Source organism: Rhinoraja longicauda, chromosome 34, assembly GCF_053455715.1.
Source record: "Rhinoraja longicauda isolate Sanriku21f chromosome 34, sRhiLon1.1, whole genome shotgun sequence".
Lineage (NCBI taxonomy): Eukaryota > Metazoa > Chordata > Chondrichthyes > Rajiformes > Arhynchobatidae > Rhinoraja > Rhinoraja longicauda.
Genome location: NC_135986.1, coordinates 21,909,102 through 21,970,406, shown reverse-complemented (window position 1 = coordinate 21,970,406; position 61,305 = coordinate 21,909,102). Strand labels below are relative to the sequence as shown.

The following is a 61,305-nucleotide window of genomic DNA, read 5'->3' as shown; positions in this document are numbered from 1 at the left end:
GAAGTCTTTTAGGACCGAGATGAGAACGTTTTTTTCACACTGAGAGTGGTGAATCTGTGGAATTCTCTGCCACAGAAGGTAGTTGAGGCCAGTTCATTGGCTATATTTAAGAGGGAGTTAGATGTGGCCCTTGTGGCTAAAGGGATCAGGGGGTATGGAGAGAAGGCAGGTACGGGATACTGAGTTGGATGATCAGCCATGATCATATTGAATGGCGGTGCGTACAGGCTCGAAGGGCCGAATGGCCTACTCCTGCACCTATTTTCTATGTTTGAGAGCTCACTTTGAAAATTAACACAAGAAGGTAGTCAGGCGGAGGCCATTTGGCCACTTGTGCCTGTGAATGGCATAGCAGGCACAAGTGGCCAAATGGCCTCCGCCTGACTACCTTCTTGTGTTCATTTTCAAAGTGAGCTCTCAAACATAGAAAATAGGTGCAGGAGTAGGCCATTCGGGAGCAAGCAAAAGATTTTTTAATTTTTTAAATGTGACTTTTATTTTAAAGTTTCAAGGGTGCGTTGCGTTTGGTTCAGCAACCGTCAAATTACCGGGGTGAGAGAATGGTCTCGAGAAGAAGGCTCTTGACCCGAAACGCCACCCATTCCGTCTCTCCCGAGGTGCTGCCCGACCGACCCACTGAGTCACTCCAGCATTTTGCGTCTGCCGTCAAATCCCGGCACCTACTTTCTCATTCCAACCTTATAATTGCCGAGTTCTATTCCAGTGCCACTTAACTTTGGAAAAATTACGCAATAACGCAAATGTAATTAAGTTGCTAAATCCGTCTTCAAAGCAGATCCTTCAAGTGAAACTTTGACACAGCTATGAGTCAACCCCTTGCTTATACAGCTGGGTGTCAGCTTTTAGTTTGGTGATTACTTGGAACATGCTGCGGTTTTGCAATGCTCAAGGTGCGGGCTACCAAGTTATTGCAGGGCGTGTGACAAATACTGGGTGAGTTTAAGAGAGGGAATAGTGGAGGCCGACTCACTGGATGGATTTAAGAGAGAGTTAGATAGAGCTCTAGGGGCTAGCGGAATCAAGGGATATGGGGAGAAGGCAGGCACAGGTTACTGATTGTGGATGATCAGCCTTGATCACGATGAATGGCGGTGCTGGGAAGAGGGGGGAGAGGAGGGGGGGAGAAAGGGGTGAGAGGGGAGGTGAGAGGGGGAGAGAGGGGAGGGGAGAAGAGGGTGTTGCACCAATGTAGGAGAGGTCTGGGCCCAACGGGTCCACTTGGTCCAGCAATACATATATAAGCCAAACATGACCATGCCTATCACAGTGCATCTGATCCATGAACGGTTTCTTAACCATCATAACTTTGGGTTTCTTAACCATAACTTTGGCAGGGATTAAGAAAGAAAAACCCCCAAAAGAGCTGTAAGAAAAAAGTTTTTTTTTAATTCACATTAGTAGAAAGAAATGAAATCTATGAAACATGTGCATTAACAATTAGTAGGAACATTCCCCCCAAAACAAAAAAAATCATTTGTACACAGCAGATTAAACCACTTGAAAGTAGAAAGGTAATCTCCTAAACAGACTATTATTCTGAAATCGTTTACCTTTTGTAGTGCAATCAGACGTGGGAACTGCATCCAGCAGCATTCTTTGGAGCAATCTCAGTGCAGTCCAGAACGTCCATCTTACCATTTGTTTTCCAGGGGAAGACAGATATTACACATTCACTGATAGTATAAGAAAATAACTGCAGATGCTGGCACAAATCGAAGGTGTTTATCCACAAAGTGCTGGAGTAACTCAGCAGGTCGGGCAGCATCTCGGGAGAGAGGGAATGGGTGACGTTTCCGGTCGAGACCCTTCTTCAGACTGATGAAGGGTCTCGACCCGAAACGTCACCCATTCCTTCTCTCCCGAGATGCTGCCCGACCTGCTGAGTTACTCCAGCACTTTTGTGAATAAACACATTCACTGATAGTCCATTGGAGCTACCTACCAGAAGACTCCCCTTGCGCAAAGTTATAAAAGCATTGAAAGTAGTCTATTAGGAATGTATTGCCACTGAAATAATACCTGTAACCATTTCCAGATTTGACTGAACTCTTTCGGCCTGTCACGTAGGCTTCCCAAGCTGTTTTGGCGTGTCATTAAATAGAAGCAGGCGCTTTATACAAGCTGTTAAATGGCCACAGGTCCGTCCCCCCCACACCATTCTAAGGCCACTAATTATATATTTTTTTTTATTTTGCTGTTGGCGGTGAAGGTTTGCCAACAGGTAGAAGGTAGCAGGAACGAGGGGGGAGAAGGTCGCAAAATGCTGGTTCCATGGAGTTGGACTGCAGGTGGGGCAGATCTTTCTGGGAATCCATGCAAGGGTTAACAGGAATCAGATCAGAGCCACGCACGCCCGCTCAATAAGATCACTCGCGACACAGACACCTCGGCAAAGGAGGTGGAAATCAAAAACGAACAACAACAAAAAAAACAGGAATGTAATGAAGTGTTTGAGCAGTCTCGTCACGCACACTGAAGGCCAATCTCAACACAAACACACACACACACACGCGGACAGTGCTGGAGCCGAGCGTCTGTTCCCCCCCTCGTCTCCCTGCACTTGACGGCATTCAGGAGACATTTTGACAAAAAAAAAAAAGAAATGCATTTAAAAAGGCACCGAAAACGTGACGCGCTGGACATGAGTAGCAGCAAGGAAAAGGCACGTACCGGGTCCAAACGACCGCACGAATGTGAAAAAAGGCTCTTTCCCACAGAGGCCAACACACACACGCATCCCACCACTTCACCCCCCTGTTCTGTCCCGCCCCGCTATTCCCCGCACTCCCCCCCCACACACCCAGCTCCTCATCGCACCTGCACGCGGCAAAATCGGCAGCCCCTCGGTCAGAGCGAGCATTCGGATGGACTTTGAGATCAGGTGGAAGGGCTGCCCCAGGTGTGACACCTACAGTCAGCAAGGCCTGGGGACCCTGGCCTAGTCAGCAAAGGGTTGGTACTCCCCCGGAAATGAAAAAGACCAATAGCGCAGGAGACCCCTGCACTTTATAAATCATAACGTATCTACAACTGCATTCATCGTCTTCTTAAATAATAAATCATATATTATACATACGGCATTTTTTTTTTTTTTTTGAACGATTCCTAGACTCCAGGTACAATAATGGGGATCGTCAAATCGTGTGGCACCTAGTTTCAGAAACTCCTGGAGATGGTTTCACGGCAGCCACTGGCTTGCTGCTTCTTTGAAATACCATATGATTTTTTTGGCTGTTGGCAAAATTTCTTGCTTCGATTCCCTTCCCCCCCCCCCCCCCCCCCACACCAGCTCGTCGGTCCACTTTCGGAATTTGTAGTCATTTCCCCAGAAGGGCGTCCATCTCAGAAGGGTGTCCATCTCGGTAGGCCGCTGCCTCAGCCCTGCTCCAGCGTCTCCGAGACTTCCACAGTACTGTACGAGGCCGGTCCTTGCGGCATCTGCTTCGTGAAGAACGAGGCGGCTCTCTTGGGCTTCACCCGCTTGATTTCTTTACCTGAAAGTGGAGAATACATTCAAAAGATGGACAGACACAGAGTACCTTTCAATAGACAATAGTCAAGTCAAGTCAACTCAAGTCAAGTTTATTTGTCACATACACATACACGATGTACAGTGAAATGAAAGTGGCAATAGGTGCAGGATTAGGCCATTCGGCCCTTCGAGCCTGTACGCACCGCCATTCAATGTGATCATGGCTGATCATTCTCAATCAGTACCCCGTTCCTGCCTTCTCCCCATACCCCCTGACTCCGCTATCCTTAAGAGCTCTATCTAGCATTCACTTGAATGCATTCAGAGAATTGGCCTCCACTGCCTTCTGAGGCAGAGAATTCCACAGATTCACAACTCTCTGACTGAAAAAGTTTTTCCTCATCTCCGTTCTAAATGGCCGACCCCTTATTCTTAAACTGTGGCCCCTGGTTCTGGACTCCCCCAACATTGGGAACATGTTTCCTGCCTCTAACGTGTCCAACCCCTTAATAATCTTATACGTTTCGATAAGATCCCCTCTCATCCTTCTAAATTCCAGTGTATACAAGCTTAGTCGCTCCAGTCTTTCAACATATGACAGTCCCGCCATTCCGGGAATTTCAGAGCTTAGTTTAGAGATATGGTGTGCTGAAACAGGCCCTGCGGCCCACGCCGACCAGCGATTCCTGCACACATTAACACTATCCTACACACACTAGGGACAATTTTTACATTTATACCGATGTGGCGGTGCCCGGGGGCTAGGCCACTCCCTTGGTCATTCCCCTCGGCACTGAGTGGACAGGGTGGATTAGGCCACTCCCTGGGTCATTCCCCTGGACACAGACTGGTCTTGGGCTACGGGGTTTGCTGGAGGGGGTTATAGATTTACTCGTGCGGGTGACTGAGTGAGTGAATGTTCAGATACTGTATTAAAGTTATTGTTACTTCTTACCTGGCGTCTGGCCTGATTCCTGTCGCGCCCAGACCCACTACACCGAGCCAATTAGCCTACAAACCCGCACGTCTTTGGAGTGTGGGAGGAAACCGAAGATCTTGGAGAAATCCCACGCAGGTCACGGGGAGAACGTACAAAGTCCGTACAGAGAGCAGCCACCGGTCGGGGTCGAACCCGGGTCTCCGGCGCTGCATTCGCTGTAAAAGGCAGCAACTCTACCGCTGCGCCACCGTGACCGCCCAAAGCATTGCAGAGGGTCAAGTGAACCATTCATTTATAGACACAAAACGCTGGAGTGACTGAAGTCTGAAGAAGGGTCTCGACCCGAAACGTCACCCGTTCCTTCTCTCCCGAGATGCTGCCTGACCCGCTGAGTCCCTCCAGCGTTTTGTGTCCACCTCCAATTTAGGCCAGCATCTGCAGTTTTTTTCCCCTGAACCAATCATTTAATGGACTGGCATCTAGAACATGGGCCATGGCATCTTGACTGGCGCAAGAAACCATGGCAACTAGAATATTTAACTTCAAATAATTAAAAGTCTGGAATTTCAATGCGATTATGAAACTACCGACGATTACAAAAAAGGGAAATTATCCATATTTCGCTCAACACCTTCGCTCAGTCCGCCTTAACCAACCTGATCTCCCGGTGGCTCAGCATTTCAACTCCCCCTCCCACTCTGACCTTTCTGTCCTGGGCTTCCTCCATTGTCAGAGTGAGCCCCACTGCAAATTGGAGGAACAGCACCTCATATTTCGCTTGGGCAGCTTACACCCCAGCGGTATGAACATTGACTTCTCTAACTTTAGATAGCTCCTCTGTCCCTCTCTTTCCCCTCCCCTTCCCAGATCTCCCACTGTCTTCCTGTCTCCACCTATATCCTTTCTTTGTCCCGCCCCCTCCCCTGACATCAGTCTGAAGAAGGGTCTCGACCCGAAACGTCACCCATTCCTTCTCTCCAGAGATGCTGCCTGACCCGCTGAGTTACTCCAGCATTTTGTGATACCGTCGAAATTATCCATGCCTGACCCGCTGAGTTACTCCAGCATCGTGTCCTTTTGTGTATTCACATTTAGAACTGAGATGAGGAAAAACTTTTTCAGTCAGAGACGTGTGAATCTGTGGAATTCTCTGCCTCAGAAGGCAGTGGAGGCCAATTCTCTGAATGCATTCAAGAGAGAGCTGGATAGAACTCTTAATGATAGCGGAGTCAGAGGGTATGGGGAGAAGGCAGGAACGGGGCACTGATTGAGAATGATCAGCCATGATCACATTGAATGGCGGTGCTGGCTGGAAGGGCCGAATGGCCTCCTCCTGCACCTATTGTCTATTGTCACAAGCATCTGCAGTTTCTTGTTTCTACAAAAATGTAGATGTACAGCTGGGGGTTCGGCAAATGAGGCAGGGTTAAGGCTCCAGCACAGGAAATGACTAACACCCTCACTAAACGCCGGTGGAAGTGTAGAGTGATCCACAGAGCATATCCTTTTCCACACTGGGATCTCAGATCTCGAGCCAATGCGGTTACACAGGACACATCTTGGAGGTGGGGAAAATGACCTGCAGGAGTGCGTTCGAACCAAATCGAGATGCGTCTGCAAGATTCGGGAGATGGGAATTGCCTCTTGACACAACGCAGCAACGGTGAATGTCACCGTGCAGAGGCAAGCAAGCTTGGTGCACGTTTCAGGGAGTTACAAACTGAAGCACTTTCGCTCGTGTGTCAAGACGACGTTGTGCCATCGCTTTGCCACACCCGTGCCTCAGCGGAGATGGTCCACAGTGCATCCCGCTCCGCCGCACGGCAGCAGGTGGGCCGTTGTCTGTACCTCTCCACAGTTGCATTTGTCAGATGCCCCACTTAGACACATAGACATAGAAAATAGGTGCAGGAGGAGGCCATTCGGCCCTTCGAGCCTGTACGCACCGCCATTCAATGTGATCATGGCTGATCATCCAACTCAGTATCCCGTACCTGCCTTCTCTCCATACCCCCTGATCCCTTTAGCCACAAGGGCCACATCTAACTCCCTCTTAAATATAGCCAATGAACTGGCCTCAACTACCTTCGGTGGCAGAGAATTCCACAGATTCACCACTCTCTGTGTGAAAAAAAATCTTTCTCACCTCGGTCCTAAAAGACTTCCCCCTTATCCTTAAACTGTGACCCCTTGTTCTGGACTTCCCCAACATCGGGAACAATCTTCCTGCATCTAGCCTGTCCAACCCCTTAAGAATTTTGTAAGTTTCTATAAGATCCCCCCTCAATCTTCTAAATTCCAGCGAGTACAAGCCGAGTCTATCCAGTCTTTCTTCATGTGAAAGTCCTGCCATCCCACGAATCAATCTGGTGAACCTTCTCTGTACTCAGTCTATGGCAAGAACGTCTTTCCTCAGATTAGGAGACCAAAACTGTACGCAATACTCCAGGTGCGGTCTCACCAATGCCCTGTACAACTGCAGCAGAACCTCCCTGCTCCTATACTCAAATCCCCCCGCTATGAATGCCAACATACCATTCGCTTTCTTCACTGCCTGCTGCACCTGCATGCCTACTTTCAATGACTGGTGTACCACGACACCTAGGTCTCGTTGCATCTCCCCTTCTCCTAATCGGCCACCATTCACTTGTTCGGGTTGGGACCGCAGGGTCCCACTCTAGTGCGGAGGCGGTTTAGGGCGTTCCCAGGTGGCGTAAGGCAGGTAGGTGGTGTCCTGGTGCTGGTGCCATCTGTCGTCTGGTTTTGGTACCTGGCACGGTTGGCTCCAGCTCCATGAAGCTGTTCCGAACCGTGAGGCGTTTCTTGGCACGTTGGCGACTGTGCAAGGGGTGAGGGACGGGGGTCTGTGTCCGCGTGCAAGCGTTCTACCGCTGGCTGCACGATCACGTCTTCGAGATGGTCCGTCAATGCCAGCTAACTCATACAGATGCTCAACCTTTGTCCGTCCGCTTCGGGCACCCTGCGATTTTCCTGCAGGCAGTGTCCAATGCAGAGTCCACCTTGCGTGCATGTTGAGAGCGCAAAGACGGGGCTGACATACTCTGCCGCTGAGGAACCGAGCGCCAGGGCTGCAGTGCGGATCGCTGTCGGGTCATTTCCAAACGGGCTGTTTGCCAGTTTTACGACGACATTGTTCCGGGTGTTGACCTTTGCCTTGGTTTTCTCAACAGGTTGGCGATATGATAACGTGCGACACCTACATTCTTGCCATAGAGGAAGTACAGAGAAGGTTCACCAGATTGATCTCTGGGATGGCAGGACTTTCACATGAAGAAAGACTGGATAGACTCGGCTTGTACTCGCTGGAATTTAGAAGATTGAGGGGGGATCTTATAGAAACTTACAAAATTCTTAAGGGGTTGGACAGGCTAGATGCAGGAAGATTGTTCCCGATGTTGGGGAAGTCCAGAACAAGGGGTCACAGTTTAAGGATAAGGGGGAAGTCTTTTAGGACCGAGATGAGAAAGATTTTCTTCATACAGAGAGTGGTGAATCTGTGGAATTCTCTGCCACAGAAGGTAGTTGAGGCCAGTTCATTGGCTATATTTAAGAGGGAGTTAGATGTGGCCCTTGTGGCTAAAGGGATCAGGGGGTATGGAGAGAAGGCAGGTACGGGATACTGAGTTGGATGATCAGCCATGATCATATTGAATGGCGGTGCTGGCTCGAAGGGCCGAATGGCCTCCTCCTGCACCTATTGTCTATTGGCGCCATTTTAGTAGGCAGAAACTTGCAGAAACATTTGAAAAGAAAAATAACAAAAATCTGTGAATTGATAGACGAGATATATTCTGCATTTTAATGGTATCATCACACATACTGTTCCCCCAAAACACTGATTGCACTGTGAGAGGCATAACGGACGGCAGGTTTTGCTTACTAAAATGGCAGACGTTACACTCCTTTGCCTACTGCACTTCAGTACGGGCGATTTCAACGGAGTGGGTCCATCTTGTTCCTCTAGTATCTTTGGTCTGGCTGAAGTCTGAGGAAAGCACTGAGATTGTGTCGGTGGGCGCGAGAGGACTTTTAGAGCCATGTTTGAGACGTTGGTGATTAGTGGGCGACCACAAAGACTATTGCACTCCCAGTGCCATGAGTTCCAGACATCATGGACAGGCCAGCACCTGTTGTCAGTTCCTAAACGGGCGTTGCAATAGTGATGTGGGTCTGACGTCACTCTGGTTTCCACTAGCAAACACCATTAACACTGAAGCCAACTCCAGATTTTTTAAATTAACGGATAGCATTCCTCAATAAATAATTATTCATTTCTTACACTGCACAGTAACTTTTATTCTTGTATTTTATACCTGTCTTATTTTATTTTAGCTTGCTTTTATTTTCTGTTCTCTTTAATATTGACTGTTTTTAATCGCTTGTAACTGCTCGTTAATGTTTTATGTAAAGCACTTTGAATTGCCCTGTTGCTGAAATGTGCTAGATAAATAAACTTGCCTTTACCTCAGCCAAAGCCGTCAGATTTAAACTGTTGCCCCTGATTCATGAGTTCAGACATCACCCATTCAATGAGTTCAGATTCATGAGTTCACGAATCCAGTTCCATTCTCCTGGAGTCCAGAGCTTTCAATGCACTTGGCTAATAATTTACTTTCAGATTATTATTTTACTCAGAGTAGTGAATGATTACTCTTTTTTTTTTAGATTTTTAGATTTAGAGATACAGCGCGGAATCAGGCCCTTCGGCCCACCGGGTCCGCGCCGCCCAGCGATCCCCGCACACTAACACTATCCTACACACACTAGGGACAATTTTTACATTTACCGAGTCAATTAACCTACAAACCTGTACGTCTTTGGAGTGTGGGAGGAAACCGAAGATCTCTGAGAAAACCCACGCAGGTCACGGGGAGAACGTACAAACTCCGTACAGACGGCGCCCGTAGTCAGGATGGAACCTGAGTCTCCGGCGTTGCATTCGCTGTAAGGCAGCAACTCTACCGCTGCGCCACCGTGCCGCCCGGTCTTTCTTCTCCGGTTCTATTGTTTCTTATAGATTTATACATACTCCAGGGTTACATATCCCTGCATGATGGCAGATTACTTGGTCCGTACAGCTTTCTGAACGGGCTGGAGAGGAGGAGGAGCACCCTCTTATGTCGAGACATGGTATGGCAGACACACGAGCGCACACTGCAAATCATAGGTCCAGTTTAGAGATACAGCGCGGAAACAGGCCCTGCCGGCGGTTCCAATAGCCCTCTTCTAATTTGTAACAATTCAGTGATTTACACTGTACCAATGCCGGATCAAGATGAGTTAGAAACATAGAAAAATAGGTGCAAGAGTAGGCCAGTCGGCCCTTCAAGCCAGCACCGCCATTCAATATGAAGGTAGACACAAACTGCTGGAGTAACTCAGCGGGTCAGGCAGCATCTCGGGAGAGAAGGAATGGGTGACGTTTTGGGTCGAGACCCTTCTTCAGACTGATGTCAGGGGAGGGGGCGGGACAAGGATAGGATGTAGTCGGAGACAGGAAGACTAGTGGGAGAACTGGGAAGGGGGAGGGGAAAGAGAGGGACAGAGAAACTATCTGAAGTTAGAGAAGTCAATGTTCATATCGCTGGGGTGTAAGCTGCCCAAGCGAAATACGAGATGCTGTTCCTCCAATTTGCGCTGGGCCTCACTCTGACAATGGAGGAGGCCCAGGACAGAAAGGTCAGACTGGGAGTGGGAGGAGGAGTTGAAGTGCTGAGGCACCGGGAGATCAGGTTGGTTAAGGCGGACTGAGCGAAGGGGTTGAGCGAAACGATCGCCGAACCTGCGCTTGGTCTCGCCGATGTAGAGAAGTTGACATCTGGAACAGCGGATACAGTAGAGGTTGGAGGAGGTGCAGGTGAACCTCTGCCTCACCTGGAGAGACTGTTTGGGTCCTTGGATGGAGTCGAGGGGGCTCCTAATCTGAGGAAAGACATTCTAGCCTTAGAGGGAGTACAGAGAAGGTTCACCAGATTGATCCCTGGGATGGCAGGACTTTCATATGATGACTGGATAGACTAGGCTTATACTCGCTGGAATTTAGAAAACTGAGGGGGGATCTTCATATCATATGATATGATATCATATATCATATCATATCATATCATATACAGCCAGAAACAGGCCTTTTCGGCCTTCCAATTCCGTGCCGCCCAGTGATCCCCGCACATTAACACTATCCTACACCCACTAGGGACAATTTTTACATTTACCCAGCCAATTAACCTACATACCTGTACGTCTTTGGAGTCTTATTGAAACATATAAAATTCTTAAGGGGTTGGAGAGGCTAGATGCGGGAAGATTGTTCCCGATGTTGGGGAAGTCCAGAACCAGGGGTCACAGCTTAAAGATAAGGGGGAAGTCTTTTAGGACCGAGATGAGAAAACATTTCTTCACACAGAGAGTGGTGAATCTGTGGAATTCTCTGCCACAGAAGGTAGTTGAGGCCAGTTCATTGGCTATATTTAAGAGGGAGTTAGATGTGGCCCTTGTGGCTAAAGGGATCAGGGGGTATGGAGAGAAAGCAGGTACAGGTTACTGAGCTGGATGATCAGCCATGATCATATTGAATGGCGGTGTGTACAGGCTCGAAGGGCCGAATGGCCTACTCCTGCACCTATTTTCTATGTTTCTATGTAAAGGGAGACAGGTGTTGCACCATTCAATATAGACATGGCTGATCATCCAGAATCAGTACCCCGTTCCTGCTTTCTCCCCATATCCCTACTATTGAAGACTACTAATCAACACACCGGATAACAAATCAGTTGACATCCCGTTGGTCCACCTACCCTCCTCCACGTAGTCAATGGTCGAGAGCTGCTGGATGCGATTGCACACCACGCTGTTCTGCCGCCTCAGCTTGCCGCGTTTCTCCTTTGGCCGCGGCGGCTTGGCAACGACAGCATCCTGCGCTGGTGGCGTCTCCGAGGCGCTGTTGAAGTCGATGCAGTACTCGATCATCCCGCTCATCAGCTCCGCCTGTGCACACAAATGCTGGCGTTAGCCGCGATCTGACTCAGAATCCGAAGGAGCGACCGGGGGGGGGGGGGGGGGAGAGTGTCGCTATATACCGAACGGTCAAACGACCAACCAAAGAAAACACGGAGCAGAGATCTAGAGGTTCAAATCCCATCATTGCAGTTGGCTAGTGGCACCGGCACCTCACTCACGGCCTAGGGTTCATTCCCAGAATCAGAGCGCTTGTGGAATCAACGCTGACAGGTCTGAAGAAGGGTCTCGACCCGAAACGTCACCCATTCCTTTTCTCCAGAGATGCTGCATGATGTCAGTCTGAAGAAGGGTCTCGACCCGAAACGTCACCCATTCCTTCTCTCCCGCGATGCTGCCCGACCCGCTGAGTTACTCCAGCATTGTGTCTACCTTCGATTTGAACCGGCATCTGCAGTTTTTGTTCCCTACACACTAAAGGTGCCATTATGGCGTGATGCAAGGAGAGTTCACTACCATTAGTGCTGGTGTGCCAGAACCCTGCCTTGTGCCCACTGCTGTGGGAGAAAGCTGGCACAGATCTGGCACCAAACCACCCACGACTCAGTCTGGACGTACTCTTCGACCACACGGAGCTGCCTTAGTGTTAACGTGGATTCCTTCTCAGGTCGCCAGAGGCTGCAGGAAGATCTGATATAAGTATATAAACTTACGAGGGGCATAGATGGGGAAGACAGTCAGATCCTTTTTCCCCAGGATGGAAAAAAAAAATCAAAAAAAATATTAGAGGGCACAGCTTTAAGGTGAGCGGGGCAAAGTTTAAAGAAGATGTGTGGGGCAAGTGTTTTTTTAAGCACACAGGGCTTGGAACGTGCCTGGGGTGGTGGATGACACAGATATGTTAGCAGTATTTCAAAAAAGCTTTTGGATAGGCAGTATAAGAAAATAACTGCAGATGCTGGTACAAATCGAAGGTATTTATTCACAAAATGCTGGAGTAACTCAGCAGGTCAGGCAGCATCTCGGGAGAGAAGGAATGGGCGACGTTTCGGGTCGAGACCCTTCTTCAGACTGATGTCAGGGGGGCGGGACAAAGGAAGGATATAGGTGGAGACGGGAAGATAGAGGGAGATCTGGGAAGGGGGAGAGAGGGACAGAGGAACTATCTAAAGTTGGAGAAGTCAATGTTCATACCGCTGGGCTGCAAGCTGCCCAGGCGAAATATGAGGTACTGTTCCTCCAATTTCCGGTGGGCCTCACTGTGGCACTGACAGAAAGGTCAGACTGGGAATGGATAGGCATGTGGGTATGCAGGGATATGGGTGATGTGCTGGTAGACAAGTGATGGTTTTGGCATCCATGTTTGTCATAGACACTGCGGGCCGAAGGGCCTGTTCTCGTGCTGTACTGGTCCACGTTCTATGACGCGAGGCCCACTGCTAGGAACAGACAGTGCTGGCTCCACTTGTGGGCAGGTCTCCCTGCATTCTACCAGCTCCCTTCCACACCACCCTCATGAATGCAATAGAAACTGCCCCCCTCCCCCCCTGTATGGCTGCCCCACCAGGGATTTCTCTACGGTAACAATGGTCGCTGGCTTTGACTGCCGCCAGGACAACAGCGCCCATGGCCAAGCTCAGAACTCTATAGACAATAGGTGCAGGAGGAGGGCATTCGGCCCTTCGAGCCAGCACCGCCATTCAATGTGATCATGGCTGGTTAATTCCCGGAATGGTGGGACTGTCGTATGTTGAAAGACTGGAGCGACTAGGCTTATATACACTGGAATTTAGAAGGATGAGAGGAGATCTTATCGAAACGTATAAGATTATTAAGGGGTTGGACACTTTAGAGGCAGGAAACATGTTCCTAATGTTGGGGAGTCCAGAACCAGGGGCAGGTCATTTAGAAGTGAGATGAGGAAAAACTTTTTCACTCAGAGAGTTGTGAATCTGTGGAATTCTCTGCCTCAGAAGGCAGTGGAGGTCAATTCTCTGAATGCATTCAAGAGAGAGCTAGATAGAGCTCTTAAGGATAGCGGAGTCAGGGGGTATGGGGAGAGGGCAGGAACGGGATACTGATTGTGGATGATCAGCCATGATCACATTGAATGGCGGTGCTGGCTCGAAGGGCCGAATGGCATCCTCCTGCACCTATTGTCTATTGGGGAGGAGAGGGGGGAGAGAGGAGAGGGGGGAGAGAGGAGAGGGGGAGAGAGGAGAGGGGTGAGAGGAGAGGGGGGAGGAGGAGGGGGGAGAGAGGAGAGGGGGAGAGAGGAGAGGGGGAGAGAGGAGAGGGGGAGAGAGGAGAGGGGAGAGAGGAGAGAGGAGAGGGGGAGAGAGGAGAGGGGGAGAGAGGAGAGGGGGAGAGAGGAGAGGGGGAGAGAGGAGAGGGGGAGAGAGGAGAGGGGGAGAGAGGAGAGGGGGAGAGAGGAGAGGGGGAGAGAGGAGAGGGGGAGAGAGGAGAGGGGGAGAGAGGAGAGGGGGAGAGAGGAGAGGGGGAGAGAGGAGAGGGGGAGAGAGGAGAGGGGGAGAGAGGAGAGGAGGAGAGGGGGAGAGAGGAGAGGGGGAGAGGGGGAGAGAGGAGAGGGGGAGAGAGGAGAGGGGGAGAGAGGAGAGGGGGAGAGGGGGGAGGGGGGAGAGGGGGAGGGGAGGGGGGAGAGGAGAGGGGGGAGAGGAGAGGGGGGAGAGGAGAGGGGGGAGAGGAGAGGGGGAGAGGAGAGGGGGGAGAGGAGAGGGGGGAGAGGAGGAGGGGGGAGGAGGAGGGGGGAGGAGGAGGGGGGAGGAGGAGGGGGGGAGGAGGAGGGGGGGAGGAGGAGGGGGGGAGGAGGAGGGGGGAGGAGGAGGGGGGAGGAGGAGGGGGGAGGAGGAGGGGGGAGGAGGAGGGGGGAGGAGGAGGGGGGAGGAGAGAGGTCCACTTGGTCTAGTGTGACAATCAAGGCACCATTGATACTGCCACAATGTGAAAGGGAGACCGATCGCTGCAACCAACAGAAGTGCCAATAATGGAGGCTAATCAGATCCTGGCGATCTGTCAACACAGGAGTGGTCGCAGAAACAGCCTACATCACTGCTGAACAGGGTGCTCATTCAAATTCTGCATTTCAGCACTGAGTAGATGCACCCCACCCAAACATCAGGCTTCGGAGACTGCCTCTCCACTCCAAATCATACGGTCAGAGGTTCGAGGAGCAGAATTAGTTCATTCAGCCAGCCCCTTCGCCATTCAATAGACAATAGGTGCAGGAGGAGGCCATTCGGCCCTACGAGCCAGCACCGCCATTCAATGTGATCATGGCTGATCATTCTCAATCAGTACCCCGTTCCTGCCTTCTCCCCATACCCCCTGACTCCGCTATCCTTAAGAGCTCTATCCAGTTCAACCATGGCTGATCTATCTTTCCCTCTCAACCCCATTCTCCTGCCTTCTCCCCTTAACCTGTACTAATCAAGAATCCATCAATTTACGCTTAAAAAAATCTGGGCGGTTCATGGATACGAGAAAGCAACACCAGAAAGCTAGGACTTGGTGAACAGCAAGTGTGTACGTACGTAGAAGTCTTCAGACTGTGGGACTAAGAGCGCCTTAACAAATGGAAGGTACTTGTGTGGTTGAATTTTAAAGGTTTAGTACCGTTACAACTAGTTTAACAGCTTTCTGGCTCGATGCGCTTCAGAGAAAGAAATCTACCATCAGCTGGATTCGAGCGTAATAAAAACCTTGTTGACATTTTAAGTCAAGTCAATTTTATTTGTATAGCACATTTAAAAACAACCCACATTGACCAAAGTGCTGTACATCAGTTCAGGTACTAAGAACGAACATACAATGGCACACTAACATAACGGCACGTACATAAACAGTTCACAGCGCCCCCCTCAGAGGGCCTCAAACGCTAGGGAGTAGAAATAGGTTTTGAGCTTGGACTTAAAGGAGTGGATGGAGGGGGCAGTTCTGATGGGGAGAGGGATGCTGTTCCACAGTCTAGGAGCTGCAACCGCAAAAGCGCGGTCACCCCTGAGCTTAAGCCTAGACCGCAGGATAGTCAGTAGCCCCAAGTCGGCCGACCTGAGGGACCTGGAGATAGAGTGGTGGGTTAGAAGATTTTTGATATGGGGGGGGCAAGCCCGTTTAGGGCTTTGTATGTGAATAGGAGGAGCTTGAAGTTGATTCTGTACTATACTGGGAGCCAGTGGAGAGAGGCCAGAATCGGGGTGATGTGGTCCCTTTTACGGGCACCCGTCAGGAGTCTCGCTGTGGAGTTTTGGACCAATTGCAGGCGGGACAGGGACGATTGGCTGATCCCAGTGTGTAGGGAGTTGCAGTAGTCTAGGCAGGAGGAAATGAATGCGTGGATGATTTTTTCAATGTCGTCAAATTGGAGGAATGGTTTGATTTTAGCTTTGGTACGAAGCTGGCTTTTACCACAGCGTTGACTTGCTTGTTTATTTAGTTTAGTTTAGTTTAGAGATACAGCACAGAAACAGGCCCTTCGGCCCACCCAGTCTGCGTCGACCAGCGATCACCCCGCAAACTAACACACACATACGCGCGCGCGCACACACACACGACAGTTTACAATTTTACCAAGCCTATTAACCTGCACGTCTTTGGAGTGTGGGAGGAAACCAGAGCTCCTGGAGAAAACGCACAAAGATCACGGGGAGAACGTACAATCTCCGTGCAGACAGGACCGACCCGGGTCTCTAGTGCTGTGAGGCAGCAACTCTACCGCTGTGCCAACGTGCCGTGCCCTTATGTCTTTCAGTTCAAGGGCAATGAATGCTCCCTTCCGGAGGATACATCCGGGCCCAGCTGCATCTGGAGAAAGAACACATGGCCCCACGGGCTCTCGAGAAGCCTTCCACCATCATTGAGCGCCACAGGCTGGGAGTACATCGCAGACAAGTGTGGCAGTGTTTTATCAGAATCTGAACTCTGTAAATATTCTGTTGGAAATGTTCATATCGTAAATATGTAAATAAACTTGTTTTTTTTTATTTTTTAAAGAGCAATAAACGCTGGTCTTGTCAATAACGCTGAATGAACAAAGCAAAATGACCATAGCTGTAGTTGCCTGCACAGTTCGATGCCTCGGCGATGAATGGTGGCGGACTGCTCGACCGTGGCTGCTCACAGCCCAGCGTGTTTGCCACAAAATCTCAAGCCAGGAAGAATCTTCAAGCAGCAATCCAGACCCAAGTATTCCCCCCCCCACCGGTTCTTCCCCCCCCCCCCCCCCCCCCCCCAGGAGAGGGTGTGAGATTGTGCCCCCTCATTTTATCCACACTGACGCCAGCACCAACTGGTAACCAAAGCCGGGCGACCTGGGTCTTTGCTGAACACCGACCCTCAGTCTGCCTTGGCCTACGCGATCTCCTGCTTGCCAAGCATTTTAACTCCCCTTCCCATTGCCACACACACTGCCCTTTCCGTCCTGGGCCTCCTCCACTGTCAAAGATGCGGCACGGTGGCGCAGCGGTGGAGTTGCCGCCTTACAGCGAATGCAGCGCCGGAGACTCAGGTTCGATCCTGACCACGGGCACCGTCTGTACGGAGTTTGTACGTTCTCCCCGTGACCTGCGTGGGTTTTCTCCGAGATCTTCGGTTTCCTCCCACACTCCAAAGATGTACAGGTTTGTAGGTTAATTGGCTGGGCAAAAGTAAAAATTGTCCCTAGTGGGTGTGGGATAGTGTTAGTGTGCGGGGATCGCTGGGCGGCGCGGACCCGGTGGGCCGAAGGGCCTGTTTCTGCGCTGTATCTCTAACCTAAATATAAAGAGTGAGCTTGCACACAAATTGGAGGAACACCACCTCATATTTTGCTTGGGCAGCTTGCAACCCATAGAAACATAGAAAATAGGTGCTGGAGGAGGCCATTTCGCTCTTCGAGCCAGCACCGCCATTCATTGTGATCATGGCTGATCATCTGCAATCAGTAACCCGTGCCTGCCTTCTCCCCATATCCCTTGATTCCGCTAGCCCCCTAGAGCTCTATCTAACTCTTTAAAATTCATCCAGTGAATTGGCCTCCACTGCCTTCCGTGGCAGAGAATTTCACAGCTCTCTGGGTGAAAAAGTTTCTTCTCACCTCAGTTTTCAATGGCCTCCCCTTTATTCTTAGACTGTGTGTGTGTGGCCCCTGGTTCTGGACTCCCCCAACATTGGGAACATTTTTCCTGCATCCAGCTTGTCCAGTCCTTTCATGATTGTATACGTCTCTATAAGATTCCCCTCTCATCATTCTAAACTCCAGTGAATACAAGCCCAGTCTTTCCAATCTTTCCTCATATGACAGTCTCTCCATCCCGGGGATTAACCTGGTGAACCTACGCTGCACTGCCTCAATAGCAAGGACGTCATACCCAGCGGTATGAATATTGATTTCTCCAACTCCAAGTTTACCTTTGCATTCCCTCTCTCTCTCCCTCCATTCCTCCCCCACCCCAGTCGTCTGGCTAGTTTCACTGTTCATATCCCATCCTCATCACCTCTTCCACAGCTGAAAGATCATTGTTGGCCCCACCTTTCCCGAGTCATCGGTCGGTGCCAGCTCTGATATGTTCCGCGCCTTTTCAGACCTCTTAGACAATAGGTGCAGGAGGAGGCCATTCGGCCCTTCGAGCCTGTACGCACCGCCATTCAATGTGATCATGGCTGATCATTCTCAATCAGTACCCCGTTCCTGCCTTCTCCCCATACCCCCCAACTCCGCTATCCTAAAGAGCTCTATCCAGCTCTCTCTTGAATGCATTCAGAGACTTGGCCTCCACTGCCTTCTGAGGCAGAGAATTCCACAGATTCACAACTCTGACTGAAAAAGTTTTTCCTCATCTCAGTTCTAAATGGCCTACCCCTTATTCTTACACTGTGGCCGCTTGTTCTGGACTCCCCCAACATTGGGAACATGTTTCCTGCCTCTAACGTGTTCAACCCCTTAATAATTTTATACGTTTTGATAAGATCTCCTCTCATCCTTCTAAATTCCAGTGTAACTTGTTTCCCCTCTCCCTCTTCAATCTCTTACCTCGACAGAGATGGGATTTTTCTCCGCATCGTATCTCCGTCCCCTCTGCGGCCTAACATCGGGGAGTTGGCGGCCTTTCCTGGAGACCGGCCCGGCGCTTCATGCCGCGGGCGCGGCGCGGGCTTTGACACCGGGAGCTGCCATCCTTCGCCGAGGATCGACTGTGGAGAGCTCCAACCGCGGGGCCACGAAACGTACAAGATTATTAAGGGGTTGGACACGTTAGAGGCAGGAAACATGTTCCCAATGTTGGGGGAGTCCAGAACAAGGGGCCACAGTTTAAGAATAAGGGGTAGGCCATTTAGAACTGAGATGAGGAAAAACCTTTTCAGTCAGAGAGTTGTGAATCTGTGGAACTCTCTGCCTCAGAAGGCAGTGGAGGCCAATTCTCTGAATGCATTCAAGAGAGAGCTGGATAGAGCTCTATAAGGATAGCGGAGTCAGGGGGTATGGGGAGAAGGCAGGAACGGGGTACTGATTGAGAATGATCAGCCATGATCACATTGAATGGCGGTGGTGGCTCGAAGGGCCGAATGGCCTCCTCCTGCACCTATTGTCTATTGCCTGTGGACTTTAACATCGGGAAGCCTCTGGTAAGAGGAGGCCGACTCGGGAGCTCTATGCCGCGGAGAGCTTGTTTTCAACCGTCCCGACGCGGGGAGTTTCGATCGCCCCGACGCGAGGGCTGGACATTCGACAGCGGCGACTGCAGACGGTTCAACAGCCCCGACCGCGGGTGAACAAAGAGGAAGATGGTTGAACTTTATTACCTTCCATCACAGTGAGGAACGTGGAATCTGCTGTGGTGGATGTTCATGTTAGATTTTATTTTATGTGGCTGTGATTGTCTTATTAGATTTAGAGATACCGCGCAGAAACAGGCCCTTCGGCCCACCGGGTCCGCGCCACCCAGCGATCCCCGCACACCAACACTATCCTACACACACTAAGGACAATTTTTACATTTACCCAGCCAATTAACCTACATACCTGTACGTCTTTGGAGTGTGGGAGGAAACCGAAGATCTCGGAGAAAACCCACGCAGGCCACGGGGAGAACGTACAAACTCCGTACAGACGGTGCCCTTAGTCGGGATCGAACCCGAGTCTCCGGCGCTGTACTCGCTGTAAGGCGGCAACTCTACCGCTGCGCCACCGTGCCGCCCTTATTGCTTTTTATTTAGTATGGCAAATCAAATTTCACTGTACCTTAATTGGTACACGCGACAATCAACTTGAAGCTTGAATCTTGACTCAGTCTGAAGGAGGGTCTCGGCCCGAAACGTCACCTATTCTATTTCTCTGGAGATGCTGCCTGACCCGCTGTGTTTGTGCCAGCATTTTCTGTCTATCCAGGGTTCTCCCAGCCAGTTTGGCACTCACATCACATGCCAAAACTCTAATAGACAATAGACAATAGGTGCAGGAGGAGGCCATTCAGCCCTTCGAGCCAGCACCACTATTCAATGTGATCATGGCTGATCATTCTCAATCAGTACCCCGTTCCTGCCTTCTTCCCATACCCCCTGACTCCGCTATCCTTAAGAGCTCTATCTAGCTCTCTCTTGAATGCATTCAGAGAATTGGCCTCCACTGCCTTCTGAGGCAGAGAATTCCACAGATTCACAACTCGCTGACTGAAAAAGTTTTTTCTCATCTCTGTTCTAAATGGCCTATCCCATATTCTTAAACTGTGGCCCCTGGTTCTGGACTCCCCCAACATTGGGAACATGTTTCCTGCCTCTAACGTGTCCAACCCCTTAATAATCTTATACGTTTCGATAACATCCCCTCTCATCCGTCTAAATTCCAGTGTATACAAGCCGAGTCGCTCCAGTCTTTCAACATATGACAGTCCCGCCATTCTGGGAATTAACCTAGTAGTTATGGCATGTGATGTGAGTGTACTTGAACAACGTGGGAAGAAAAACCTGAAACTTTACACTTGGATTACCAAAGTCATCGGTCCACATATTTTAAAATAATTACTGACTTAATTTTCCCAGTCAGCCTGTGAAAGTAGTCACCTGCAATTATTCTCTGACAGGTCCATTATCCTTTCACAGCCGCTCCCTAAAGCAAAAACTCCTTCAGTTCTTTTGAAGTGCAAAAATAACACAAAGGGCTGGGAACTCAAAATGGAGACAAAGGGCAGTGAACCTGCGGGCAGGTGCACTCTGACGGTTTAATGCTCAATAACAAAAGGAGCTGCCTGAATATTGAATGACTTTGTGGAATATTTATTGCATTTCCTTCAAATACTCATGTTTCACCCGCGAGCAGGTCTGGTTCAAAATGTTTGGCCATCATCCAGAGCGTATCTTAGAAACCAGCAAATTTGGCCCCATGCAGCCGAAAATTCCACTTCTTCCATACTCCAAATACTCCGTAAGGCAGCGGTAGAGTTGCTGCCTTACAGCGAATGTAGTGCCGGAGACTCAGGTTCAATCCTGACTACGGGCGCCGTCTGTACGGAGTTTATACGTTCTCCCTGTGACCTGCATGGGTTTTCCCCGAGATCTTTGGTTTCCTCCCACACTCCAAAGACGTACAGGTATGTAGGTTAATTGACTGGGTAAAGTGTAAAAATTGTCCCTAGTCTGTGTAGGACAGTTTTAATGTGCGGGGATCGCTGGGCGGCGCGGACTCGGTGGGCCGAAGGGCCTGTTTCCGAGCTGTATCTCTAAATCTAAAATCTAAATCTAAAAGAGCTTTTCCAAGAATTCACAACAGAATTGAACAGCGACCACCTTATTTTGATGGGCCCTACCTAGTTCTATACTCTCCTGCAAGAGAAAGCTTTTGTACATCGTTTACAGATATTTTGATTTGTTTCATTTGTTACTATTGTCACGTGTACCGAAGTACAGTGAAAGGTTTTTTTGTTGCGTGCTATCCAGTCAGAGAAATACATGATTACAATCAAGCCATCCAGTGTACAGATATAGACAATAGACGCAGGAGTAGGCCATTCGGCCCTACCAAGCCAGCACCGCCATTCATTGTGATCATGGCTGATCATCCACAATTAGTACCCCGTTCCTGCCTTCTCCCCATGCCCCCGCTATCATTAAGAGCTCTATCTAACTCTCTCTTGAAAGCATCCAGAGAATTGGCCTCCACTGCCTTCTGAGACAGAGAATTCCACAGATTTACAACTCTGAATGAAAAAGTTTTTCCTGGAGGTGGTTCTTAAATGGTCAGTGAAGACAAACTAGTCACAACCTGCCCCAACCCCACCGTATAAGTCCAAGAGTTATCAACAGATACGAACTCAGTGGATCCACATGCTCCATATCGCCACATATTTGAATACGTATCTAAAAGCCTCTTAAACACCACTACTGTATACACTGATCAGCCAAAACATTATGACCTGATGAGCCAAAACATTATGACCTGATGAGCCAAAACATTATGACCACCTGCCTAATATGCTGTTGGTCCTCCGTGTGAAGCCCCATACGCAGCAGGGTGCAATGCACTGTGTATTGTGACACATTCCTCCCGTCACCACCATTAACATTTTCCGTGACTTGTGCCACAGTCGACCTTCTGTCGGTTCGGACCAGACGAGATAGCCTTCGTTGCCCCTCGCGCATCGGTGAGCCTTGGGCGCCCAACACCCTGCCTGTCGCCGGTTTGTGGTTTGTCCCTCCTCGGACCACTGTCGATAGGTACTCACCACTGCTGACCGGGAGCACCCCACAAGCCTTGCCGTTTCAGAGATGCTCTGACCCAGTCGTCTGGCCATAACAATTTGGCCCTTGTCAAAGTCGCTCAGGTCTTTATTCCTGCCCATTTCTCCTGCATCCAACACGTCAACTTGAAGAACTGACTGTTCACTTGCTGCCTAATATATCCCACCCTTTGACAGGTGCCATTGTAACAAGATAATCAATGTTATTCACTTCGCCTGTCAGTGGTCATAATGTTTTGGCTGATCCGTGTATACATCCGCCAACAACCCTGGCAGCATGTTCCAGGCACCTATGTTAAAAAACATCCCTCACATCTACCTTAAACCTTCCTCTTCTCACCTCAAAGTTATACCCTCTAGTATTTTCCCCTTCCACTTGGGGAAAAAGGTTCGGTATACAAACTAGACCAGGCAGTATGTAAAAATATACCACAAGACCCACAGTCAGCACTTCAGATATTTTCCTGTCCAAACGAAATTTAAACAGTGACAATCTTATTACTTATGTACCGGCTGTGCATCAATGATTGTGCAGAATACCCTGAGCCCAGACTAAACATTTGGACCCAAGGCTCACTGTTTAAGTGAAAACCAATAACAGCAGCAAAAAATCAATCTGAAGATTAACTCTCCCTCCAACTCTGACCTTCCTGTCCTGGGCCTCCTCCATTGTTAGAGTGAGGCCCAGCGAAAATTGGAGGAACAGCATCTCATATTTCGCCTGGGCAGCTTACACCCCAGCGGTATGAACATTGACTTCTCTAACTTCAGATAGTTCCTCAGACCCTCTCTTTCCCCCCCCCCTTCCCAGTTCTCCCACTAGTCTTCCTGTCTCCGACTACATCCTATCTTTGTTCCGCCCCCCTCCCTGACATCAGTCTGAAGAAGGGTCTCGACCTGAAACGTCACCCATTCCTTCTCTCCCGAGATGCTGCCTGACTCCTGCCTTCGATTTGAACCAGCATCTGCAGTTATTTTCCAACACAATCTGAAGATTACTCATCATTTACAAACACTACTGCATTTTAAGTGAGAATCTCATGGTACCTGTTTAGAATAGATCTTCAGCAGCTTGTTTACAACAGTTCCCCCCTCCTCTCCGTCGAACTCCAGCCACAAGATGTCATCGGTGTCTTCATCCCCAGAGGAGGTATAGTCCCAGGAGAGCTCATGATAACACAGAGCCAACAGCACACACTGAGGGGGAAAAGGCAGAGACATCAGGATGGATTCATTTCAATTGACACTCATATTATAGACAATAGACAATAGGTGCAGGAGGCCATTCGGCCCTTCGAGCCACCACCGCCATTCAATGTGATCATGGCTGATCATCCACAATCAGTACCCCGTTCCTGCCTTCTCCCCATACCCCCTGACTCTGCTATCCTTAAGAGCTCTATCTAAATCTCTCTTGAATGCATTCAGAATTGGCCTCCACTGCCTTCTGAGGCAGAGAATTCCACAGATTCACAACTCGCTGACTGAAAAAGTTTTTCCTCATCTCAGTTCTAAATGGCCTACCCCTTATTCTTAAACTATGGCCCCTTGTTCTGGACTCCCCCAACATTGGGAACATGTTTCCTGCCTCTAACGTGTCCAACCCCTTAATAATCTTATACATTTCGATAAGATCCCCTCTCATCCTTCTAAATTCCAGTGTATACAAGCCTAGTCACTCCAGTCTTTCAACATATGACAGTCCCGCCATTCCGGGAATTAACCTAGTAAACCTACGCTGCACGCCCTCAATAGCAAGAATATCCTTCCTCAAATTTGGAGACCAAAACTGCACACAGTACTCCAGGTGCCTCTAGCGAGACCCTAGTGTTCATTACAAGTCTGTACATCGCTTATTATTATTTTTCTTTCTTTTTTTCCCCCGATCAGATCTCTCCGTTGATTTGGCAAAGTGAAAAACACGGAAACCATGGGGAAAAGTACGGAAATTGGATTAAAAAAACGCGGAAGACTGCGGAAAATTCACGTGCTTGCAATTTCCTTCGGTCGCTCCAAATGAGCCTGCGTTTGAGCTCCCTCCAAAGACTTCATGCAGTTGGAATGGACCATAAAACCAAAGGCAAAATTGAGTGCATGAAGCTTCTTCTATTTTGCCACAGAAAAATAATAGTACCAGCAGTATTGAATGTCCCAGTAGACACAAGGAACAGCAGATGGCTTACACACAAAAAAAGTATTGGAGTAATTCAGCAGGTGATCGGCTTGTACTCGCTGGAATTTAGAAGATTGAGGGGGGATCTTATAGAAACTTACAAAATTCTTAAGGGGTTGGACAGGCTAGATGCAGGAAGATTGTTCCCGATGTTGGGGAAGTCCAGAACAAGGGGTCACAGTTTAAGGATAAGGGGGAAGTCTTTTAGGACTGAGATGAGAACGGTTTTTTTCACACAGAGAGCGGTGAATCTGTGGAATTCTCTGCCACAGAAGGTAGTTGAGGCCAGTTCATTGGCTATATTTAAAAGGGAGTTAGATGTGGCCCTTGTGACTAAAGGGATCAGGGGATATGGAGAGAAGGCAGGTACGGGATACTGAGTTGGGTGATCAGCCATGATCATATTGAATGGCGGTGCAGGCTCGAAGGGCCGAATGGCCTACTCCTGCACCTATTTTCTATGTTTCTATGTAGTATCCCTAGACAACACTCGACCCGAAACGTCACCCATTCCTTCTCTCCCGAGATGCTGCCTGGCCTGCTGAGTTACTCCAGCATTTTGTGAATAAATGAATAATACCTTTTCCTTGCTGTCCATGACAGACACACCGTCCAGGCTGATCGCTATTGTTACAGGTTTGCGTCCGTTCCGCTGGAGAAAGCTCTGAACGGGTTTGTCAATCTGGCCTGTGAACACCGCGGAGCTAAAGGCAAAGAGATCAGGAGTGAGGGAGGCACAGAGCAACACAAAGAACACATTTCAACGGTGACGTTTCAGGTCGAGACCCTTCTCTCAAAGAGGGATCTTATAGAGACGTACAGAATTATAAAAGGACTGGACAGGCTGGATGCTTGAAAAATGTTCCCAATGTTGGGGGGGGGGGTCCAGAACCAGGGGCCACACACAGTCTAAGAATACAAGGGGAGGCCATTTAAAACTGAGGCGAGAAGAATTTTTTTCGCCCAGAGAGTGGTGAATTTGTGGAATTCTCTGCCACAGAGGGCAATGGAGGCCGATTCACTGGATGAATTTAAAAGAGAGTTAGATGGAGCTCTAGGGGGCTAGCAGTATAAGAAAATAACTGCAGATGCTGGTACAAATCGAAGGTATTTATTCACAAAATGCTGGAGTAACTCAGCGGGTCAGGCAGCATCTTGGGAGAGAAGGAATGGGTGACATTTCGGGTCGAGACCCTTCTTCAGACTGAATCTGAAGCTAGCGGGGCTAGCGGAATCAAGGGATATGGGGAGAAGGCAGGCACGGGTTACTGATTGTGAATGATCAGCCATGATCACAATGAATGGCGGTGCTGGCTTGAAGGGCCAAATGGCATCCTCCTGCACCTATTTTCTATGTTTCTATGTGTCTAACGCAAGTCAGTGTAAACAATCCAAAACAAAGCTGCCCGCTAGACTGGTACTATATCCACCATGTGTACATCCACAGTGGCTGCAGTGTACCCCATCTACAAAACGCTACTCCAAGACCACCTCCCAAATCCACATTCTGCCAGCAATAAGGCCAGAATAAGGGCAGCAGATGCACGATGTTCATAAGTTATAGGAGCAGAATAAGGCCATTCGGCCCATCAAGTCTACTCTGCCATTCAATCATGGCAGATCTATCTTTCCCTCCCAACCCCATTCTCTTGGCCCCAACACCCTTATTAATCAAAAATCTGTCGCTCCGCCTTGAAAATACCCAATGACTCGGTCTCCACAGCCTTCTGTGGCAATGAATTCCAGATTCACCACCCTCCTGGCCGCGGGCCTCGTGGACATCCGAGGCTCGCAGGCCCTGCCCTGGGTGGGGCCGACATCGTGAGCTCCGGCAGCGGCAGCATCTTCGCCCACCCCGAGTCGCGGGGATTGGGGTCGGCCCACCGTCCGGCGCGGCCTGGAACGTGGCAACTTGAACAGCCTGACCGCAGGGGAAGAGAAAAGACACTCTGGCCTTCCATCACAGTGAGGAGGTGACTGGAGGAGACTCACTGTGATGGATGTTTTTTTGTTTTATGTTGGTTTGTGATTGTGTGTGTGTAATTGCTTATTTGTATTGCTCTTATTGTTGGACTGTGGGAAACGGAATCTCGTCCAAAAGACTTTTTGGATGACAATAAAGACTATTCTGATTCTGTTTAAAGGTACGTCCTTTTATTCTGATCTGGTTCTGGACTCTTCCACTAATGGAAACATCCTCTTCACATCCAGGCCTTTCATTATTCGCTAAGTTCCACGAGGTCCCGTCCCCCCCGCCCCATCCTCTTACCCATAATACACCAGTGCATGACACTTCTGTAGATACTGGTGATAGAGCAGCTTCAGTGTCTCAGTCTCGGCGCATGCAGCATCATCCACCAGCTGCCTGAAGGACTCGAGCAGCATCTCCTCATAGCTGTGGTGCTTGGCTCCTCGTGATCGGAAGGCCGCCATCAGCCCACCGTGCTTCTTGCACAGGTGAGTGGGGAGCAACGTCTCAATTTTCCCCCTGGAAACAGTTCACGGGTCCACTTAGTCTAGTATTTGTATAATAGTTTCATTTGGTATATTTGTATATATATATATACAGCGTACGTTCACAAGTTATAGGACCAGAATTAGGCCATTCGGCCCATCAAGTCTACTCCGCCATCAGTCATGGCTGATCTATCTTTCCCTCTCAACCTCATCCTCCCGCCTTCTCCCCATCACCCCTGACTCTAATCAAGGATCTGTCAAATACCCAATGACTTGTCCTCCACAGCTGCCCGTGGCAATGAATTCTACAGATTCACCACCCTCTGACTAAAGAAATTCCTCCTCATCTGCTTTCCAAAGGTACGTCCTTTTATTCTGAGGCCGTGGCAGGACAACAGAATGCAGCCAGGACACTCCAAAACGTCACGGAACATTTTAAATGTGGTAACTTTGCACTTTAGGGGAAAGTCTCCAACGAACAGCAATATGGCAATGACCAGATCATCTGTTCAACAATATCAGATAAGGGATAAACCATTGTTCAGGCATCCTCGAATGGTTGGATCTTCAGAGTCCCGACAGATCTGGGAGTGCCTCTTATGTGACCTCAAGATAATCCAAAGTGCTTTGCAGCTGTCTTATAGACAATAGACAATAGGTGCAGGAGGAGGCCATTTGGCCCTTCGAGCCAGCACCGCCATTCAATGTGATCACGGCTGATCATTCTCAACCAGTACCCCGTTCCTGCCTTCTCCCCATACCCCCTGACTCCGCTATCCTTAAGAGCTCTATCCAACTCTCTCTTGAGTGCATTCAGAGAATTGGCCTCCACTGCCTTCTGAGGCGGAGAATTCCACAGATTCACAACTCTCTATGACTGAAAAAGTTTTTCCTCATCTCAGTTCTAAATGGCCTACCCCTTATTCTTAAACTGTGTGGCCCCTTGTTCTGGACTCCCCCAACATTGGGAACATGTTTCCTGCCTCTAACGTGTCCAATCTCTTAATAATCTTATACGTTTCGATAAGATCTCCTCTCATCCTTCTAAATTCCAGTGTATACAAGCCTAGTCGCTCCAGTCTTTCAACATATGACAGTCCCGCCATTCCGGGAATTAACCTAGTAACTTAATTTTGGAAATAGAGCGTGTTCCCCGGCTTACGATGTACGATAGTTCGACTTTGCGATGGTGCAAACGGCAGCAACCCTCCGCTCGCTTCCGGCCACGTGATCGGCGTGTATTGCAATGCATTTCGACTTGCAATACTTTCGGTTTCCGATGGGTTTCTCGGAAGGGAACCCCCATCGGAAGCTGAGGAGCGCCTGTGCAGCGTGGAAACAGGCCCCCCAGCCCATGCCGACCAGCAATTACCCGTACACCACTTCTACCCTGCACGCTGGGGACAATTTACAGAAGCCAATTAACTTGCAAAACCCGCACGTCTTTGGGATGTGGGAGGAAACCAGCGCACCCAAAGGAAACCCACTTACCCTGGTGACAGGGAGACCGTGCAAGCTTGTTGGTAAGAGAACTTGATAGACTGATCTCAGAAGTAATAACCAAATAACCTTTTTCTGAACAGTAAAATTGCCTTTTTTTCCAGGAACCGAGCCCTTCCCTGAATTATTTCTCTCCGATGTCCAGCTTTAACCTTCCCACCACCCACCTCAACCAACAACTTCAGTAAAAGCACATTTAGAAATCATAGCAAGCTTGGCACTTGCACTCTTAGTGCAACCAAAAGGAGTTCAATGCTAACACATGCCAGTGCCGTCAAATCCAGTTGTTCAGCCAAAACCCCTGTAGGCTTTTCCCCCAAACCCCTGTAGGCTTTTCCCCCAAACCCCTGTAGGCTTTTCCCCCAAACCGCAAACCCCTGTAGGGTTTTCCCCCAAACCCCTGTAGGCTTTTCCCCCAAACCCCTGTAGGCTTTTCCCCCAAACCCCGGCAGGCTTTTCCCCCAAACCCCTGTAGGCTTTTCCCCCAAACCCCAGCAGGCTTTTCCCCCAAACCCCTGTAGGCTTTTCCCCCAAACCCCTGCAGGCTTTTCCCCCCTCTGCTTCAACATTGCTCCCCTCACCTGAGCAAGGCCAGACTATGCTGCTCCTGGTCAAAGGGGCCAAGGTCGATTCGACAAGCAAGGGCCCCCAGTTGGAGACAGTCTTCCAAGTCGTACGGGTACCTGCCCTCGAGAATATTATATTTGGCCTCTTCATACAACAACCGGAGAATCCCTTCATCCTGGATCTGAAATATCAAATTTTAGGTCAACATTCAACCCGTTTAATGAGAATCCGTTTGTCATAGACCCAGTGATACAGTACTGAAACGGGCCCTTCAGCCCAACTTGCTCACACTGACTAAGATGTCCAATCTAAGCTAGTCCCATTTGCCCATGTTTGGCCCACATCCCTTTCCTATCTGTGTACCTGTCGCAAGTATCTTTTAAATGCTGTCGAAAGTATCTGCTTCAACTGCCTTCCCAGGCAGCTGGTTCCATGTACGCACCACCCTTACGAAAAATTTGCTCCACTGGTTTGTATTAAATCTTGCCCTCTCTCACCTTAAGCATACACCGATCAGCCAAAACATTATGACCACTGACAGGCGAAGTGAATAACATTGATTATCTTGTTACAATGGCACCTGACAAGGGGTGGGATATATTAGGCTTCAGTCGGTTCTTGAAGTTGACGTGTTGGATGCAGGAGAAATGGGCAGGAGTAAAGACACGAGCGACTTTGGCAAGGGCCAAATTGTTATGGCCAGACGACTGGGTCAGAGCATCTCTAAAACGGCAAGGCTTGTGGGGTGCTCCCGGTCAGCAGTGGTGAGTACCGACCTTTGGTCCGAGGAGGGACAAACCACAAACCGGCGACAGGCAGGGTGTTGGGCGCCCAAGGCTCATCGATGCGCGAGGGGCAACGAAGGCTATCCCGTCTGGTCCGAACCGACAGGAGGTCGACTGTGGCACAAGTCACAGAAAATGCTAATGGTGGTCACGGGAGGAATGTGTCACAATACACAGTGCATCGCACCCTGCTGCGTATGGGACTGCACACGGAGGACCAACAGCATATTTAGGCAAGTGGTCATAATGTTTTGGCTCATCAGGTCATAATGTTTTGGCTGATCGGTGTATATCCTCTTGTTTTTGATTCCCCTATACTGAGTAAAACTCTTGTGCACAGTTTTATACACCTCTAAAGGATCACCTGTCAGCCTCCTGCGTTCCAAGGATAAGTCCTGGTGACATCTGCCTAGATATTCTCTGCACTCTTTCCAGCTTAATGACATCCTTTCCACGGCACGGTGGTCAAAGCTGAACACAACACTTCAAATGTTGCCTCACCAAGTCTTGTGCAGTCAGGCGGCACGGTAGCGCAGCGGAAGAGTTGCTGCTTTACAGCGAATGCAGCGCCGGAGACTCAGGTTCGATCCTGACTACGGGTGCTGCACTGTAAGGAGTTTGTATGTTGTCCCCGTGACCTGCGAGGGTTTTCTCCGAGATCTTCGGTTTCCTCCCACACTCCAAAGACGTACAGGTATGTAGGTTAATTGGCTGGGTAAATGTAAAAATTGTCCCTAGTGGGTGTAGGATAGTGTTAATGTACGGGGATCGTTGGGCGGCACGGACTTGGTGGGCCGAAAAGGCCTGTTTCCGGCTGTATATATATGATATGATATGATAACATAATGTTCTGACGTCGTGTACTCAATACCCTGATTGATGAATGCCATTGTACCAAAAGCCTCCTTGGCCACCCTATCTACCCACGACACCAACTTTGGGAAACAATGTACTTGTACTCCTAGATTCCTCTGCTTTACAACACTCCTACCATTCAATGGTCAATAGTCAATTTATTTGTCACATACACATAAATGTGCAGTGAAATGAAAAATTACCCGCAGTTCAACAATAAGACCAATAAGAATAAGCAATAAAAATATGCAAAAACACATACAATCATAAACCAACACCAAACAAAAGAAACATCCATCACAGTGAGTCTCCTCCTCCAGTCACCTCCTCACTGTGATGGAAGGCCAGAATGTATTTTTCTCTTCCCCTGCCGTCTTCTCCCGCGGTCAAGCTGTTGGAGTTGCCACTGTGAAGGTCCAGCCCTGGTTTGACTTCCCAAAATCTAACACCTTGCACTTATCTGCATGAAGCACGATAAGCATTCTTCCGCTCACATGCCCAGCTGATCAAGAGCCTGCTGTACATTTTGATGACCATCTAATCTCCAGTCACTTTGGTGTCATCTGCAAACTTACTGATCATGCCCTCTAGCATAAGAAAAATAACTGCAGATGCTGGTACAAATCGAATGTATTTATTTCACAAAATGCTGGAGTAACTCAGCGGGTCAGGCAGCATCTCAGGAGAGAAGGAACGGGCGACGATTCGGGTCGAGACCCTTCTTCAGACTGATGTTAGGGGGGCGGGACAAAGGAAGGATATAGGTGGAGACAGGAAGATAGAGGGAGATCTGGGAAGGGGGAGGGGAAGAGAGGGACAGAGGAACTATCTAAAGTTGGAGAAGCTGATGTTCATACCGCTGGAGTGCAAGCTGCCCAGGCGAAATATGAGGTGCTGTTCCTCCAATTTCTGGTGGGCCTCACTATGGCACTGGAGGAGGCCCATGACAGAAAGGTCAGACTGGGAGTGGGAGTTGAAGTGCTCAGCCACCGGGAGATCAGATTGGTTAACGCGGACCGAGCGCAGGTGTTGAGCGAAGCGATCGCCGAGCCTGCGTTTGGTTTCGCCGATGTAAATAAGTTGAGCAGCGGATGCAATAGATGAGGTTGGAGGAGGTGCAGGTGAACCTCTGTCTCACCTGGAAAGACTGTTTGGGTCCTTGGATGGAGTTGAGGGGGGAGGGGGAGCATGATCAGTGAAGGGTCACCCATTCCTTCTCTCCAGAGATGCTGCCTGACCCGCTGAGTTACTCCAGCATTTTGCGATGCCTTCTAGCATTCTCATCCAAATCATCGATATAAACCTCAAACAACAACGGGCCCCAGCACCGATTACCAAGGCGCACCACTCGTCCCAGGCCTCCAGTCTGCAAAAAACACACTTCCACCACCACCATCTGCTTCCTTCCATGAAGCTAATTCTGCATCCAGTTTGTCGGCACTCCCTGGATCCAATGCAAACTCCCCCTCTGGAGCAACCTACCGTGCGGAACCTTACAGGCGAGGGAACAGATAAGACCGTAAGACACAAGAGCAGAATTGGGGCTTTCAGCCCATTGAGTCTTCTCCACCATTGGGTCATGGCTGTTCTATTTTCCCCTCACAACCCCATTCTCCTGCCTTCTCCCTATAACCGTAGAATGAAAAGAACATGTCCACAGGGCACAGCAAAAGATTCTATAGACTGACAGCAATTCTACCAATTCTACCACGAGGAAGGAACGTGTGCTAACGGAAGTCTTTTTTAGGCTACTTCAAAAACAACCACCTTTGGAAAATACAGACCCACCACCGACCGATGTTCCTGCAACCTTGGTTCCAGAGCCTTTCAGGATGATCAGTTTTGCCCGACCGACAGAGATCATGGCCTCCACGAGTCCAACATTACCGGGACAGTTTGCCTACGCCGCCCAGGGGTCCGAGGTACCGGCTCGGAAACATAGAAAATAGGTGCAGGAGTAGGCCATTCGGCCCTTCGAGCCAGCACCGCCATTCAATATGATCATGGCTGATCATCCAACTCAGTATCCCGTACCTGCCTTCTCTCCATATCCCCTGATCCCTTTAGCCACAAGGGCCACATCTAACTCCCTCTTAAATATAGCCAATGAACTGGCCTCAACTACCTTCTGTGGCAGAGAATTCCACAGATTCACCACTCTCTGTGTGAAAAAAAACTTTCTCATCTCGGTCCTAAAAGACTTCCCCCTTATCCTTAAACTGTGACCCCTTGTTCTGGACTTCCCCAACATCGGGAACAATCTTCCTGCATCAAGCCTGTCCAACCCCTTAAGAATTTTGTAAGTTTCTATAAGATTCCCATCTCAATCTTCTAAATTCCAGCGAGTACAAGCCGAGTCTATCCAGTCTTTCTTCATGTGAAAGTCCTGACATCCCAGGAATCAATCTGGTGAACCTTCTCTGTACTTCCTCTATGGCAAGAATGTCTTTCCTCAGATTAGGAGACCAAAACTGTACGCAATACTCCAGGTGTGGTCTCACCAATGCCCTGTACAACTGCAGCAGAACCTCCCTGCTCCTATACTCAAATCCCCTCGCTATGAATGCCAACATACCATTCGCTTTCTTCACTGCCTGCTGCGGTGCGGAAGTCGATTATGGGAACGGGTCTGCCACAGGGGGATAAATTCCACCCGTCAATCGGTGCGGAGGTACCAATGAGATCGAGATCGGCGGTCTCAGGCACCACATTTTCAGGGGCACTTCCGGGGGGGGGATTTCAAGCTCTCATAATTTTGTCCGAATTAAAGGAGGCACCAGACCACCAGTTGCTGGAAAAATCAGTCGAGGACCTGTATTTACATTCTTACCCCAAACATACTTCATCCTCACTGCTTCTCAGTGCTCTGAGTGAAGAATCAAATATTCACACAGGGAGAATTAAAATACAGATTCATTCATCGGGTTCCTATACTTTAGCTTGAAATCAGATTTATGTTTTTAAAAATGCATTCTGCGGTCAACCTTACTCAAAGGTCTCCAAAAACAGACTTGGAGTGAACACTAACTTCTGCAGCATTTTGCTTTCCAGAATGCAGTAGAGATCATTAAAGTTGTGTTAAACCAACCTGCAGCTCTTTGCTCTTGGGGAAGAATACATTCTTTCGATACTGTAAGGTTGGTTCATCTGTAAGCATGAGAGATAGAGTTGTTATTGAACACCTAATCAACGCATCATGGACATCATCTATATACTAAAACTCTCGTTTGTTTGTTCCTGAACTACAGCCAAAACGGTATACTATAGTGCAACAGTTTTAGGCCCACCTTACTCACCGTCGTACCTTTGGTGCTAATGGAAGAACCTTCATTGAAATCGGTGTTAGATTTTTAAAATTATTTACATGTTAAAGTTTAAATCTATCTCCTAGGGAGGGAGGGGTGGAGGAAGGGTGGAGGGAGGGAGGGGGGGAGGGAGGATAAGGGGGGTTGAGGGGGATGGGGAAGAGGGGAAATCGGTGTTGTATTTTTAAAGTAATTCACATTTTAAAGTTTAAATCTATTTTCTAGGGGGGGTAGGGGGGGATTGAGGTGGGGGGAGGAAGGAGGGAGGGGGAAGGAGGGAGGGGGGAAGGAGGGAGGGGGGAAGGAGGGAGGGGGGAAGGAGGGAGGGGGGAAGGAGGGAGGGGGGAAGGAGGGAGGGGGGAGGAAGGAGGGAGGGGGGAGGAAGGAGGGAGGGGGAGGGGGGAGGAGGGAGGGGGGAAGGAGGGAGGGGGGAGAGGAGGGAGGAGGGAGGGGGGAGAGGAGGGAGGAGGGAGGGGGGGAGGAGGGAGGGGGGGAGGAGGGGGAAGGAGGGAGGGGGGGAAGGAGGGAGGGAGGGAAGGAGGGAGGGAGGGAGGGAGGGAGGGAGGGAGGGAGGGAGGGAGGGAGGGAGGGAGGGAGGGAGGGAGGGAGGGAGGGAGGGAGGGAGGGAGGGAGGGAGGGAGGGAGGGAGGGAGGGAGGGAGGGAGGGAGGGAGGGAGGGAGGGAGGGAGGGAGGGAGGGAGGGAGGGAGGGAGGGAGGGAGGGAGGGAGGGAGGGAGGGAGGGAGGGAGGGAGGGAGGGAGGGAGGGAGGGAGGGAGGGAGGGAGGGAGGGAGGGAGGGAGGGAGGGAGGGAGGGAGGGAGGGAGGGAGGGAGGGGAGGGAGGGGAGGGAGGGAGGGGAGGGAGGGAGGGAGGGGAGGAGTGTTGTGGTCATGGAAACACATTAGGCAAGGTCAGAAAACTTCCTTCCCTAAATGACATTGATGAACCAGATGTGTGGGGATGACAGAAGGGAAGACCAAAAGTGGATAGGACACCAAAAGTGGACACTCTTGAGGCTTGCCAATTCTACACACACACACACACACACACACACACAAACGTCTGTGTCTGTCACAACACTCACCATGCACAATTTCGTCGGCAGAGCACTTGGTGAAGCGGTAGAGGAGGTCCGGCCACTGCCGACAGAGTTTGTACGGGCAGTGTTTGGGTTTCAGCTGCAGCTCTGCAAAAAGTAAACGGAGCAGATGAGGCAGGGGCAACACAAGAAGAACATGCATCCTGCCTTCTGGCTCCTCACCTGCAAGATACACTGCCCTGGGTTTAACCCCACTTTAATCAACCAGCCCAGTCACATCGAAGGCAGACAAAAAAAAAAAAATCGCTGGAGTAACTCGGCGGGTCAGGCAGCATCTTGGGAGAGAAGGAATGGGTGATGTTTCGGTCGAGACCCTTCTTCAGTCCGACCCGAAACGTCACCCATTCCTTCTCTCCCCAGAGGCTGCCTGACCCGCTGAGTTACTCCAGCATTTTTTGTTTACCTTCGATTTTAACAGGCATCTGTTGTTTTTTTCCTACTGCCTAGTAACACGGTTATTTCTGCTAATTTAATCAAAAATGCGCTCTCACACGCAACCTCTGTCTCTGCCACCCACTCATACATTGCAAACTGGCTGCTAATCAGTTAAGTCCATCTCTGCAGTCAAGCCTAGTCTCATTTTGGAAGCCACAGAATCACCTGTTCACTGCTCCACCGCCTATAGCCATCTTTAGATGTCTTGGCCAAGTGGACTCGTCTGGTGGTGGAGACTGGAATGTCGCCTAGGGTATTGTGAAGCTGCTCAGCAAGGCCAAACCCATCCTAGTAATAAATGTACAGTCTAGCAGTGAGCAGAATGAAGGATTTTGGCTGATAAGCCACTGTTAAATGCAGGCTCCATAGAGCCCGCAGATCAACCCTGGCGAGTGCGGGTTTAATTCAATATAGGAGCGGGGAGGTTCTGCTGCAGTTGTACAGGGCCTTGGTGAGACCGCACCTGGATTATTGTGTACAGTTTTGGTCTCCTAATCTGAGGAAAGACATTCTAGCCTTAGAGGGAGTACAGAGAAGGTTCCCCAGATTGATCCCTGGGATGGCAGGACTTTCATATGAAGAAAGACTGGATAGACTAGGCTTATACTCGCTGGAATTTAGAAGACTGAGGGGGGATCTTATTGAAACATATAAAATTCTTAAGGGGTTGGAAAGGCTAGATGCGGGAAGATTGTTCCCGATGTTGGGGAAGTCCAGAACCAGGGGTCACAGCTTAAGGATAAGGGGGAAGTCTTTTAGGACCGAGATGAGAAAACATTTCTTCACACAGAGAGTGGTGAATCTGTGGAATTCTCTGCCACAGAAGGTAGTTGAGGCCAGTTCATTGACTATATTTAAGAGGGAGTTAGATGTGGCCCTTGTGGCTAAAGGGATCGGGGGTATGGAGAGAAGGCAGGTACAGGATACTGAGTTGGATGATCAGCCATGATCATATTGAATGGCGGTGCAGGCTCGAAGGGCCGAATGGCCTACTCCTGCACCTATTTTCTATGTTTCTAATTGGGGTCGATGTTGAATGTGCTCGGGCGTGAAAGTGAAGAAAAAGCAACTGCAGAGCACACAATTCTTCCCCCCCTACAATTCCATCACCACTGGGAGCAAGTTAAGAGGTGGCACTTTGGATTATAACATCACGTCCTGTGTATTTGAAAACAAGGCTTAGTTCCAGTCCGACTAAGAATTCCCTCACAAAGTGACAACTACCTGCACTAACCAGTCTTTCAGGGCAGAGTTGGTCTGGGGGCCACACAAACAAAATATCAAAACTCGGCTTATCTATAATTGCATCGCAAAAACATCCAGATAGTTCCTCTGAGCCATCCAAGACAATTCTGAAGGTCCATGTCCCCTCTTTAAATAAGGGCGGCACGGTGGCGCAGCGGTAGAGTTGCTGCCTTACAGCGAATGCAGCGCCGGAGACTCGGGTTCGATCCTGACTACGGGCGCCGTCTGTACGGAGTTTGTACGTTCTCCCCGTGACCTGCGTGGGTTTTCTCCGAGATCTTCGGTTTCCTCCCACACTCCAAAGACGTACAGGGATGTAGGTTAATTGGCTGGGCAAATGTTTTTTTTAAATTGTCCCTAGTGTGTGGGATAGTGTTAATATGCAGGGATCGCTGGGCGGCGCGGACCTGGTGGGCCGAAGGGCCTGTTTCCGCGCTGTATCTCTAAATCTAAAATAAAAATCTAATAGATCATAGAAAATAAGTGCAGGAGGAGGCCATTTGGCCCTTCCAGCCAGATCCTAATTGGTTCTCAACCTACCCCTGACTTTTAGCTCAGTTACTCTGTCCTGAGGTCCATAATGCAAAGAGAAAAACTCCAAACATAAGTCCTAATTCTAGTTTAAATCTGCAGTTCTTTATGCTCTAGGGGCTAGTGGAATCAAGGGATATGGGGAGAAGGCAGGCACGGGTTACTGATTGTAGATGATCAGCCATGATCACAATGAATGGCGGTGCTGGCTCGAAGGACCGAATGGCCTCCTCCTGCACCAATTTTATACATGTTAAGATCAATATCAACCTAAATTGATCATTTCACATCTCTGTGGTATCACAAAATGGTGGAGTAACTCAGCAGGTCAGGCAGCATCTAGGAGAGAGAGAATGGGTGACGTTTAGGGTCGAGACCCTTCTTCAGTCTGAAAGGAGGGAGAGAGAAAACGGGAAATTATAGACATAAATTTAATTATGTTGGGGGAGTCCAAAACAAGGGGCCACAGTTTAAGAATAAGGGGTAGGCCATTTAGAACTGAGATGAGGAAAAACTTTTCCAGTCAGAGAGTTGTGAATCTGTGGAATTCTTTGCCTCAGAAGGCAGTGGAGGCCAATTCTCTGAATGCATTCAAGAGAGAGCTAGATAGAGCTCTTAAGGATAGCGGAGTCAGGAGGTATGGGGAGAAGGCAGGAACGGGGTACTGATTGAGGATGATCAGCCATGATCACATTGAATGGCGGTGCTGGCTCGAAGGGCCGAATGGCCTCCTCCTGCACCTATTGTCACCCATTCCCTCTCTCCTAGTTACTCCAACATTTTGTGATACCTTCGATTTGTACCAGCATCTGCAGTTATTTTCCTATTTCACATCTCTGCAATAACCAAACCTTCTCCAACTGAGTTCTCCTTGATACAAACTTGCCTGCGTTAAAACTGCTGGAAAAAGAAAGGATTTAAAAGGAGTGAAATGGAAATTTTTGTTTTATGAAAAGGATATAATAGAGAAATGGAGGATATTTAAAGGTGAAATTTTGAGAGTACAGAGTCTTTATGTCCCTGTTCGGTGGAAAGGAAAGAATAATAATTTGAAAGAGCCGTGGTTTTCCAGGGAAATTGGACATTTGGTTCGGAAAAAGAGGGAGATATACAATAAATATAAGCGACAGGGAGTAAATGAGGTTCTTGAGGAATATAAAGAATGTAAAAGGAATCTTAAGAAGGAAATTAGAAAAGCGAAAAAAAGATATGAGGCTGCTTTGGCAAGTAATGTAAAAGTAAACCCCAAGGGGTTCTACAGATATGTCAATAGCAAAAGGATAGTGAGGGATAAAATTGGTCCATTAGAGAGTCAGAGTGGTCAGCTATGTGCTGAGCCGGAAGAAATGGGGGAGATATTAAACAATTTCTTTTCTTCGGTATTTACCGAGGAGAAGGATATTGAATTATGTGAGGTAAGCGAAACAAGTAGAGTAGTGATGGAAATTAGGAGGATTAAAGAAGAGGAGGTACGGACACTTTTGAAAAATATAAAAGTGGATAAGTCTCCAGGTCCTGATAGGATATTCCCTAGGACATTGAGGGAAGTTAGTGCAGAAATAGCAGGGGCTATGACGGAAATATTTCAAACGTCATTAGAAACGGGGATGGTGCCGGAAGTTTGGCGCATTGCGCATGTTGTGCCCTTGTTTAAAAAAGGTTCTAAAAGTAAACCTAGCAATTATAGACCTATTAGTTTGACGTCTGTGGTGGGAAAATTAATGGAAAAGATACTTAGGGACAATATATATAATTATTTGGATAATCAAGGCCTGATTAGAAACAGTCAACATGGATTTGTGCCTGGAAGGTCATGTTTGACTAATCTTCTTGAATTTTTTGAAGAGGTTACCAGGGAAATTGATAAGGGCAAGGCTGTGGATGTTGTCTATATGGACTTCAGTAAGGCATTTGACAAGGTTCCACATGGAAGGTTGATTAAGAAGGTTAAATCGTTGGGTATTAATAGTGAGGTTGCAAGATGGATTCAACAATGGCTGAATGGGAGATACCGGAGGGTAACGGTTGACAACTGTATGTCAGGTTGGAGGCCAGTGTCTAGTGGAGTACCCCAAGGATCTGTGTTGGGTCCACTGTTGTTTGTCATTTACATTAATGATCTGGATAATGGTGTGGCAAATTGGATTAGTAAATATGCAGATGATACTAAGATAGGTGGAGTAGTTGATAGTGAGGTAGATTTTCAGTCTACAGAGAGACTTGGGCCTTTTGGAAGGGTGGGCTGAAAGATGGCAGATGGAGTTTAATGCTGATAAGTGTGAGGTGCTGCATTTTGGTAGGACAAATCAAAATAGGACGTACAGGGTAAATGGTAGGGAATTGAGGAATGCAGTGGAACAGAGGGATCTGGGAATAACTGTGCATTGTTCCCTGAAGGTGGAATCTCATGTGGATAGGGTGGTGAAGAAGGTGTTTGGTATGCTTGCCTTTATAAATCAGAGCATCGAGTATAGAAGTTGGGATGTAATGTTAAAATTGTACAGGGCATTGGTGAGGCCGAATCTGGAGTATGGTGTGCAGTTCTGGTCGCCAAATTATAGGAAGGATGTCGACAAAATGGAGAGGGTACAGAGGAGATTTACTAGAATGTTGCCTGGGTTTCAGCACTTAGGCTAGAGAGAGGTTGAACAGGTTGGGTCTTTATTCTTTGGAGCGTAGAAGGTTGAGGGGGGACTTGATAGAGGTTTTTAAAATTTTGAGAGGGACGGACAGAGTTGACGTGGGTAGGCTTTTCCCTTTGAGAGTGGGGAAGATTCCAACAAGGGGACATAGCTTCAGAATTGAGGGACAAAGGTTTAGGGGTAACATGAGGGGGAACTTCTTTACTCAGAGGGTTGTGGCTGTATGGAATGGGCTTCCGGTGGAAGTGGTGGAGGCTGGCTCGATTTTATTATTTAAGAGTAAATTGGATAGGTATATGGATAGGAGGGGATTAGAGGGTTATGGTCTGAGTGCAGGTAGATGAGACAAGGTCAGGGAGAATGGTCGGCGTGGACTGGTAGGGCCGGACAGGCCTGTTTCCATGCTGTAGTTGTTATATGTTATATGTTATATGTTATCTCAACTCCTCATAGGGCCGGTCAGAATTGATTTGACGCGAGTGGAATTTACACTTCCAGTAACCAGAGTCAGTAACAAATGTAACGACTCAACCCTGTCAATTGTGAGAATGTAATTGTTGCAATGATGGGAAAACGGCGCCTTCTACCACAAGCAGAGGGGGGTCATGAACAATGTCATTCTGGCACCTGTCTCACTGTCTGTGGTTTCCAAAGAAACATTCACAATGCAGCCATTGTGCTCAACGGAGCCAGTGGCATTTGAGCATCAGTGGGTGAAGTCATTTTGGATGCCGAGGCCTCGAGGGTGCATTATCGTACACGAGATTTTATTCACAACTGTGAAATTCAGTGCGTGGTATATTTACATGCACAATATGTCTGCCAGGCTTTTGTTCCTCTCCTCCTCTCTCTGGAATAATGTTTCCATTTATTTATCACGTTGCACTGTGCAGCGATTGTTGCTCCCAAGCAATGGGCCTATGAGGTGCGTGAAAAGTATTCTATAAATGTGTTCAAACACATTTAGACAATAGACAAGAGGTGCAGGAGGAGGCCGTTCGGCCCTTCGAGCCAGCACCACCATTCAATGTGATCATGGCTGATCATTCTCAATCAGTACCCCGTTCCTGCCTTCTCCCCATACCCCCTGACTCCACTATCATTAAGAGCTCTATCTAACTCTCTCTTGAATGCATTCAGAGAATTGGCCTCCACTACCTTCTGAGGCAGAGAATTCCACAGATTCACAACTCTGACTGAAAACGTTTTTCCTCATCTCAGTTCTAAATGGCCGACCCCTTATTCTTAAACTGTGGCCCCTTGTTCTGGACTCCCCCAACATTGGGAACATGTTTCCTGCCTCTAACGTGTCCAACCCCTAAATAATCTTATACGTTTCGATAAGATCTCCTCTCATCCTTCTAAATTCCAGTGTATACAAGCCTAGTCGCTCCAGTCTTTCAACATATGACAGTCCCGCCATTCCGGGAATTAACCTAGTAAACCTACGCTGCACGCCCTCAATAGCAAGAATTCTACTTCAGTCACCCTTCAGCTCTGGCGAGGTGATGCTGTCCAATTAATGTCTCAAACCTCTAAAAAAAAAAACCCTTTCCCCATCCATGCAAAGTAGTTTTATTCCTAGATAGAGCTCTTAAGGTTAGCGGAGTCAGGGGGTATGGGGAGAAGGCAGGAACGGGGTACTGATTGAGAATGATCGGCCATGATCACATAGAATGGCGGTGCTGGCTCGAAGGGCCGAATGGCCTCCTCCTGCACCTATTGTCTATTGTCTATAATTTACAACCAAATGGTGCCTTTAATGTGCCACAACTTTAGGATTCTGTGGAGCATCAACAAACGAAACCTGGCACTGACCTGAACTACTAACTTTGTAGCTTAAATGTCAACCGAAATGTTTTGCTCTCCGCAGGTCTGCCCGACCCGCTGAGGGTTGCCAGCGTTGTTTTTAATTTAACATTTGACGCAAGGCCAAATGACGCAGGTAACTCACTCCCTGACTCTTATCTGCCAATTATAAGTCAGGCTGGTAATAAAATATTCAATCCTGAAAGAAAGACCCAAAAGTACGTCTGCTGTTTGGCAGCTCTTCCATTATCCTAGCATTCAATCCCTTAACCACCGGGGTACAATTGGCTGCAGCGCGGGCCAGTTGCCACGGTGCACTCCAGTGACTTGCAATGACAATAGACTATAGGAGCAGGCCATTCGGCCCTTCGAGCCAGCACCGCCATTCACAGTGATCACTTTCTGTCCTGGGCCTCCTCCAGTGCCATAGTGAGTCCCACCGGAAATTGGAGGAACAGCACCTCAAATTTCGCCTGGGCAGCTTGCAGCCCAGCGGTATGAACATTGCCTTCTCCAACTTTAGATAGTTCCTCTGTCCCTCTCTTCCCCTCCCCCTTCCCAGATCTCCCTCTATCTTCCTGTCTCCACCTATATCCTTCCTTTGTCCCGCCCCCGACATCAGTCTGAAGAAGGGCCTCGACCCGAAACGTCACCCATTCCTTCTCTCCTGAGATGCTGCCTGACCCGCTGAGTTACTCCAGCATTTTGTGAATACCTTCCCTGTGATCATGGCTGATCCACAATCAGTACCCCATTCCTGCCCTCTCCCCATACCCCCTGACTCCGCTGTCATTAAGAGCTCTATCTAACTCTCTCTTGAAAGCATCCAGAGAATCGGCCTCCACTGCCGTCTGAGGCAGAGAATTCAACAGATTCATAACTCTCCGAGTAGAAAAGTTTTTCCTTATCTCCGTCCTAAATGGCTGACCCCTTATCCTTAAACTGTGTGGCCCCGGTTCCTCTAACAGAGATGTAATGTCCAACACCTAGAAGAACAAGGACAGCAGATGCAAGGAAAGTCACCACTCGCAAATGCCCCCCCTGTTAAAGTTCACTTCTTGGTAAAACAGACAACACACAATGGGTTAGGTAAACCAACACATGCTTTACTGGTTGATCAGCCAACAGGAGTGTCGGGATGTAAAGTCAAGTGCTTGTTGCTTCCTTGATTGATGTACATCCCGACACTCACGCTGGCTGGTAAACCAGTAAAGCTTGTGTTGGTTTACCTAACCCATTGTGTGTTGTTGTGTTGGTTTACCTAACCCATTGTGTGTTGTTGTGTTGGTTTACCTAACCCATTGTGTAAGACTGGAGCGACTGGACTTGTATACGCTGGAATTTAGAAGGATGAGAGGAGATCTTATCGAAACGTATAAGATTATTAAGGGGTTGGACACGTTGGAGGCAGGAAACATGTTCCCGATGTTGGGGGAGTCCAGAACCAGGGGCCACAGTTTAAGAATAAGGGGTAGGCCATTTAGAACTGAGATGAGGAAAAACTTTTTCAGTCAGAGAGTTGTGAATCTGTGGAATTCTCTGCCTCAGAAGGCAGTGGAGGCCAATTCTCTGAATGCATTCAAGAGAGAGCTAGATAGAGCTTTTAAGGGTAGCGGAGTCAGGGGGGTATGGGGAGAAGGCAGGAACGGGGTACTGATTGAGAATGATCAGCCATGATCACATTGAATGGCGGTGCTGGCTCGAAGGGCCGAATGGCGTCTTCCTGCACCTATTGTCTATTGTCTGTTTTAAGAAGAAGCAAACTTTAACACCCCGGATTACAAACCACTCCGATATGAAACCATATAGGTCGTATCTTCATCAGCACTGGGGTTTACAAACTGTTGGTACTGTAGTTGGTACTGTAGTTGGCCCATAAGTTGGTACTGTAGAAAAACATTCACCACATAGACTTCAGCAGTTGAAAGGTTAGGCCCAGTGGATCTCTGCCCCATTAGGATCGGGCTTGCCAGGAATATCCACCACCCAATGCTTTCACTGCGCCGATGAAGTCAACCAATAGTTCACCATCTCAAGACAAGACCAACACAGAATATGGAGACTTACCAAGGAAGGGCGAGATGAGCCAGAACGAGAAAACTTCGTGAGCCTGATCGGGTAATCGCAACGCCTCCCGAACCGTCCTGGCCAGCTCCCCCGCTGTGAGAGATGACAGACTCTCCACAGACAGCTGAATGACTGAGTTGTTCACCAAGTAAATCAGGACCTCAGAGTCTGCAAAATGAAGGGTGGCCGAGAAATTACCAAACATTTTATTGAAAAACAAGATCACATACCCAAATACAACGAGGAAAATTTTACAATGAAATCTTAAGAATGTACACACCTCCAGAAATCAACATTTGCTTTCAATTTTCCAAACACCCTCCTTTCTGGGTGTGTTTTACAGGCTGTTACTAAAACTACACGAATGGAAAAAGCATCATACTGGAATGGGCTACTAAGCTTTTATTCTATCTCAACTGCTGTGTCGTAATTCCCCCTAGGTCCTATTTTGTGTAACAATGTTAACGCAACAGCTTTACTGGAACAATAAGAATGGTTTGCTTTCTCTTACTAGGTTTTGTCACATCTTTTTGACCCCTGTTCACCATTACTCATACACCGACAGGCCATTAATATAAGAAATGGATAAGTGGCCATAAGCCCATTTTGGTGTGTTTCAGGATTAAGTTAAGGAAGGAAATGATTTCCAACATTGGATTGGGATGAGTATTATATGAGAGGGTTTGAAAACCTTCAGAAGCCAGAAGCTAACTAGAAAATTTATGAGGAAAAGTACACAAATAATCAAGTAAATAATATGAAAACAAATAGTTTTAACAGGTGTATTAAAATATGTTCTCATTGTACACACGAGAAACATTCCAATAGACTAGAGGACATTGCTTTACAGCGAGGGGAGTAAAGTTTAAAGGAGAGTACATGGCAAGTCATCGTCTCCCCCCCCCCGTCTCTCTCAATACAGAGTGGTGGGTGCCTGGGACGACTGCCAGGGGCGTGATGGGAGACAGATACGATAGTGGCATTTAAGAGGCTTTTATATAGGTACTAGACCAAATGGACCCGTTGGGCCCAAACCTCTCCTGCATTGGTGCAGCACCCTGTCCTACTCCCCCCCCCCTCTCTCCTCAACCTCCCCTCTCCCCCACTGCCCCTTCCCCCCTCCATCCCTCCTCCCCCTCCCCCACTCAACCCCCCCTACCCCTCCCCCACTCCATCCCCCTCAACCCCCCTTATCCTCCCTCCTTCACCCTCCCTCCACCCTGCTCCCTCCCTCCCTAGGAAATAGATTTAAACTTTAAAATGTGAATAAGTTTAAAAATATAACACCGATTTCAATAAAACTACTTGCATTATCACTAAAGTGACGATGGTGAGTAAGGTGGCCCTAAAATTGTCGTGCTATCGTGTACCATTTTGGCTGAAATTCGATCACAAACAAACAAACGAGAGTTTTAGTATATAATAATAATAATAATAATAATGCATTTTATTTATATAGCGCTTTTCATATACTCAAAGACGCTTTACAGAGATTTAGAGAACATAGGGAAATGAATAAATAGATAAATAAGTAAATAAGTAAACGAACAGAGAAAGGAGACAGAAGGTGAGGTGACCTTCAGTGGTTGAAGGCAGTACTGAACAGGTGAGACTTCAGCGATGTTTTGAATGTGGTGAGTGTGGAGGAGTCTCTAACGGTTTGGGGTAGTGAGTTCCATAGGGTGGGAGCAGCGATGGAGAAAGCCCTGTCCCCCCAGGATCTGAGTTTGGTCTGGATGTGGGGGGATAGGAGATTGGCAGCAGCAGAGTGGAGGGTGCAGGTGGGAGTGTGCCTGTGGAGGAGGTCGGTCAGGTAGGATGGGGCCAGGTTATGGAGGGCTTTGTAGGTTATGAGGAGGATTTTGTACTGGATTCTCTGGATTCATCTGATAGATGAGGAACAGAGGGATAAAGATCAATTGCAAGCAGATTAATTTAACCTAACTTCACGTTTAGCACAGACGTTGTGGGCCAAAAGGCCTGTTCCTGTGCTATGCTATTTTATGTTAATAAAAAGTATTTGAACTAGATGCTAGAGGAAGGGAGGGATCTCATCTCTATCACAAAAAAACACACCAGGTCAACTAATGGGACTAAACAATGACAAGACCCTAACCATGACACAGCATTCTGGAACTTAGCTGCAGATACGACACTTTGGCTGCAATCTGCAAAATTCCCTGGATTCTGAAGATTCCCAACCGCAAATGTAACAACGATTCAAGGAAGGAGGGAGACATAAACCAGAAAACTAAACGCCAATTAGCCTGACTTCCGTTGTTGGGGAAATGCTGGAATACATTGAGGAAGTAGTAGGACATTTAGGAAAAACACTAAAAGCATGACTCTGCTCAGTTGCCTTATGAAGGGAAAGCTGTCAAAACAGATTTATCAGAGGATGCAGCAGACGGTAGTCAATACATGGTGTATCTGGATTTTCAACAGGCAATCAGTAAGATGACAACATAGATGCTTACAACACAACTCAAAGTGCACATTTTGGGGATAGTATATTAGCAAATTCAGGAGAATGAGACCGATGCACGAACAGAAAACAGGAGTGAGATAAATGGGTCCGTTTCAAATTGACAATCAGTAATTAGTTAGATGCTACAGGTATCAGCGTTGGGATCTCAACTATTTATAGTCATTCTTAATGGCATATGAAGAAATTGGCATACAGTAGTCACATTTGTTGACAATGCAAAGAATTGTGTAATTTAGGGAAGACAGAGTTTTCAGGGGAAAAGTAGGTTACATGAGTGGTAGGTTACATGAGAGGTTACTCATGTAACCGACTTTTCCCCTGAAAACTCTGTTGGTAAATGAAGCATAATGCAGAAAAATGCGAGGTTTAACCTCTGTGGAAGAAGAACAAAAAAGTTATAAATTAAACAGCAAGACTGCAAAATGTTTCAATACGCTGGGAATGCTAGTACATGAAACACAAACTGAGAGCACGCGGGTACAGCAGAAAATAATGGAATTTTGACTTTCATGGCAAGAAGTTATAAAGTTAAGAAACTTTAATACAAGTTTAAAGAGTTCTGGTGAGGCCGTTAGAATACAGGTTTGGTCTCCACATTTGAGGAAGGATATATTTATATTGGAAACAGTACATAGATTAACCAGGAATGAAAGGGTTTTTGCACGTGAAGAAAACTTGGAACAGGTTAGGCCTACAGAAGAATGATATCTATCTACATAGTGGTTTCCAAAGGAAATTGATACCCTAGTGGGGGATATAGAACTATGAGGCATAATTGCAGAATAACAAGTTGCCGATTGAAGACAGACAAGGAGGAATTTTGTCCATCAGAGTCATGAACCTTTGGAATTTCTACCTCCAACAGTTGCGGAGTAAGAGGCATTAATATTCAAGACAGGGATTGGCAGAAAGTTAAACTACAAAGAGTCCTGCATGATGGGGAGACAGCAGGAAAGTGATGCTCAGTCTGAAGAAGGGTCTCGACCCGAAACGTCACCCATTCCTTCTCTCCTGAGATGCTGCCTGACCTGCTGAGTTACTCCAGCATTTTGTGATAAATACCTTCGATTTGTACCAGCATCTGCAGTTACTTTCTTATATTCAGGCTAAGACTGGATCTTTTGAATGTCAGGGCAGGTTTGTTCCACTACTGCTCCTTGCCTTTCTCACATTCAAGTTGAAACCCTCTACTCTTTTTCCCCAAATCCCCGTAATATGTTTCCTCAATTATTTATCCAATTTGCTTTTGAGAAGCTAACATTGAAACGCCTTGCACACGGTGAACAAGCAGTGCAGACAATCAACAACCCAGATCTGGTCCCACGACCATTTCTCAGGAGCTGCCACTGATCAGTAAACACACGTGTAGAAACACTATTGCATTCTATCATTTGATGTTGGACAAAAGATATGTCCATAGGCTTTTCTTAGATGAAAGCTGATGGCTCGGAGCAGAGAGCAAAGTGTGATGAACTAATATCTGTCAGAAAGATGCAGGCCATCTGCACTGAAGGAGATATCAAGGGAGCAAAAGGCACTTCCTTCCATTCTGGCGTGCGCATGTTAAACGGAAAATGGCCTCTGCGTGGCAGTGCGACTTACATCGAGCTGCAGAAGACGACACACTCCCCCGCTGGGAATGCCCAGCCTGTTCCAGCATATTTGTCGTCTCACTTGGATCCATCTGGAAGAGAGAATTTCAGAAATAAGTGAAAGTTTAGCCCGTCAAACCGAAAATGATCTAGTCAGCATCTTTCCAAATGTGTTACCCGTGGCCCTGAAATTTCTCAAGAAATAGTTAAATTCCATTCTGACAACTCAATCTGTTTTCACCACCCTTTTACAATAGACAATAGGTGCAGGAGGCCATTCAGCTCTTCGAGCCAGCACCGCCATTCAATGTGATCGTGGCTGATCATCCACAACGAGTACCCCGTTCCTGCCCTCTCCCCATACCACCTGACTCCGCTATCATTAAGAGCTCTATCTAGCTCTCTCTTGAAAGCATCCAGAGAATTGGCCTCCACTGCCTTCTGAGGCAGAGAATTCCACAGATTTACAACTCTCTGACTGAAAAAGTTTTTCCTCATCTCCGTTCTAAATGGCCTACCCCTTATTCTTAAACTGCGGCCCCTGGTTCTGGACTCCCCCAACATTGGGAATATGTTTCCTGCCTCTAGCGTGTCCAATCCCTTAATAATTTTATGTGTTTCAATAAGATCCCCTCTCATCCTTCTAAATTCCAGTGGTTTATGGTTTATGCCTACTGCTGCAAGGGGAGTGATTTTCTTCGTATCTTTTCTGCGCCCACACCAGATCCTTCATATCATTCCTACAATATTTAAAATATTCAGCTGCAGCTGAACCAATTATTCATAGAGTTAACTTAGCTTTGCTATTTTACATTCTGCTTTTGGATCTCATGTGCTTTAAAGAAAACTGTTTTCTCAAGATATGTGCACGAGTATACCTAGGTATCCACTGCCATATTAATTTTCAGAATTGAGGCTGATGGTCGTTCACTGTTGCCACCCACTTCCAAGAAAATCTGCACTCAAGACAGGGTAGGTTGAAATGGTCAATCTCGAATTAGAACTTTGTTAGAAAAACAGTTAAGACGAAAGTCATCAACCGGAATTGTTAACTCTCATTCTCCGCAGATGCTGTCTGACCGGCACAGCATTGGATGCATACAAGCATGTGCACACAAAGGCAATGGAACATGCATCTGAGCTGGGTAGACACAAAATGCTGGAGTAGCACAGCGGGTCAGGCAGCATCTCAGGAGAGAAGGAATGGGCGATGTTTCGGGTCGAGACCCTTCTTCAGGCTGATGTCAGGGGAGGGACAAAGATGGGATGTAGTTGGAGACAGGAAGACAGTGGGAGAACTGGGAAGGGGAGGGGAAAGAGAGGGACTTCAGATAGTTCCTTTGTCCCTCTTTCCCCCCCCCCTTCCCAGTTCTCCCACTTCCTGTGTCCAACTACATCCTATCTTGGTGCCGCCCCCTCCCCTGACATCAACCTGAGGAAGGGTCTCGACCCGAAGCGTCACCCATTCCTTCTCTCCTGAGATGCTGCCTGACCCGCTGAGTTACTCCAGCATTTTGGGTCTACCTTCGATTTGAACCAGCATCTGCAGTTATTTTCCTATGCATCCGAGCTGGATAGGCCACTCGGCCCCTCAAGTCATTCAATAAAATCATGCCTGATTCTGACTGTTACTTCAACTCTGCATTCTCCTCTTTTCTTTGCTCATTATGCATTACACAATTACTTATTCATGACAGTTGGCATTTATTGCTCAATGACCTCTGGAATCGCTGCAGTGTTTGGTGAGGGTATTCCCATGGCAACTTGGTTAGTTGCTATTGTTTTTATCTGCACAGTATGTTAGTAGGTTAACTGCTTTTGATTGCAGAGATATATAACTTAACTGGTAGGAAAGTCTGCACAGCTATGGAATTGTATTAACACAAGAAATAGTGAAGAGTCCGCTCCATCATTAGTTCATTCCATAAACTTTGAAACACCTTGTAAAAACCAGAAAATATTACTGCAGAATACTAGCTCAGCACTTTTCCAAATAGAGGCGGGGAGAGGGGGCTGGGGAAAAAAAAGGTTAGCCCAAAAAAAACACTTTAGTTCTTTATAGTTCTTTAGAGTTAGATGGAGCTCTAGGGGCTAGTGGAATCAAGGGATATGGAGAGAAGGCAGGCACGGGTTACTGATTGTGGACGATCAGCCACGATCACAATGAATGGCGGTGCTGGCAGGAAGGGCCAAATGGCCTCCTCCTGCACCTATTTTCTATGTTTCTCGGATATGCAGTACTATTATTATTGACATCTTGACAGTTGGAGAAATATGAGATATCCAATCACAGAACACCTGTAAAGCACAATTTAAACAAAAAGGCTGAAGAAAAATCAGCATGTTGCATTATCAGCAGCACAAACGTTTGGTGGCGCGGTGGCGTTGAGACCCGGGTACAATTATGACCTCGGGTCTGTTTGGAGTTTGTGCCCTGTGACCTTGTGGGTCTCCTCCAGGTGCTCAGGGTTCCACTTGCACGTTAAAGATGTGCAAGTTGGTAGATTAATTAGCCGCAAGCATGTAGGCGAATGGTAGAATCTGCGAGGGTTGATTAGAATGCGAGAAGAATATCAGAAATGGGATTAAGTCAAGTCAAGTCAATTTTATTTGTATAGCATTTAAAAAAACCTCACGTTGACCAAAGTGCTGTACATCAGTTCAGGTACTAAGAAACGAACATACAATGGCACACAAACATAACAGCACATACATAAACAGTTCACAGCGCCCCCTCAGAGGGCCTCAAATGCTACGGAGTAGAAATAGGTTTTGAGCCTGCACTTAAAGGAGTGGATGGAGGGGGCAGTTCTGATGGGGAGAGGGATGCTGTTCCACAGTCTAGGAGCTGCAACCGCAAAAGTGCGGTCACCCCTGAGCTTAAGCCTAGACCACGGGATAGTGAGTAGCCCCAAGTCGGCCGACCTGAGGGACCTGGAGATAGAGTGGTGGGTTAGAAGATTTTTGAAATGGGGTGGGAAGCCCGTTTCGGGCTTTGTATGTCAATAGGAGGAGCTTGAAGTTGATTCTGTACCGTACTGGGAGCCAGTGGAGAGAGGCCAGAATCGGAGTGATGTGGTCCCTTTTACGGATATGGATTTCCCTGGGTCAATGCTACTCTCCTCAATCTACACTAGAATCCATAAACGTACCTAGATCCCATTAGAGTAGGCATTCTAGGCTTCCTGTCTCCACCTATATCCTTCCTTTGTCCCATCCCCCTGACATCAGTCTGAAGAAGGGTCTCGACCCGAAACGTCACCCATTCCTTCTCTCCTGAGATGCTGCCTGGCCTGCTGAGTTACTCCAGCATTTTGTGAATAAATACCTTCGATTTGTACCAGCATCTGCAGTTATTTTCTTACATTAGAGTAGGCAATGTCAATTATTTTAAATCGATGAGTTGATTTCTATAGCAAAAAGTACTGAATTATTTTCTGACGGTCATTGTTGGTCACCAACATAAAAACACAGAAGGCAGATTTGCATTTCTGTAGGGCCTTTTGCTGAACGTTCCCAAACTCCTTATTGCGAAATATGTACATTTACGTCTTTTTTCACCGACCAGTTAGCTCCAGGTACCGTGATCCTGGTCTAAAAACGGGGAACAAGCCTGAATCCCACAATAAAAGATTATTTGCCGAGCGGTCAAGATACATACAAATGTACAAGTTAGGAGCAGGAAAATGTTCCTCAGCTTGTTGCCCTTACTCCGTTGTTTAGGAAGATAAGCAATCTTATTGCAATCTCATCGCCGCATTCCCTTCTGCTTGGGGCAACTGGGCAAACTGGCTGGGGATCAATGGGAAAAGCACGCCACAGTTTGAAGTAGCAACTTGCCCAAACTAAGTTGGACTGTTGTCGGAGGTCAATCAGCACAGTTCCGGGGAATCATTAGACACTATGGTTGAGGTAGAAGTTCTCAGGGCAGTATCATAGAAAATAGGTGCAGGAGGAGGCCATTTGGCCCTTCGAGCCAGCACTGTCATTCATTTTGCTCCTGGCTGATCATCCACAATCAGTAAACGGTGCCTGCCTTCTCCCCATATCCCTTGATTCCACTAGCCCCTAGAACTCTATCTAACTCTCTTTTAAATTCATCCAGTGAATGGCCTCCACTGCCCTCTGTGGCAGAGAATTCCACAAATTCACAACTCTCTGGGTGCAAAAAGTTGCTTCTCACCTCAGTTTTAAATGGCCTCCCCTTTATTCTTAGACTGTGTGCGGCCCCTGGTTTCTAGACTCCCCCAACATTGGGAACATTTTTCCTGCGTCTAGCTTGTCCAGTCCTTTTATAATTTTATACGTCGGTGAATGTCCAGGCAGGGACATTCACCGATGACTGCACAATGTTCAATCCCTTTAGGCGCTCAGAAAATAAAAACAGCAAGACTGGACAACATTCAGACAGTCTGAATCATAGTTTAAAATGTTCACGGCAGACAAACAGCAAGCTGACCATCTTCAATAGGACAGTTAATTGTTTACTATTCAATGGCATCACCATTATTAACATCAACACCCAGAGTTCACTGATCAGAAATAAACTAGCCACATGAATACTGCGAGTATAAGAATAGATCAGAAGAAGGATTTTGTGATGTGACTCACCTCCTGACAATCTAGACTTTCCACAATCTACAAACAAGTCTTTAACATAATGGAATCCTTCCAACTTGCCCAGATCAGAGCAGCTCTAAGACAAAGCAGCGTACTTGACTGGTATCCAATCCACCACACCAATCATTTATCCAATTTGAATGAACTTCAGTTAGTTACTAGATCAAGTGGACCCATTGGGCCCACACCTCTCCTGCATTGGTGCAGCACCCTCTCCATCCCCCTCAACACCCCTTATCCTCCCTCTCTCCCTCCCCCCCTCCCTCCCTAGGAGATAGATTTAAATTTAAAATGTGAATAATTTTAAAAATATAACACCGATTTCAATGAAACTTCTTCCATTAGCACCAAAGGGACGACGGTGAGTAAGGTGGGCCGAAAATTGTCACGCTATCGTGTACCGTTTTGGCTGTAGTTCAGGAACAAACAAACAAGAGTTTTAGTATATAGACGATTTAGGCACAGCAACATCTCCCAAACCAATAAACCATATAACAAAAAAAGTTGCAAGCGAATAGGAATACCACCAACCGACAAGTTTCCTTCCGAGTCACTCACCATCCTGACTTGGTCTAAATCCTGGAATTCCCCAGCCAAAAGCACTGTAGAAACATCTTCACAACTTGAGGGGTGCAAAATGACAGCTGATCACCATCAAGGAGGGCAATTTTTCTTTTACAATCCCCTTGTTGATATTAGGAAAAAGGTTAAAACTACATTTAGAAAAGCTATTTAGGATTCTGCTTCTGACTGTGTTACTGGCAAGACATTTCTCCACAAAGCTTCTTCAAAGCTCTAACACAGTACTTTTGATGGTCTTGGTAGTCAGGAGTGAGTCAGACAAAATTTGAAACCAAACCACAAAATACTACAAATACTAGGAGTCAAACAATCACTGCAGGAAACACGCAGTATCCGACTCATGGCCTTCTTGAGGAATAAATGTACACGCTGATAGAAAGAGGAAAGAAAAAAAAACAAAAACACAGGAAGTGAGGTTGAACGAGTTCACTCAATAATGCTGAACAGGATGATTGCACAAACATGAGAATAACTGGGGCAGTGGGAGGAAACAGAAAAGTTATGAAACTGTGTTCCCAAGATGTGGGGTGGTTTGAAATCGACAACAGAAAATGCCAAACAAACGTTCTGGGCAATATACCGCATTCAGATAAAACAGAAGGAAGCAGTCGTCATCTGTGGGAAGAACAGTCAACAAGTGTAAATCAACCCATAAAGAGCATGAACCAGTTGGGATCCCTTTATATTCCCTTCTGGAGATTTGAGCTCAAAACCCCAGAGCGTATCGAGGGCGCTAAAATGTTAGAAATGAGTGTTTTCATAATAATGGATTTAAAACCCAAGGCTTTGCTTGTTTTCTCAGCTGTTCTCTAAAAAGACTCCATGACACACTACTAGAACAGAGGCACTCACTCTTTGCTCTCCTGGGACTAAACTTATCCCCCAATCAATAGCAGGTGATCAGATCAAAGTACTGCTGGCAAAAGCAGGCTAGCACATAACAGGCAAACTTTATAAAGTACTTTATTTGGAACATCCTGAAAATCAATTTAAATGTTCTGTCCTTCAGCACATCTTTTTCAAGAGAAAACTGGCATTCAATCAAAACACCCATGAAAGGATGTCAAAGTACTTAAATCAAAAAATGCATCATTGACTAGTCATCACATGAGAAACACGCGAAGACAGTAGACACAACATGCTGGAGTAACTCAGCAGGTCAGACAGCATCTCAGGAGAGAAGGAATGGGTGATGTTTCAGGTCGAGACCGTTCTTCAGACTGACAGTACATAAATTGAGTCTTTCTCTTAATTAACTACCCTGATGAAATTAAAATCAGAGTTTTGTGGTTGGGAGAATTCAAAAATACGTCAGTAGCTAACGTCTAGGAGTCAGTAGCTAATCAGTAGCTAAAGTCTAGGAGTCTAGGACCAGAGGTCACAGCCTCAGACGAAAGGGACATTCCTGAAGGAAGTTGAGGAGGAATTTCTTTAATCAGAGGGTGGTGAATCTGTGGAATTCATTGCTACAGAAGACGGTGGAGGCCAAGTCAATGGATATTTTTATGGCAGAGATAGATTCTCGGGGCTGTGGGGAGAAGGCAGGAGAATGGGGTTGAGGGGGAAAAGATAGATCAGCCATGATTGAATAGCAGAGTAGACTTGATAGGCCTAATTCTGCTTCTATCACTTATGAGCTGAATACTCTTTCAAAAAGGAAGTGGTGTTGAGTTTATATGCAAATCTTTTCACCAAGCAAAACTAACCCCCAAAAAAGTGCATTTATTTCAAGCCTTCGACCTGCCATTCAGTTATAAGGTTATAACTAATAACTTAATAATAAACTAATAACATTAGTTATATACGTATGTTATAGTTATAATTAGTTATAAAAGTTAGTTTTATAGTTTGTTATAAAGGTGTTGTCTCTCACCATTGGTGTAATGTTGTCAGGGAAGGGGGTGAACAGAAGGTACTGGAGATAGACACAAAATGCCAGAGTAACTCAGCAGGACAGGCAGAATCTCTGGAGAGAAGGAATGGGTGATGTTTCAGGTCGAACCCCTTCTTCAGACTAAAAGACATAGGAGAGGGAAACGAGAGATATAGAACAAATGAATGAAAGATATGCAAAAAAAGTTACAATGATAAAGGAAACAGGCCATTGTTAGTTGTTTGCTAGGTGAGAACGAAAAGCTGGTGTGACTTGGATGGGGAGAGCTGGAGAGAGAGAGGGAAAGCTGGGGTTACTTGAAACAGAAAAATACATACAGGAGTAGGCCATTCAGCCCATCAGCACCACCATTCAAAATGATCGTGGCTGATCATCTAAAATCAGTACCCCATTCCTGCTTCTTCCCCATATCCCTTGATTCCTTTAGCCCTAAAGAGCTCTATAACTCTCTCTTGAATACATCCAGTGAATTGGCCTCCACTGCCTTCTGTGGCAGAGAATTCCACAGATTCGCAGCTCTCTGGGTGAAAAAGTTCTTACAATAGACAATAGGTGCAGTAGTAGGCCATTCGGGCCCTTCGAGCCAGCACCGCCATTCAATGTGATCATGGCTGATCATCCACAATCAGTAACCCCGTTCCTGCCCTCTCCCCCATACCCCCAGGTCTTGTCATGTCTTGTTGATACTGCACCAACCGCCGCTGTTGGGCTATAAACGTGCAGTCCCTCATGCATGCAGTTGCAGATTTAAAATTTAGTGTTTGCAAGCAACAGTTTAAAAGTTTATCCTCACTCAGTTAGAGAAACCAATATTGATACCAATGGGGTTTGTAAAGGTGCCCGAGCGAAATATTACTTGCTGTGACTCCTGGAGGCTTGGGATTGGGTAAGGAAGGAGTGGAGAAAGGAGTTTGGTCTGTGTAAGAAAATAACTGCTGATGCTGGTACAACGAAGGTATTTATTTCACAAAATGCTGGAGTAACTCAGCGGGTCAGGCAGCATCTCAGGAGAGAAGGAATGGGTGACTTTTCGGATCGAGACCCTTCTTCAGACTGATGTCCGGGGGGGCGGGACAAAGGAAGGATATTGGTGGAGACAGGAAGATAGAGGGAGAACTGGGAAGGGGGCGAAGAGAGAGACAGAGGAACTATCTAAAGTCGGATAAGTCAATGATCAGACCGCTGGGCTGTAAGCTGCCCAAGCGAAATATGAGGTTCCTCCAATTTGCGGTGGGCCTCACTATGGCACTGGAGGAGGCCCAGGACAGAAAGGTCAGCCTGGGAGTGGGAGTTGAAGTGCTGAGCCACCGGGAGATCAGGTTGGTTAAGGCGGACTGAGCGAAGGTGTTGAGAGAAACGATCGCCGAGCCTGCGTTTGGTTTCGCCGATGTAGAGAAGTTGACACCTGGAGCAGCAGATACAGTAGATGAGGTTGGAGGAGGTGCAGGTGAACCTCTGTCTCACCTGGAAAGACTGTTTGGGTCCTTGGATGGAGTCGAGGGGGGGAAGGTAAAGGGACAGGTGTTGCATCTCCTGCGGTTGCAGGGGAAAGTGCCCGGGGATGGGGTGGTTTGGGTGGGAAGGGACGAGTGGACCAGGGAGTTACGGAGGGAACGGTCTCTGCGGAACGCAGAAAGGGGAGGAGACCTGGAGTACTGTGTGCAGTTTCGGTCTCCAAATTTGAGGAAGGATATTCTTGTTATTGAGGGCGTGCAGTGTAGGTTTACCAGGTTAATTCTCGGAATGGTGGGTCTGTCATATGTTGAAAGACTGGAGCGACTGGGCTTGTATACACTGCAATTTAGAAGGATGAGAGGAGATCTTATCGAAACGTATAAGATTATTAAGGGGTTGGACACGTTAGAGGCAGGAAACATGTTCCCAATGTTGGGGGAGTCCAGAACCAGGGGCCACACAGTTTAAGAATAAGGGGTCGGCCATTTAGAACGGAGATGAGGAAAAACTTTTTCAGTCAGAGAGTTGTGAATCTGTGGAATTCTCTGCCTCAGAAGGCAGTGGAGGCCAATTCTCTGAATGCATTCAAGAGAGAGCTGGATAGAGCTCTTAAGGATAGCGGAGTCAGGGGGTATGGGGAGAAGGCAGGAACGGGGTACTGATTGAGAATGATCAGCCATGATCACATTGAATGGCGGTGCGTACAGGCTCGAAGGGCCGAGTGGCCTCCTCCTGCACCTGTTGTCCGTTGTCCTCGCCCTCGCCGCCCGGGTGAATGGTTGGACCGTCGACGGCACCAGTGCGATGGCAATGCCCCGCGGATACTCACTCACTCACTGCGACTGTCTACCGCTCCGGGGACTGAGGAAGGAGCCGCTTTTATTTTGCCTCCCCCACCCCACACGCTTCTTCTTCCTCCTCCTCCTCTTCCTCAAGAAAACAAAGTCCAGTCCAGTCGGGCGGCGCCGCCACCGACCAAACTCTGCGCCTCGTCTCCTCTCCTCTTCCGCGCCTGCGCGCCAAACGACGACGCGTCTCCCGCCGCTCCGGCACGACCCATCTGCGCCTGCGCGCTAACCGACTCCCCCTCCTCGCCCGCCCAACTGCGTCAGCGCGCACACCGGCCCCGCCCTCCCGCGCTTCGGTCCGACCCGCTCTGCGCCTGCGCGCCAACCGGCCCCTCCTCCCCTGCTTCGGTTCGACCCGCTCTACGCAGGCGCGCCAATAGACCCCTCCTCCCTCCCCTGCTTCGGTCCGACCCGCTCTACGAGTGCGCGTCAATTAGACCCCTCCTCCCTCGGCTTATCCCCGCCCATCTACGCATGCGCGCACACACAGACCTGCCCAACTTCGGTCCGACCCGCCCATCTGCGCCTGCGCGCCAACTTGCCGCTCCCCCCTCGCGTCTCCCCGCCCATTTTGCGCATGCGCACCAACCGCCCCCCCTCCGGTCCGACCTGCACTGCGCCTGCGCGCCAATGAACCCTTTCTCCCTCGGCTTCTCCCCGCCCATCTGCGTATGCGCACATACAGACCTCTCCTCCCGCTTCGGTCCGACCCGCCCATTTGCGCCTGCGCGCCAACTTACCGCTCCTCCCTCGCGTCTCCCCGCCCATGTGCGCATGCGCACTAACCGCCCCTCCGCCCCCCTCCCCCCGCGCTTCGGTCCGACCCGCACTGCGCCTGCGTGCCACACCGACCCCCTCCTCCCTCGCGTCTCCCTGCCCTTCTGCGCCTGCGCTGCCCTGCCGTCCACCTACCCTTCCCTCTCCCGCCCTTTCCCTGGGCGGCCCTTGTGCGCCTGCGTGTCGGCCGCGGTGCCGGCTGGGAGTTGTAGTGCGCTTTTCTTCCATCGCCTGCGCACTTTCCACTTTCGCCCAAACAAAGGTCTCAAAGGCCTTTTATTGTCACAGGTACAGGTACAGTTTGTGCAATTTATCATACAGTGCCTTCTATGAGTATGGGGACCCAACACAGACAGTGGAGCACCAGTTGACCCAAATACCGCCCACCGAATGGTGAACGAGGTGTGATTGACCTGGACGATGACACGTTGGCCTGGCTCGCCTCAACGGAGCTGCAGGTCTAAAAGACATACGACAGAAGAAGACCATACAGATATACGTTAAAAAAATCAATAAGGCACACAACTACATAAAGTTGACGTAAACATCCACCACAGCGGCTCCCCCACATTCCTCACTGTGATGGAAGGCAATAACGTCTAATCTGCTTCCTCTTTATTCTCCCGCAGACGGGGCAGTCGAAACCCCCGCGTCGGGGCGGTCGAAGCTCCTGCGTATGGGCGGTCGAAACCGCGGCGTCAGGGCAGTTGAAACCCCCGCGTCAGGGTGGTCGAAGCTCCTGTGTCGGGGCGATCGAAACTCCTGTGTCAGGGCGGTCGAAGCTCCTGTGTCGGGGCGATCGAAACTCCTGCATCGGGGCGATCGAAGCCCCCGTGTTAGGGTGGTCAAAGCTTCAGCAGTCGAAACTCCCACGTCAGGGCGGTCGAAGCCCCCGCGTCAGGGCGATCGAAACTCCTGCGTCAGGGCAGTCGAAGCTCCTGTGTCAGGGCAGTCGAAACCCCCGCGTCAGGGCGGTCGTAGCTCCTGGGTATGGGCGGTCGAAACTGCGGCGTCAGGGCAGTTGAAACCCCCACATCGGGGCCGGTTGAAGCTCCCACGTCGGGGCGATCAAAACTCTCGCAGCCGGCAGTCGAAACTCCCGCAGCTGGCGGTCGAAACGCCCGCGTCAGGGCGATGTCGAGCCGGGGCGGTCAAAGCTCCCGTGGCTTGGAGTTCCCGAAGTCAGTCTCTGTCCAGAGACCTCGGGCTCCATGACGTTAAGTCCGCAAGCACCCACGGTTGGAGCTCCAAACTATATTGCAAAAGAAGATCCCATAAGCACCATTGAAGGTGAGGTATCCCTCCACCTCACACCTCTTTAGGGACTGCCAGCATTACCAAACTAGATCATCTGGCCATTATCACATTGCTATTCAAAACTGACAACTACATTTCCTATATTCTTTCAGAAAACAGATCAAAATTGTTTCACTGGGTTTACAATTTTCCCCTCAGTGAAAGGTGCCTTTATAACGCAAGTCTTTCTTTTTTTGTACTTCCTTGTCATGGATATTTTCGGTAGATGATGACTCTAAATGTATGATTGATTAGCCAGCTATATTGCGTTGGCGTAATCTGATTTGTGATCAAATTATTTGCATGCATTAATAACTTTAATGGCGCCTAATATGCTCCAAATATTTGCCTCGCTGACCTTAAAGTGGATTATAAATTGTAGCTCTGAAGTCGTCTGGTTTCATTTTCAGACATCACACGTCCTTTCTCAGACGACCTCTTTCTCCTCATTTCTTGCAGGTGACAGGTTGTTAATAGTAACCACTTGCGCTTAAATGGGACAACTTCTGAGTGCTTCACAGGAGGACAATGAACAGAAAATTAAGGTTAGAGTTATACAGGTGCTCCTCGACTTACGATGGGGGTCACGTTCCGATAAACCCATCGTAAATCGAAAATATCATAAGTCGAAAATGCATTTAAAACACCTAACCTATCAAACATCATAGCCACCTAACCTATGGTTTCTACTGAATGTTTAGCTTAGTTTAGTTTAGTTTAGAGATACAGCGCGGAAACAGGCCCTTTCAGCCCACCGGGTCCACGCCGCCCAGCGATCCCCGCACATTAACACTATCCTACACCCACTAGGGACAATTTTTACATTTGCCCAGATAATTAACCTACAAACCTGCACGTCTTTGGAGTGTGGGAGGAAACCGAAGATCTCGGAGAAAACCCGGGGAGAACGTACAAACTCCGTACAGTACAGCACCCATGGTCAGGATCGAACCCGAGTCTCCGGTGCTACATTCGCTGTAAGGCGGCAACTCTACCGCTGCGCCACCGTGCCGCCCGTGTGATGGTCTGGGCTGCATCCACAATTCGCTGCAATCTCTCGCGGTCTCGGATGGAGCTGTTTCCAAACCAAGCCGCGATGCATACCGATAACATGCTTTCTGTAGAAGGTGGTGAAAGTTGTTGAAGATAGGAATGCATGCAGACATATCACGAGAAGCCAGCACAGAGAAACTGATAAAGCATTTTTTGATGAACATAAAAAGGTGTGGGCAGCCCGAAACCAGTCCATGCTGGAAATAAACCTTCAACACAATCTTGTATCAACAGTTCTTTTAAACCTTACAGGTATAGAATGCGAGAAACACGATCTCAGTGCATAACGCCATAACCAAAGATAATAGAGCAGAGCAAGATAGACAACTCGACCTTAAATACCGTAGTATGTCACGGCGGCCATTTTAGTCGGCAGAAACTTGCAGAAACATTTAAAAAGAAAAAATAACAAAAATCTGTGAATTGATAGATGAGATATATTCTGCATTTTAATGGTATCACCACACATACTGTTCCCCCAAAACACTGATTACACTGCGAGAGGCAGAGCGAACGGCGGGTTTTGCTTACTAAAATGGCGGACGTTACACTCCTTTGCGTACTACACTTCAGTATGGGTGATTTCGACGGAGTGGTTCATCTTGCTCCTCTAGTATCTTTGCCATAACACAGTGAATCAGTTTACTACAACACACACGCGTGATTCCACACAGACGCGCACACACGTGTGCATGTCTGCACAGTTAAAACAAAGCTGTTCCATTGACAAAATAAAATATTCTGTCCCTTTAAAACCTAGGCTTTGTTTGAGGTGTTATCGACCCTAGACTTCTAGTCTAGACTTCTAGACTTCTAGTCTGAAGAAGGGTCTCGACCCGAAACGTCACCCATTCCACGAAGCTCACGAATCAGTCAGCACATTTTTAAAAAGCAGCTTGCTCCTCCCTCTGCTTCCCTTCTTCTCACCGCCCACCTCTCCTTTATTATTATTATTTATTAGGTTTTTTATTGGTTTTTATTGATATTGGTATTTGTTGTGTTGGTTCCTATGTTTGTGCGATTGTCTTTGAAAGTTTTGCACTGTCGCACTGTTTCAGATGTAGCACTTCTAATTTCATTGTACTGTTCGTACAA

General features: G+C 48.1%; 1 protein-coding gene across 3 annotated transcripts; it reads right to left on the bottom strand.

Moving 5' to 3' along the window:
• Nucleotides 1-3,297: 3,297 nt before the first annotated feature.
• Nucleotides 3,298-57,279, bottom strand: frmd8 (FERM domain containing 8). Of its 3 annotated transcripts, XM_078427677.1 has the most exons (12): nt 57,066-57,279; nt 54,761-54,901; nt 47,696-47,777; nt 43,606-43,773; nt 34,862-34,963; nt 33,561-33,619; nt 28,847-29,013; nt 26,578-26,796; nt 24,889-25,012; nt 23,183-23,332; nt 11,249-11,438; nt 3,298-3,515 (listed from the first exon to the last, which is right to left on the bottom strand). In XM_078427677.1, exons 2-12 carry the CDS (start codon nt 54,761-54,763, stop codon nt 3,397-3,399), a joined length of 1,383 nt encoding a protein of 460 aa, XP_078283803.1. In that variant the 5' UTR covers nt 54,764-54,901; nt 57,066-57,279; the 3' UTR covers nt 3,298-3,396. The 3 variants fall into 3 exon arrangements, with proteins under 3 accessions (XP_078283803.1, XP_078283804.1, XP_078283805.1); XM_078427678.1 differs by lacking the exon at nt 54,761-54,901; XM_078427679.1 differs by lacking the exon at nt 54,761-54,901 and having other exon boundaries at nt 57,074-57,279.
• Nucleotides 57,280-61,305: the final 4,026 nt, after the last annotated feature.

Coding starts and splice junctions, on each gene's coding strand:
- frmd8 (XM_078427677.1), bottom strand. Junction 34,964..43,605: donor GCTCATCTCGCCCTTCCTTG/GTAAGTCTCCAT, acceptor TACTTTTTGCAG/AGCTGCAGCTGAAACCCAAA. Junction 25,013..26,577: donor CATGCACTGGTGTATTATGG/GTAAGAGGATGG, acceptor CTTTGCCTTTAG/CTCCGCGGTGTTCACAGGCC.